Here is a 71852-nt window from a genome sequence, read left to right as displayed (position 1 = left end):
TAAGAGAAGAGGAGGCATCCTATATCTGTATTATATATGATACTCCGTGTGGCATTGTGTGAAAGGGAGGCTTTGCAAAAACTTATGCAGGTAAGGAACTCAAGTCTTGAATGCTGACCTAGACAGCAAGGACTGAAAATCAATCTGGAGAAGGTCACCACAAATTACTGTATGCTACAAAGGGCAAGAGCTATCGCGTAAGTTGTTAAATAGGCAGTACCGCTCCCCAGCGTTATTCACAAAGTTTAGTAGTGCGAGTCCATTTTGTTGGAGAGAGTGCGGGCAGATAGGATTGTATTTCCAAGAGTGGTGGGAATGTCGGGAAACTCAAATGTTTTGGCTTAAAGTGTCAGACTGTATATCTTTTATACGTGGGCAACAACTAGAGCAGGGCTTCCCAAACCTTTAGCAAATGTGACCCCATTTTAGCACTTGAAAATATACATGACCCCAGGTGATGATCAAAATAAATTAGTGGGGGGGGGGGGAGGCATTCAAATCCAATAATCTCATCCTCTCCACACCTCCAGCTGATCTCCTTCTTCAACTTCCACTCCTAAACGCTTCCCCTCCAACTCATCCCTCTTACATCTGCCAAACAAAAATACAAATCCAGCTCCTGTCACCTCCCTAGCCTATACTTTCACCCTCTCCAGACCTTTTTGCATCCCTCAGCTGATCCTCTCTCACGCCAAATACCTTCTTCTAACTGCCTAATTCTCTGTCATCCTCTCCCTCTAACCCATCCCCCATTCTCCTCACTCTCATCCCCTAATCCCCTCTCACCGCCAAGCCTTACCTCCTTCCCCTGCAACACCTCTCCCACATCCCCCAGCTCTTCTCTTTCATCCCCAAATTAATCTTCTGTCATTCCCTCTGTTTCACTCTCCACAGGCAATCCCCCCCGTCCCTTCCCCTCCCCCTGCCCCATATACATAATCTCCATCTGATTCTTCCTCTGAAACCTTCTGCCACCTAATCCAACCCTCAATCCCTTCCTTCAAAACATCCTCCTGGCCAGGGTCAGCAACAACATCTTCCTTTAGGCCCTGGGCCAATGATCAATAATAACTGGTGGAAAGAGGAACAAGGCAGATGACATGAACAACATTTTTTCTTGACTTCGTTCACTGGTGGGTGAGGCTAGAGAAGAAGTGGAAGTCTCCACCAGCTTGTGAACACTCAGCCTTCCCTTCCCCTCATAACTGGTCCTCAGACATCAGTGATCTGCAAGTGGTAGTGGCCTTAGTAACGAAAGTCAGTGCAGGGCCTGTGTGCCAGTGCAAGCTCATAAGGCCCTGCAGTGGGTCCGATCCCACCTCGTGCAAGGTTTCCTGTTACCACGGAAACTCACGCGAGCCCAGTGCCTGTGAGTGCGTTCTGTCTTACAGGCCCAAGCTGATTTCCATCTCTAATGCCCATGGTGCCTGGAAAGCACTGCAGTTTGATGCACTTGGACCCCATTTGGGGTCCTGACCCCCAGTTTGGGAAGCCCTGAACTAGAGGTAAACATTATTCTCTTTCTGTTGGGGAAGTAGCCTAACAGATGGGCCATGAGAAGTTACAGAAAACCAGTGGGACATATGTTGCATGCGGCAAGACTGTCAATGACTGATCAGTAGAAGAGGTCCCCAAATCTTTTATGCTGGGACAATAAGTTTGTTGGATATCACTTTAGTGGAAATATTGACCCGTGTATTAAAAAACCAGGCAGACAGATATCATGCAGTGTGGGAGCCATATTGGGCATGGTGTGAAAACGGTAGCACGTGAAATCTTTTGCTGTGACATTGTATTGTATTTAATATGCCTACGTGAACATCAATGAGATATTACAGTTTTGATCTATGTACAAAAAGTTACAAATAAAGAGTTAAAAAAATGGAATAATATGAGGTCAAAATCTTAAAAAAATAAGTCTGCAGAGTGTATTTGTTCGATAATAGTATAGTCTTCATTTTGTACAGCCCCCACTCTGTTTCCAGCAGCAGAAAACTGGAAGGCTTTATCTCCAAACTTCTCTCAGCGGAGGATTCTCAAGGACACTGTAAACCATCTAGGTTTCAACTCCCACAGCCCGATTTCCACATGCCTTCTTCTTTCCAGCAGCAGAGGATCAGAAGGCATGCAGCAAAACACACACTAGATCTATCTATTTGATGCAATAACAGGGAATTCGTTCAAAACAAAGGTCAATAAAGGGTGAAACTGGGTAGTTATAAATAAATTAATTGTAGTCTGTGGAGCATCACTGATAGACAAATATAAAATAAACCAATAGATTAAAAGTACTTTAGATTAGTTTGAACATCCTGTTATGATTAGAGCTCAGGTGGAGAATTACATATAAGATTAATAATGACAGGAAGTCAGGATAAGCTCCTGAAGAACACCATATTTGTCACGTAGAAGCCTCTCATATGGACATTTTTACTTTTGTCCTACCATATAAGCCTCTTACAATGTAAGGGATAATGGACATTTAAAACTCAAACAGGTTAAGTTTCTGCAATGGACATTTAAAAAATGATGAACATTTTAACACATACGATAAGGAAAGAAACTGGGCCTAGCGATTTTTCCAGCATTTGGACTTTTTAGAATATTTCGCATCATTTAAAATTCAGAGCCGTAACAGTCCGTTGCAGAGCAGGTGGACCCTGTGCTAGCAAGGCAAACAGAAGCTTTTTGGAACTTATCAAGTATTGATGAGAATGAGGCCATGATTGGACGTGAGAAAGGCTCAGCTTTGCCAGATATCGATCGACTGATGAGAGCTGCAGAATAAGAAGTATCATATAAGCATCACATGTATTTTAAGAGAAGAAAAAAACCAATGAGGGGCGGCCTCACATTCAGAAGCTTCTTCCATCCCCCGATAAGATGGGAGAAGAGATAGACAGAATGTGATGTTGTGTTGAATCGTTGTGGTCTCTTTTGACCCAAATAACCCAGATGCCCTGACATTTTAGGGGTGTGGATTTATGATCAGATCCAACCAACGAAACTGAAAGACGCACACTCAGATCCAACCAATGAGATGAAAGACATGCAATCTTGGTCCTTGATTGCATAAGACAGTACTATAAGAGTGAGGATGGGGCCTAAAAATTTGGCAAACACTCAGACCCAATGTATCCAGGTAAACGCTCAGCCCAACGTATCCAGACAATGCAAGGCATCAGCCCCAATGCAGACAACTTGGGCAGATGACCAGGCCTTGGGCATACGACCAGACAGCCAAATCCAGCCGAAAGCAGATGTAAGCAACTCAGCCGCAGATGTGAGCAGAAAGACAGACCAAATCATGCTGAAATGGGCTGAAGACCAGAAGGAGACCTGCAGAGGCGATATGGACTCCTGGCTGTGTTATAAGACACTTCACTTCAGGGAGTGGTAAGAAAGGGAGGATACTGGGTAGTTAGAAGCACTATTTGCATATCTTATGGCATGGAGCAGCGCTTGTCAACCGGTGTGTCGCGACACATCAGTGTGATGCCAAGCATAGGCAGGTGTGTCGCATGCTCCCGGTCTCTCCCACTGCTCTTCCTTCCCTGCTGCCGTTGTCACCAGGCTATCAGTACATTCAAGCCTAGTGGGAACGGTAGCGGTGGTAGAAGAAGCAGTGGCACCTGTGGCTGGCCTTTTCTTCTTCCCGCGCCCCCCCTCCCCGTGACCCGGAACAGGAAGTGATACGTGGTGCGCAGGAAGGAGAAAGAGCCGTGCCGTGTGGAAAAATAGCAGCGGTGGTAGCATCGGCCCCCGAGCATTCGAAGCAGCAGGTAATCGGGAAAGGAGACTGCAGCATGAGCCTCCCGCGGCCGATGGGATTCTTCTTTCTTGGCCTGCAGGGGCTGGAGGAGGAGGCCGCTGCAGCTACCATTTGTGCTCTGGGGGGGGGGGGGGGGGAGAAAGAGGAAGTGAGTGAGAGAAAGAGAGAGAAGCAGCCAGCCAGCCTGTGTGTAAGTGAGAGCATATGTGTGATTGAGAGAAACTGGTCAGAGAGATGATGTATGTGTATATTTATTTATTTATTTTATTTATTTAAGGTTTTTATATACCGGCAATCATGACAACATATCTTGCTGGTTTACATAAAACAGGGGTGCAGTATATACATCAAACTGGAACTGTGTGTCAGAAGGTGCAGTTACATATAACAGGGGTAGCAGAACTGGGAGAAGGAGGAAGAGAAAGGATAGAATAGTAGCGGTTAAACCCCCCTCCGTCAGACCTACCCCTACCCCTCTTCACTCCTAGTCACCTTCCAATCCTTTGTCTCCCAACCGCCCCCCTTCTACCCCCTACCCCCCCGTACACCTTTCAATCTCCCTCAAATAACCTTTCTCCGAATGAACACCTTAGCCCAAGTAATACTGGTGGCTTTCAAGTCCTCATGAGTCCCTCCTTAAGTAAATGAAACCTGTACTTAAGTTACTGATACCTATACTCAAGTTAATGAGACCTGTGCACTCCGTCATCTGTACATAGTTTCCCTCTATTCCTATAGTTTTCATTCCTTTACTTCTCTTCTCTCTATCTGCCTTTGTTCTCCTCTCTTCCCCATCCCCACATTGTTAATTGTTATTGCCAGTTATTTATTTACTATCATTATTATAAATATTGTTTTATCGTTACACTGTATTTTCCACCTGAGTTCATTGTAAACCGGCATGATGTGCTGCACGAATGTCGGTAAATAAAAGTTAATAAATAAATAAATAAATAAATAAATATACAAATTAAGTGCTATATACAATGCATGGTTGAAGGCTGATAGTTTTGAGGAGGTGATAGTGGGGTCGTTAGATTGTGTCCGGGAACGCTTGCTTGAAAAGCCAAGTCTTAAGTTTGTTTCTAAAAGTTATATGTGAGAGACAATGAAAGTGACTGCTCAGGGAGATGACTGATGTGTATGTGAGAGTGTGAGACATTAGTCAGGGAGGTGACTGATGTGTGTGTGTGAGAGAAAAAGCATGGAAGTGAGAAGTCTGGGTATGTGAGAAAGCATGGGAGTAAGAAGCCTGGTGTTGTGTGTGTGTGTGTGGGGGGGGGGGGAAGCATGGGAGTGAGAAGCCTGATTATGTGAGAGGGAGCATGGGAGTGAGAAGCCTGTGTGTGTGTGTGCATGCATGAGAGAGAGAGAGACTGGTTGGTAAGGTGACAGTGTATGTGAGAGAAAGAATGTGATTTAGGGAATGAGAAGCCTGTGCACGTGGAGAGTGAGCATAGAAATGAGAGAGACTGGTGTGTGTGTAACAGAGAGAAAGTGATTATGGGAATGAGAAGCCTGTGCATGTGAAGAGAGTGAGATGGGAGTGAGAAACCTGGTGTGTGCGAGACACAGCATGGGAGGGAGAAGCCTGTATATCTGAAAGAGAACATGGGCGTGGGAAGCCTATGTGTCTGTATATGCATGAGAGAGGTCAGGTGACTGGTGTGTGTGTGTGTGTGTGTGTGTGTGAGAGAGAAAGAAAGTGATTATGGGAATGAGAAGCCTGTGCTTGTGGAGAGAACAAGCATGGGAGTGAGAGACTGGTTTGTGTGTGTGTGTGTGTGTGTGTGTGTGAGACAGAGAAAGTGATTATGAGAGTGAGAAGCCCATATATGTAAGTAGAACATGGGAGTGGGAAGCCTGTGTGTGTGTATGGCATGAGAGAAACTGTTCAGGAAGGTGACTGGTGTGAGTGTGTCAGACTGTTTGGAGATGATTGGTGTGTGAGACACAGAAACTGGTCATGGGGGCATGACTGGTATGGTGTGTGTGTGAGAGACATGGGCACTAAGGATGAAGACCATGAGTATAGAGCTTAGCTTCTACTGCTGCTTCTGGTCTGTGCCACGGCCTGCATGGAAGGGGAGTAGGAGAGCTGCTGGAGGGGGTAAGTAAAGGTGGCTTTTTAAGTTTATTTTTCTTGATTGACTGCCATTTTAATTATTTAATATTATGTGATGTCTGCTTTTTTAAAATATTTTATTGGTGTTTGGAGAATGTTTAATAGTTTTTATGAGTTTTTAATTGCTGGATGTTATTCTGTTCATAGCTGTTTTAAAACATTTATTCTGCTTATTAGTATAGTTTTATAATTATTTCTGTGTGGAGATCTATAGCTGCTTGCTAGTTCTGTTTTCCTAATAAGAGGTGTATTGGTTTTTAGGGCCTGATTTAATATTTGTAGTGTTCCCTTTTCATAGATAGGATTGCTCATGTTTGAGTGTATTCCATAATACAGGTGTAAGCGTGTGCGGATTAGTTTATGTGCATTACTACAGATCCTGGGAGTATGTTAGGTCGGTTCTGTGTCTGTTACCGAGATGAGATATTTTACTAGCATGTAAGCGTTTGTATCAGTCTTATTTGTTGTGTTTTCTCAAGAGGACATGCATTGGTGGTAAACTGCTGTCTTTTCATAAGTAGGGCTATTGAGCCTGGAAGTAGAAGGAGTTTGAGTTGCTGTTACTGAGATGTCACCAGAACCAGAATATCATTTTTGTAGGGTGAGTTGTATGGGGAATGTCGTAATTCTGCTTTACATCCATTATTGTAGGTCAGGGGGGTTCCCGTGGATGCAAACTGTACTTTTACATCTAGCCCCGTGACGATCATGGGTCAGTGTGTCACGGCAGAAAAAAGGTTGAGAACCACTGGCATGGAGAATTGAAAATTGAACAACTGACAGGCTCGGTACGACCAGATATGCATACCATGCGTTTCTATGGGGGCAACACACCGGGGGGGGCTGGCAGCAGGCCATTCTACGCTGTCCCGGGGAAACGCGAGCCAGCAACCGGCCGGTGTGCACAGATTACTTCTGCTCCAGAAGAGCAGTAAGTATTAAAACAAAAAAAAATTAGTAGATAGGAAGAGTTTAGGGGGTGGGGAGGAGAAGGGAAGAGGGAAGAAGTTTAGGTAGGGGGGTAGGGAAGTTTCCTCCCAGTCCGCTCCTTAATTGGAGCGGACTGGGAGGGAACTGAGGGAGCCCTGGTTGCGTCGTTGCGCATATTAATGGAAACTCCCCCCCCCCCCACGCTGCTTGCACATGTACGAGCAGATTTTAAAATCCGCGCGCGCATGTGTGCACGGCCATCAGATTTTATAAAAGGCGCGTGTCGGCGTGCGCATGTTATAAAATCGGCTCATCTATGTTTGTGTGTGCTGGGAACTGCTCGCACATGGACGGCCGCGTGCTCCTATTAATGTATCTGTGAGGGAGAGAGACTCAGTGGGCCGGATTTTAAAAGCCCTGCGCACGTAAATCCGACCGGATTTACGCGCGCCTATTTTGCATAGGCTGCCGGCACACACACAGCCCCGGGACGAGCGTAAGTCCCGGGGCTTCGTAAAAGGGGCGGGGAGGGGGCGTGTCCGGGGCCAGGGGGTGGTTTGGGGCGGGACCGGGGGCGTGGCGCCAGCCCGGGGGCATGGTCGAGGCCTCCGGACCAGCCCCCGGGTCGGGTGATGGCGCGCCAGCAGCCCACTAGCACACGCAGATTTACGCCTGCTTTCAGCAGGCGTAAATCTGCCAACAAAGGTACGGGGGGTTTAGATAGGGCTGCGGGGGTGGGTTAGGTAGGGGAAGGAAGGGGAAGATGCGGGGGGTGGAAAGAAAGTTCCCTCCGAGGCCGCTCCGATTTCGGAGCGGCCTTGGAGGGAACAGGCAGCGCGCGCCGGGCTTGGCGCGCGCAAGTTGCACAAATGTGCACCCCCCTTGCGCACGACGACCCCGGATTTTATAAGATACGCGCGTATCTTATAAAATCCAGCGTAGTTTTGTTCGCGCCTCGTGCGCGAACAAAACTACGCACTCGCGCAGATTTATAAAATCTACCCCAGTGTGTGTGAGAGAATGAATGCGTTATTGTGCGTGTGTGTGTGAGAAAGAAGATATAATTTGTGCGGCCCTACCTCCCCCAATGCACGACGATCTCAGGGTGAATGGAAATCGAAAGATCCCAGGTATGGAGAGCAGATTTTTTAATCCTTTTAGGTATAATTTGTTTCTGCTTTTTTTTAAATATTTTATTTTTGGGGAGGAAATAGCAATTTTTGTAATTATTGGATTTTTTTTTTTTTACTCATCAGATGTTTTGAAATATTTTATTGGTGTTTGGGAAATTTTGGATATTCTATTCATTAACTGGTTTGAAATATTTATTCTTTTTATGAATATGATTTTACTATTATGGTTGATGTTTTCTTGATATTATTCTTTAATGTTTTATAAAGAATGGTAATGTTTCTGTTTTTCCATTGTTGCTCTGCATTAGAGGCTGGCTTGTTGTGGATTCCAGTTCAATTCTTCTCAACGCATTTCTGTTTATACTTTCTGATCTCTTTATTCTATCTCGGTGAGCGTCTGTCTGGGTTCTGCATAATGTGAACAAGGTAAGGTATTTTGCTGGAAAATCATTGCTGTGTAGGGATCTATAGCAGCCTGGTTTCCTAATAAGAGTTTTATTGGTGTTCTAGGCCTGGTATAATTTGGGCAGTGTTGTTAGAGTTGTTTTGGTATGGGAGGTGTACTATATTGTAATGGTAATTCTCTTTATTCATGCCTTTCTGAGGGCTAAGCCCAAACTCAACACACATTACAAACAGTCTAATTACATAAGAGTTCCCAGTGGTATTTTGTTTGTTGTTGTTTTTGGGGGTTTTTTTTTTGCAGTTTTCTGGTTGGCACCAAAACAGTGCATGTAAATATAATATACATGCTGTATTTTTGCCCCAGAAGAAGACTTTTGAATGTTCTTTTTCTTGTAAAATTTGTTATAAATGCATCATTTAATTGTTGTCTGTAAAGGGTGTGTGTGTGTTTATTTTGGGGGGGTGGCCTAACCCTGCCTCATTATAGAACTGCCCCTGTCTTTACCACCTCCTCTGGAAGGGTATTCCAAGTATCCATCACCCTCTCCATGAAGAAATATTTCCTGCTGTTGGTTCTGAGTCGTCCCCACTGGAGTTTCATTTCATGATAAGGTAGTCATACAGGATTGTACTTTTCTGTTCTCCCATCCTTGTGGCAAACACTTTGGGGGGGCCGGGAAGTGGCAAAGGGATGATTTGTCTCAACTCATGCCCTGGAAGGAAGGAGGACTTTGTCTAGTCGTTCCATAGCAGCAGAATTTCTTGGGTTTCCCCCGGGTCATTGTGCAAAACATACAAAGAAAAACAATATTTAGTACATGCTGTACCAAACTTTTTAATTTGATCTAAGTCAATCATTCCTGCTCTCATCCTCCCAGCAAACAACGGGCACATGAACAATGTTTGCTAATCCCAGTTTTGAGCTCTACAGCTCAGGCCCAGATTTAGGAGAAGGCAACACAGGCAATTGCCTACGGTGCCATATTTCAAAGGCAGCAAATATCCAGGCCAAAGAGGAATCTGCTTCCGCTTTCTTTAGGCAAACCAAAAACAAATCAATGCCACTGCTGCAGCGATTAAACCTATAATTAATCAATCAATCAAGAGCAACTGCTCAATCGCTGAAAATGTAAAATTATTCAAACTTCCAAGGGCTTGTTGAATAAATATTATAAATAATTTTATGACACCTTGTCTTTATATAGTATATACTTGTATTAAGAAATTATGTGTCAATAACTTAAAAATTTATAAAGGAGTAGAGGGAAAGTTTCATATAAACTGATTGGTGTCTCGGCACCACAATTCTGTGGTAGTATAATCATTAACTGACCCCCTTCCTCCTGTGAAAACTTTTTAGTGAAATAAAATGTTTTTCCTTCACCTATGTGTCCTCTTCCGTGCGAGCATTAAACTTTTTTGTATGCCATGATAGTGCTAGATTTTAGACAGCTAAAAGCACGCTATTATAAAACTGTCAAAGAGCAAAGTTCAGACTTCCCTGGGTTGAGTTGGCGTGCGCTATCCAATTTTCAACGCAAATCCCGACACTATCGATCAGTGTTTCAGACAACTCTTCCGGCGACGGAGTGCGAGTAACTCCGTCGAGAGTCACACACTCAAGTTCACCAGAGGTTTTTTCCATGAAGTTTATCCAGATTCCCAGCAAAATTGGCAGCTCTACAACGACGTACACCCCTGAGGAAAGACTTCTTGTCTGAAACACTGATCGATAGTGTCGGGATTTGCGTTGAAAATTGGATAGCGCACGCCAACTCAACCCAGGGAAGTCTGAACTTTGCTCTTTGACAGTTTTATAATAGAGTGCTTTTAGCTGTCTAAAATCTAGCACTATCATGGCATACAAAAAAGTTTAATGCTCGCACGGAAGAGGACACATAGGTGAAGGAAAAACATTTTATTTCACTAAAAAGTTTTCACATGAGGAAGGGGGTCAGTTAATGATTATACTACCACAGAATTGTGGTGCCGAGACACCAATCAGTTTATATGAAACTTTCCCTCTACTCCTTTATAAATTTTTAAGTTATTGACACATAATTTCTTAATACAAGTATATACTATATAAAGACAAGGTGTCATAAAATTATTTATAATATTTATTCAACAAGCCCTTGGAAGTTTGAATAATTTTACATTTTCCGCTTTCTTTAGGGCAGTGTGGCCAGCACTGCTTCAAAAGGGTCACCCCTAAGGCACTCTGACTATGGCCACCAAAATCTTAAAACCGGCCCTGCTACAGCTGCTTTTTTCTTCTGGTAGTGAGACAGAAGATCTTCCATGGCACGTCCAAGAAGATGACCAGGAAGAAAAGCTGACAGAAATATGTCCTGCCGGCTGTGTTGCTGGCCAATGTCGCTCAGAATCAAACAAACTAGTTTTTCTTGTACCTCACTTTTAAACATTAATAGTTTACCACTCATTGTTCATAGACGCTGTATGATTTTTTTTATATCAGATCATATATTATTCAACAGTTTTTATTGTTGATTATGATTAATTTACAATCTAGCAAAATGCTCCCGCGTTAATTTTACATCCGCTTCCCATAGTGAACTGCTCGCTAATCATTCATTGTGCAGTGAGCGAGATTTTCATTTTAAACTGATTCGATTTTAAATATTTTTACAATTAATTAATTCATTTATTTATTTAAAATCTTTTCTATACCGTCGCTAAGTTATATACCATTGCAACGGTTTACATGTAGGCACATATTTAATGTAAGTAAAAGTGTACTATAGTACATTCTAACAGGTGCCGTCAAAGGTTCGGTTACAATATATCATTAGACAAAATAATTTTTAGAGAAGTGGGTCATGACCGAGTGTACTGAAAGTACTTTTACGGGTAAATTTATCATACATAGTGTTATCAATATGCTAGCTGTGATGTGGGGTTCATAGACTACTCTACTGTATTGTCATAAGTACCGTGTGTCGGTGTTTATCTGCTTATTCCTGAATAATTTCTATTCTCCCGTCTCCTTGTAAAATGCCTGTTTAAAAAGCCATGTTTTTAAACTTTTCTTAAATGCCTTGAGATCACTTTGTAATGTGATCTCTGGAGGCATTGTGTTCCAAATTGTGGGTCCTGCTAATGATAAGGCCCTTTCCCTCACTTGGGTTAGTCTTGCTGTTTTAACTGAAGGGATGGTTAGGAGTGCTTTATTTGCTGATCGAAGATTTCTGTGTGGGACGTGTACCCGTAATGCTGTGTTTAGCCAGTCTGATTTCTCATCATGAATTAGTTTATGGATGGTACATAGGGTTTTGTATTTAATTCTGTGTTCAATCGGTAACCAATGTAGTTCCGCTAGGGTTTCGGTTATGTGGTCCCTCCTCCTTTTTCCGGTTAGTATTCTAGCTGCTGTGTTCTGAAGTATTTGAAGTGGTCTTAACGTAGTATTTGGTAGTCCTAGCAGCAGGGCATTACAGTAATCCGTGCTGGAGAAAATTAGTGCCTGTAGAATTGTTCGGAAATCATTTTGAGTTAGTAGTGGTTTTAGTTTTCTGAGTACCATGAGTTTTGCGTATCCTTCCTTTACTTTTAGTGATATGTGCTGTTTTAGATTGATTTCAGGGTCCATTATTATTCCAAGGTTACGTACTTTCCAGCTAGTTCAATTTTCTGGTTGTCTTTGAGGATTATTGAGGTTTGGCTGATTTCAGTATTTTTCCGTTTTAGGTGTAGAAATTCTGTTTTATCAATATTAATAACAAGTTCCATTTGTGTCAGTAGTTGTTTTATAATGCTTAGGTAAATATTTTTACAATTAAGCAGAGTGCTCCCGCGCCGGTTTCACATCCGGTTCCTATAGAGAAGCGCTCACTAAATAAACATATTTTCTGTGCAGCAAGTGATGTATCAATTTAAAACTAAATCGCATTCAAAATATTTTTATAATCAAGTAAAATGATCCCACGCCGGTTTCACATCCATTTCCCGCTACAGTGTATTGCTCGCCAAACAGTTTTTTGTGCAGTTAGTGAGGTGCAAATTTTAAACTGAATCACATTCAAAAATATTTCTTCCTCCATGATTGCATGGAGGATACTTGTTTTTTTATACAATTCTGATGAGAATCTCCCGTTGTATCGCTTTTTGCAGTCCGCGCACCTGACTCTGGGCCTCATTTTCCAAGCACTTTACCGCGTGCGATAAATTCGCAAATCGCGTTAACAGCTGTTAACGCGATTTGCGAATTAGTCATTTGGTATTCAGGGGCGGAGTTGGGGCGGAGCATATGTAAAGCGGGAACCTGTGTATCGTGTGCGGCGAAACAGCCGCAGTGTTAGCGTGGCTGCTAGCGCGGCTAATAACTACAACTCCAACCTCGCGTTATGGACTGCGCTACGGGCCAGAAAAGGAGTATCGCCATCCACGATGCCTGGAGAGAGAGAGAGAGAGAGAGAGAGAGAGAGAGAGAGAGAGAGAGAGAGAGAGAGAGAGAGAGAGAGAGAGAGAGAGAGACTTACTATAGTGCCTATGCCCTACATAGGTATTTCAATCCCTATGGGAGGGCTACCTACTAACTCGGGGTGGGGATTAGGTATGAGCGTCGGGGGTTGGGGGCCACTTTCGCATTCCACATGAGACCTACAGACAGAACAGTGGTCTCTAGTGCAGATTTGCTGGCCGTCGGAGTGAGGACGCTCACTCCAAGCGGAGATTTGGCCAACATTCTCTCCACCTAGCATGTTGTTGCCCAGGTAGAGTGTCCATCAAGCTAGGTAGAGAGAACGTTGCCCAAACCACTTCTTGGAGTGAGCGTCCTCACTCCGACGGCCAGCAAATCTGCACTAGAGACCACTGTTCTGTCCGTAGGTCTCATGTGGAATGCGAAAGTGGCCCCCAACCCCCGACGCTCATACCTAATCCCCACCCCGAGTTAGTAGGTAGCCCTCCCATAGGGATTGAAATACCTATGTAGGGCATAGGCACTATAGTAAGTCTGTCTCTCTCTCTCTCTCTCTCTCTCTCTCTCCCTCTCCCTCTCCCCCCCCCCCACCGGAGCCTGAAACAGGCTGTCTGGGCCTCTGTTCATTACATTTTGTTTAACAGGTTTTGTGAGAGATTCTATGAACACTGGACTCTTTCAAATTGTTTGCATGCACACAAATATTAAGGTAACTTTGTATGTGGAGCAGCAAGTGACTTGGGTATTAACATTGTATCACTGAGCACAACTTTTCTTGTGTCACAATGCTTTCATAAGCTTTCATTATTCATTAAGATTTTATATTATCCCAATTTTAGACATGTATGCATCATTTTTTCAATCATCATTTTAAAGTTTTGTATCTATCTTTTATCCAAGATTTTTATCACAAAAAATAGCTAGTATAATCATTCTAATATATAAGCTTTACTTTATCACAATAGAGTATGTACATTCAAGGATTACATCAAGTTGTTCTGTTCCCCCTCCCATACAGGATTTTGATCAACAATTTGTGGTATCAATATAACAAACTGTGTTATATGAGAAATTCACATTGGAACAGGTACCCACACTAATGGTCTTTTCATTCAATTGTATTCACGTCCACTGATTTATTAGGCACATATATTTTCTATCTATTTACTTGCAAGCATTGATGTTTTACCACGTGCATGATATTAAAGAGATATTATTTTTTAATTTATTTCTATGTATATTATTAATTATAGGTAATTGATTGTTTTCACACTTATTTTAATTATTTTTTTATGATTTTGTATGTCCTTTGACATTTTATATGTATTTACACATATTCAAGTTTGTCCAAAATTTTTACATATGGGTGTTTAAGTTATTGTCATTTTATTATTGTATTATTTTTCACAGTAGCCCCTGAGGCAGCTCAGTTATGAGCGAAACTCGGCCAGAGTCGGGCATTTTCCAATAAAGAATCCCTTACCACACCGATCCTTCCTTTTGTCCTGCTTTTCCGCTTGCTTTAGGACAGTGTGGCCAGCACAGCTTCAAAAGGGTCCGCCCCTAAGGCACTCTGACTATGGCCACCAAAATCTTAAATCCAGCCCTGCTACAGCTGCTTTTTTCTTCTGGTAGTGGGACAGAAGATCTTCCATGGCACGTCCCAGATGATGACCAAGAAGAAAAGCTGACAGAAATGTGTCCTGCCGGCTGTGCTGCTGGCCAATGTTGCCATGCTCATAGTCAGACAATGACCATTAAAACATGGCACCAATGTTTTTGCTTTTTTTTTTTTCTTAAATATTATAGAATGAGTCCATATAGGTAGTCCTGCTACCTATATGGACTCAAGCTTTTCAAGTGGCTTTTCAAGTCTACTATAGCAAAGGTCATAAAGCAGGAACACATCCTGCCATTATTTCCCCACTACAGAATTTTTATTTTTTAATAAATGGGACAGAAAAAGTTAGGGGCAGATATAATGTTTCTGTCTCCAGATGTGTTCATTCAATACTCAGTGCCTGCAGCAATCTAGTAACATCTGTAGAAACAGAAGTTGAAAAAGGCTTACAGTCACGCACATTACTTTCTCGATGTATCTAATGGATGTGTTCTAGAAGATGGTCGAAGACTGATTGGAGTGGGGTGTTGGAAGACGGCATTCCCTCTATTATGGAATGACTACTGGGGATGCTGAGTAAGCGAAGCTGTGATAGGGCCCTGGTCTATAGCAGAGAGGCTTCATTGCCCCTAGACTTGCTCATGTGTTGACATGAGGCCATGACAGCAGTGCACGATGTGTGTGTAATGGAAAGTTGTGCTCGGCCAGGGATCTATGGCTGCGGTCCCTTTATGGACAGTACACCTGTGAAGAAAGGATGGGTCAATAGTAACAGGCATTTGTGACATTAGACACTTCTTAATCTTGCCTACCACCAGTTCCTCAGCACTATAGCTTGCAAAGACTATTGGTTTTTCTTATTGTATTAAGCAGTTGAGAGAGTGTGTGAGAGTGTGTGTGTGTGTGTGTTTGTGTGTGTTTTGGGGTTTGTTTTTTTCCCCATTGATTACTATGGAGCCAGAGTAAATGTTTCAGAGAAAGTAGGCAAACAAACAAGGTGGTGTGGACACTGAAGTGCAGACAAGTGTTTTAGCTTCTCGCCCTTAGTTCATATTGATGTCACAGTGTGCACATGCTCAGTGTGCTTTCCCCCACCTTTTTCTACAGGAGCCAGACGTCACTTGAGCGATTTTGCAAGTCAGAAAAGAGATAATGGCACTCAAGGATAATGGAGATGAGGCCAACAATGTATTCTGTGGCTGAGAGATGGGGCACGCCCCGACTGCTGCTCAATTTCGTTGCTTTTTGGCCTTCTGCAGAGCCACGGCTCGAGCTCAGGGCAGCCCTAAAGCTTTCAGGGATTCTACATTCTTTGTCCTCAGGGGGAACACAATGAAAATGTAAAAATCATGCAACAAAGATTGATAAAGAAAACTCAATGTTATTTTTTAAACAGTATTAATTTTAAAGCACAATTTTCAAAGAAATATTTAACAAAATAAATTAAATAATAGGATTGCAAAGGGATTAGTATTTTCTGAATATTATTGCATTTTTAAGGTAATTTTTTTACTGTATTTCTCTTTATTAAATCATTAGATTATAAAAAAGAGAAATTGCTGAAAATATGGAAAATGTCTTCCTGAAGCAGTTCTGAGACAGATAGACTTATCTGGGAAATAAATTGAAATTAAAATCCATAGTCAAGAAAGCAGCACAATCCTATCAGGAATGTGTTCATTTATTGAAAGAATAACTATTTTTTTTTTTTTACTGTCTAAAACTGGCAATTTCACAAGGTTTAATAAGCAATGCATCACCATAACCACAATGCAATGTCCAGGGTTTAATTATTTTAAGGAAAACAAAAAACCAGTTTGACGGCCTTTCCCCTCTCCACTGGCAGCAGAAGGCTGTAGACATTTGTTGTCTTAATGCTGTGCCCTGTCGTCCACTTTGAAGCGGGTGACCAGTCAGGAAAGGTGGAATAGAACTATTAAGCGAAATGAAATTAAATCTATAACCACGTAAGTGTAGGCATAATTCTCAAACCATTTTTGTTAGATTCTTGTCTTCTAAGTAAACCAAAGTGGACACTGCAAGAGAGCAAAAAGGGACGTCTTGCTATTGCTTCCATGGCAAAGTCAACTGTCTGACTTGGTCAGCCCTGCCTCCTTCTTAATCCTTTTGCAAACAAAAGAAGGTTGTAAAAGCTGACCAGTGACCATTATCCCTTATCTCTCTGCATTCTTGGTAGTATTCAGAGAACTCTGGACCAATAAGCTTCCTCTGATCACAGTACCTGAATAGGCATAAATCAGAAGCAAAAGGACACAGGAGGACTCTTTCTCCATGGCTACCCTGCCCTCTTGTGGACATCCCAGATGCCTTGATCTCCGACACAGACCATCGCGGCACACTACCTGGCTAGAGAGAGACTCGGCTTTGCCCAGCTTACAGGCTGATACAGAACAGTGCGCTTGCCCGAGAGCACTATTTAGCTGCCGTTTGGCCGCACATTTAAGACGTGCGCTTATTACCCCTTATACTGTAAGGGATAATAGCACGTGGAAAATGCGCGGCCACCCCCCCACCCCGAAACTAATAGCGCTCATAGCGCCAGACTGCACATTTTACTCTCAGAAAGTACCTCTTTTCTGGACACCCTCCGACTTAATATCCTAGTGTTAAGTCGGAGGCACCAAAAATACAAAAAAAACAAAACAATCTGCCCGCCAGTCAGTGGGTCAGAAAGATGGATGCTTGATTTTGCCGGGGTTCGTTTTTCTAACATGTGACAGTCGGCAGGTTCGAAAATAGACGCCAGTAAAATTAAGTGTCAGTTGTCAGACCCGCTGACAGCCGCCGCTTCTGCTAATAAGGAGGCGCTAGGGACACGCTATTGTCCCTAGCACCTCCTTATTAGCGCCCGCCTCATTTAAACAGAGAATTGCGCGCCCAGGCACCTCTCCTGGGCGTGCGTCAGGAGAGCAGGCGCTCAAGAGCGCTGGCTCTCCTGTGTTGCAGGAGCGCTAGGGAGCGGTCCTGATTCCTGGAAGATTGGTGTGCCCTTGGACCACGGCATGAATACAGAGAGCGCCGAGGAAGTGCCGAAGCAGGCAAGATGTGTCCAAGCATGGAAGGACAGGCTGACAACCAGGAGCCCTGACCTCTGCCGAACCTGAACGCATGGGAAGAGCCCCAACAACGCAATGCTGGTCTCTGGGGTAGCTCTCCAGCCACTCGATAGCCCTTTCGGACCTGCCGCCTGGAATCGGCAGATGCGACAGGATGGACAGAGGTCGAGGACAGGCGATGGAACTGGAACAAGACAACGACACTTGGAAACATGGTCAAGATGAGGGTACTCGGAGACTTGGACAAGATGTAGGCACTTGGAGACCTAGGCAGGCACTGCCCCTCAGGGCGCCCTACACAGCCCCCTGTGGTCTGGTCTTGGACCACCCGGTCCCAATGCATGCCCTACCAACCTGAGGAGGCTGGTCACAAACTACGCGGAGAGCGGGACATGCGCAGGACTGAGGCTCAGGACAAAGGAGGGATCTGGGCAGCGCTCGAAGAAGGATCCAGTCAGAAGAGGACTCCAGTGACCGGAAATGGACACCGGATCAGATGCGGAATTACTCCCAGGAAGGTCAGCTGGAGGCGAGGTCCGGCGGGCAAAGCAAGGCTTGAACCCGGAGCTAGGAACTAGCTGATCAGGGACCACCGAACACAGGAATAGAAGAGCTGGAACAACTGGAGACAGGTATCGAAGAACTGGACCATCAGAGGACAAGGACATCTGAAGACAGGAGCTGGAGAGAACAAGGACATCTGAAGGCGAAGACATTAGGGACATATGAAGACGAAGATATCTGAAGACAAGAACATCTGGACATCTAAAGACGAGGAGATGGGATCAGATGAGAGACCAGGAACCATGGACGAAGACAGGACAAAGAACCAGATACCAAGGATGACGACAAGGGAATTCCCATGAAGAACGGAGTGCCTTGAAGAAGCTGGAATCGACGAGAAGTCTAGCAAACTGGCTCCTTGCAAAGGCACTGGAGGACTGGTGAAGGACCTTTTTATAGGGCTGAAGAGGAGACACCCAGATGACATCAAATGGGGCCGTGGGGCTACTCCCATCGTGGGCCCTTTAAGAAGGCAGGAGAGTCGCGATCGCGCACCTAGGAGGCAGGATCACAGCAGCGGCGGCCATGCCGCGATGAGGACTGGAGGCGGCGCTAGGCCGCAAAGCAGATCCCAGCGACAGCGGCTCCAAGCTGTGAGGGTACAAGGTCGGAGGTGGCCTCCGGGCGGCGTGGGAGGACAACAGTGGCTCCCTGCCCGCCACAGGAGAGAAGATGACGGTGGCCTCCAGGCTGCGTAGGTGCCAGCATTGACGTTGGCCTCCAGGCAGTGTGGAAGCACGGCAGCGGCGGCCCTGCCCACCGCACAGAGTAAGGGCAGCGGCGGCGGCCCACCGCGCAGGTGAATGGCAATGACAGCCTCCAGGCCGCAAGAGAGGAACGACGGCTGCAGCGGCTGACCCGCTGTGGAGCAGGAAGTCTGCTGCGGCCTCAGCAGAGGTAAGAGGCTGCTCATGGTTAGGCCCACAAGCAGCATCGCAACATCCCGCACCTTTTATTGAATTGGCCTGTTAGTACAAGTTGCTTCATCAGTTCAAGATCTCTCGAGTTTGTGAATGATCCTAACTACCTTGGGGATAATCAGTCTGTAAAATATGTGAACTGTGCCAGTTTTTCATTTCACTTTGCTCTGTTGGTGCACAGTGGAAGCTTGCGAATTGAGTGAATACATAATTTGGATGAGTCTATATAACATTTGCCAAATGTGTATTTTTCTTGAATCTTTGATCAACTGCATTTAATTGATAAAACAATTACATCTCTAACTCTAGCCAACCAGAATAAATCCCATTGCTTTAATAACATGAATTTAAATTAGTCAGATATAATTTCTCAGAAACACTGTAATTAATCTATCACTGAATCCTTACAAAACACAAATTTCTGATTATGTCAAATGGCATCACACAGCAGCGTAGTAACCTAGACACAAACTATGACCAGTTGGTTTGGTTGATAACATGGATTAGTTAGATCTCTGGCCATCTCCAAACCTCTCACCCATTACAAAATGAAACAGACAATTTTCAGCTTGGGGTTAAATATGGCCGCAGTTTATTGATAATTTCACATGTAAACCTGAGCCCCATTACAACTTATCACAACATTAACGCATCTTCAGCTACAATAAATCCCGGACCAGGCCGAGGTTTGGCGTGATCCACCACCAACCAGCCAAAGCACCAACAGCCTAACCCGGCTTCCGAAGCGGCCTACCCTTCTTGAATCCAACCTCTCCACCGGCGATCTTCCGCCTTCTCAGTCCTTCCCAGCCACGACCCAGCAGGGAAATGTCTCAGACATGGCCGGCGAGCCCGCCAAATCCGGGGTTTAAAAAAAAAAAAATCCCGCCTTGCCCAGAATACTTATTCGCATAACAATTTTCATAAAATCGTACAAAATCAATCCAGGCAATTATCCCAACATGACCAACACAGAAACAATAACTGGGTGGAAGGGAGCGAGCACTGGCTAAAGTTTGAAAGTGTGGTGGGGGTAGGGGGTGAAGAGACGTTCTTCACAGATATTCCCCGAGATCCTAACAGGATGGGCTCCACGTGGCAACCCAGCCAATCAAAACCAGCGATGCCCTGGCTTGTTGAAAAGAGCACGTGGACTTACAAACTTCCTCGGGAAATCACCCCATAATACTATGCTCCCATGATCCCACGGAAAGGTAAAATGGGGCTTTACTTTCAAAATTCCCACCCCCCCCCCCGATCATAATAAAATACCAAAATGGCTCCAGCTGTGGGAGTGGGGCCAGGGCCACAATCATGTTAGCCACGGCGGGCGAGAGTTCTTAGCCTGCATCCTAATTCTGTAAATAAAGACAATTCAAGTGATATAAAGTCATGGGTTTTTGGTTTGGTTTTTTTTTTAATTTTTCCAAAGCTGGAGAAGGCGAGAGGCTGGGAGTGAGGATGCTGGGCGTCGTCTTTAGGAATCAGATACCACGTGGTCAATGCAAATTTCAACGCGAGAGCCATCGCTGCAGCTTCTCTTCAGCTCGGGGCGAGTTCACTGAAGGGCGAAGGATAGCAAGGCAAAGCCCTTAAAGAAGAAGGAGGAAGAAAGAATCGATCAGACTTTTTTTTTTTTTTTGCAAGTAACGCCTTCTTACAGTTTTCTCCCTGGCTCGCCTCCACAGGATGATTTCCTTCCAGGCGATAAGCAACGAACATTTTAGCAGCAAAAAGGGTAAATTCTACGGCAGGAGTCATGCAATTTTGCGGCAAAGTTTCTGAGAAGTTCTGCAGCAAGCATGTGCCACATTTGCAGGAGTGTACATATATATATATATATATATATATATATAGAGAGAGAGAGAGAGAGAGAGAGAGAGAGAGAGAGAGAGAGAGAATAATGTTTCATTTTATAAAGCAGAGTATAAATTAAGTCAATTTCTCACCTTTCTTGTGTGTCTGGAAAATCCAGTCTGATCTTTATTTGGTGGAAAGGGATTTTAGTTTTCTGTGATGGGAAAGGAGGAGGGGAGGGATAAAGAATAGGGAAGGGGGGAGAGGGGAGAGGACAGGAAAAGGAAAGGGGGAAGGGAGGGGAGGGGGAGGCTCAGGAGGCCTGAGCTGAAGAGCACATAGGGAGGAGGGACAGAAGGGTAGGAGATGAATGCGGCGGGGGAGGGGGGAGTAGAGGGAAGAGGAGGAAAGAAGGGCAGCGGATCCCTTATCTCACCCCCCCCCCCCCCACCCTCCCAGGGTACATTTGTACCTGTTTCTTTTTGTGCAGGCTGCACATAGTTCTGAAAATGTAAGCATATTGTTTTTCTCCCCTGACCTCAACGCAGCCCTGGGGGAATCGCTAGGGTTTTCCAACTTTTCTATGGTGCAGGTAGGGTGGTGTCTGTGTCTGTCTCTGTGCACCACCACCGCCGCCTCTTCCCACTTTCAAATCCAGCATTGATTTTTTTTTTTTTTTCCCCTAGGCAGATTCTGCCTGCCTGTCTTTGGGGCTCAGTTTGACGCTCCTCTTCCTCAGTGACTCCCAGGAGCACAGCGCGAAGACGCAACAAGCGCAGCACAGCTGCGGGAGAGGCAGAGGAGGAGGAGAGTCAGACAGAGCCCCGAGAACGGGCAGGTGATTGGGGGGGGCTGGCAGGCTGCCGCCACTGATTGGCCCCCCTGGCCTTACCTGACCGGGTTTCACAGTGTCCGGTTACCCTTGTTATCCTTGTAACCGGACACTGTACAACAGGCTGCAAAACCTGGCTGTCCGGTCGAAAACCGGGCATTTGGTCACCCTAGGAACGTCTCCTCACAATCCAGCTAAGAGTTCGTTTTTCACTGTAGCCGGGCTGAACAGGACAATTTACTCAGGCTTAGGAAATTGTCCCCAGCGAGCGGCGCGAAATGCTCCCTGTGGAGACGGGAACTAGTGGGACTGTAGCTCTCGATTATCACAGGTAAAGCCATTCCTTGCCCTCCTCTGCTCGTCTAAGCTGCTTCTCAGAAGAGTCCATCCTAAAGGGCTCGAAGACGGCTCGGCCTTGGAATTTCAGACTCTTACCGGGTTGATAGCAACGATGGGCTGGTCTAAGTCCAAGCTGAGCAGAGTTGGCAGAGTCAGTCCGACACTCAGGGCCGCTGAAATCGGAAATAAAAAATACTGAGAATTAGCCCTCCATGCTCAGGCCTTTGTAGAGTCAAGAGTCTCCACAGGCCGTGTGGTGAGGCAAAGAAAGAGACATCCGGAGTTAACTTACCGTTTACACGCTGCAGGTATACATTGATCAGGGCATCGCCTATTAGACTCTGCAGCTGGGAGACCTGACAGAGGAACACAACCGGTGTGACATCAGCAGGGCTGGGACTGGGGCAGCCTTATAGCAATTTCAGTATTGGAAGAAGAAGGGGTTACTTGGCACCTTGTTATCAGAGACTTGACGTGATCCAAAAACGTTAATTTGCAAAACTCCTCTGACTAGTGATCCACAATCCCAATCTGGGATTCACTAGTCCTGGCTCCAGAGTTATTGAACCTCTACTGCCAGCTCTTTCATGCTCATCTGAAGCAGTAGTGATGTGGAGGGGAGGAGGGGAGAAGGGGTGAAGGGGAGATGGAATGCAGGGTGTGGAAAGAAGTCCCTTTCTTGAGCAATGCAATATTTCAAAAAGTCAGTAAATGGGAACCCATAATGCATGAAACCTGGATCCTTTGCAGATAGGAATACCCTATATCGGACCAGCATACAAATTCTCCAAAGAGACTATGGAGGGCCTTTCTTCAGGTGTGCATTGGCTCCCTGATGAACAACGGATTAAGTTTAAAATATTACATCTGATGTATCGAGCCATGTATGGGGTGGTCTAATATATCTATATCTATCTATCTGTATCTCTATCACAATCTTACAACGCACTCATAAAATCCCTCTCAATGAATCCTGTTGACAAATATTAATGTCAACAGGATTCATTGAGAGGGATTTTATGAGTGCGTTGTAAGATTGTGATAGAGATACAGATAGATAGAGATATATTAGACCACCCCATACATGGCTCGATACAGGCCCAGTGGAGCTGCTAGATCTGTGGCCCACGGAACACAATCCACAAGCCTCCCACAACATAGTTTTCCCGTGATCCCTTCCGGGTTTTTCCGTCCCACTTCTTGCTTTGCACATTGCCGATCACGATTCCCAAAGTTGTGGTCCAAAGACTTTATTTTTGAATAATTTGGAATTACTGAGCTCACAAGAACTGACAGAAATATTCCTCTAACCATAACAGGATGCACCTCCCTCACGGACCACCCACCCACGCCCCTTCAAAACTCACATTTACTGAATCAATGGAGGATGTGAGCAGACTTAGGGAGACATCCCTGGAGAGGGGGGGGGGGGGGAAACAAAAGGGAGAAAAAAAATGAACAGTTAAATGTGAATTAGTTTGTCACCTCATTGCTTTTTTGCGCATTCTGCTTGTGAGGACAGGGTACCGGAAGTCAACACTAATCCTTCATCCCAAGACTGAGTTCATCAGTGTGCAAGGTACGGGGGTGGGGAAAGGATTTTTCTTCGCCTCTCTCTGCATAACACCACACAGGGCTTCCGCCTTGATAGGCTTTTTCCCCTGTTAACAGGCCTGAACCCGGCTGTGACCAGGCACATGTGAGCAATTTGTTAAAAAAAAAATTTCTTATGAGTGGGTCCTGTTGCAAAAACCAGAAACTCCATGAACAATTTTTTTTTCTGCATACTGAGACCGAATGAGTAGTCTGGTTTTGGCCTCCACAGGAGCCTTTTGTCTTTAGGCTGGCCACCGATGCTACATTAGTAACACAGACATGGACAGTGCACGTTCTCATGTTCATTTACACATGCCCACATACGTTACAACGCCGGTCTGTCTCTTCCACACGCACGGACGTTTTACTCGCGGGCCGATTCTGTAACGTGTGCTCGGCGGAGCGCGCTGTTTAACATGGGTTTGGCCGCGTATTTTCGAGGGGCGTCTATTACCCCTTATACTGTAAGGGCAGGCAGGCAGGCGTTAATTTATGAGCAGCCCAGAAACGTGTACAGAAAAGCAGAAAATACTGCTTTTCTGTACACCCTCCGACTTAACATCCTAGCGATATTAAGTCGGAGGAACCAAAAATGTAAAAAAATTTTAAAAAATGTGCCGGCCGGCCCGGTTAGGAGAACGGACACTCAATTTCCGAGCATCCATTTTTCTAACCGATCGCTGGTAAAATTGAGCGTCTGTTTCCTGAACCCGCTGGCAGAGCCACCTCTCCTGGGCCAAGGAAGCGCTAAGGGTGCGTAATCGTCCCTAGCGCCTCCTTTTAGCGCGACCCCTCATTTAAAATATAGGACCGCGCGCCCAGGAGAGGGAGCTGGGCGCGCGTTGGGAGAGCGCCCGTTCTCCCGCCATCCTTTCTGTATCGGGCTGTCAGTGCAGCTCTGTCTTGTTTTTCTCAGTTCTTAGCAATAACGTGAGTGTGTCAGCTCGACACGGTTTTTATTTCTCATACCAGGAGGTGAGCTTGCTATGTACCCCTCCACAAGCTACTAGCACTAAGGTGCCAGGGCCTCACCTAAGCCTTTTAGATGTAAATTCCTGCCTCCTGGTTTTCAAATTGGCTCCACTGTCATCTCGTGGCTTTTTAAGATAAAAGGGCCAGAAACAGGACAGAAGGAGAGGTGCGAAAAGACAGGAGGCTCGCTGGCCATTAACCTGCTGGAGAGATCATCATTTGGTGTACCAAAAGCCAGTTATGTACAAAAGTTAGAAGAAGGGTGGCACAGGGGCATAGCTGTGAGGGGGCCTGGGCTCCCTCACATTTTTCTCAGGCCCCCTCCCCTAGCAGCAGGATCTGGTCACATCCGAGTCAGCCCTCAAAGACGCAGCAGTCAGAGGAACAGGAGGCCCCCCCCCCCCCGGAATCACTGCCAGTCCCATGATCCCCTGAACCTTTAAAAATGCTAATTTCAGCAGAGAAACAACTCTACCCCCCTGGGCTAGTCCTGAAAAGATTTGAGGCCATGGAAGTCTTGGTTTGTTTATGACAGGTAGTTATCCCTCTTTCTCTCAGCACCTTAAAAACCCTATTTACATAATTGCTCTATAGCATCCTGAGAGATTAATATTTGCATAAAGTTAGGTGGTGGGTCCCGAGTCCATCTGGCTACCCTGGCTAGGAAATATTTGCATATAAAGTCAGGTGCCACAGGCACAGAGGGATCGTGAGGAGACAGCCAGGGCAAGGAGAATGAAAAGACAGATGATACAGCGTGTTGCGAGAAATTAATGGGTTTTGTGGCCACTGCCCTGAAGACCCACACGGGGCGAGGACGGGGCCTGCCACTAGCACAATGCACCCCCCCACCACCACTAAATATTAACCTTGAGTCTCCCAAACATTGAAGTTCTGGCTCTGCGCGCCCTGGCATGGCAGCAGAAGGACCTGAGGGCAGGTAGGAATTTCAGCTTGTGAAGAGGGAGTCTTGGGGGATGGTCTGGCTATAACTGCTAAAACCACCGGTACTGTCACCGACACCTGGCATCAGAGGAAACAGAGAGAGAGAGCGAACGATGTCATTACCCGATCAGAACCGCAGAGGACGACAGCTTCCCGTGAACGATCTGAAGGGCGACGCTCAGGAAGACGTGCTGTAAAGAGAAGGCAAGTGTTAGCCGGGGGGGGGGGGGGGGGGGGGGCAGGAGCTGTCCCAAACCAGTTGGTTTTTTTTGGATGGCCCTGACAGGTCTAGAAAAGGCCAATGGCATGACCCCTTTAAAAGAACTAACAAGAAAGGCATTGTTGCAGCCGACAACGACTCCGGCACACTGCCGAACAAATGATACAATAGCTTCCTAAACTTAACCACACGCGTGTTACCTGCTTTCGGTCGTTAAAATGTACCGCACAGGCTTCTCTGACATACTTACAGCTTCAGCCAGTAGAAAGTTATGACACTCGTTTCAAGCCCCCACCGCGCATTTCTTTTGGAAAGCTTTGCCCCTCTTCCCCACCCCTCCCCACCACATATCACTCACCAATTTTGAAAAACGGAAAAATCTGATGTCCCACCAAGGACCTGCCTCCACCCAAAATTTGGTGCAGCCCTCCAAACGTTATAAGGGGGTTGAGGGCTGGGGGAACACGCGCCGAAAACAACCAAACTGCACCACGGACCACAGGCAGACATAAGAACATAAAAGAGATTTCATGCCGGGTCAGACCGAGCTCCGTTGAGCCCAGCATCCTGTCTCCAATAGCGACCAGGCCGGGTCAGAAGTACCCGGCAGACACCCCCCCCCCCCCCCCCCCAAATAGCTCTATTCTTTGTTACCCCTCTCTCTTCCTTCAGGAACTTGTCCAAATCTCTTTTAAACCCCCACTATGTTAGTCACTTTACCATCTGATAAGAGTCTGCTTGTATTGAACTGAGGCTAAAAATAGGAATGGAGGTCCATATTCAGATGGTCTCTCCGGATTATGCCAGAGTGTGGGTTTTAAATTTCACACGCGCTGAATGCCTCAAACTTGTCTGGCTATAACTATTTAGCTGGATAAGAGTTGGATGACAGGTAGTTATCCCTACAATATTCAGAGTTATCAGGATAACTTTTCTGGCTAAGCGTGGTCATGCCGGAGAGCAGTCCTAAAGCTAGCTGAATACGTTTATCTTGCTAACTAGGACTATCAGGCTATATTTAGCCTGATCAGAGGCGCTTCGCTGAACACCCCGGATACGTTTCCTGGCTATCTTTAACCAGATAATTAGTCCACTTTCTGGCTCACTGAATATGGACTGCGTTGTGTTTATTAAGAGTGGCAATTTTAAATTTTCCTGATCTGCCTTCGGCTCTTTTGCTATCGCAGTTTGGATAGGCATGGGGGCATCACCCTCTTAGATGTTTTTCCTCCCCCCACATCAATCACTGCTGCCAACTTCAAGGGCATCGTTCTTCTGCATATTGTTCTAACTGGTTCAGCAGCAGAAGAGGTCTTGAGTCAAAGAAGCTCAGGAGAGCACAGGAAGCAAATTGTTACTCACAGCATCCAGAGTCAGCAGGGACTGGGTGTCACCGGCGGGCAGCTTCACGCGTACATCAACGGAAGGCATGAGATGCAAGGTCAGGTTATTGGCTTCTAAAGTGACCACTGGGGCCCTGGCAACCACGATTTCCAGGATAACAGGTAAAGGGACCGGATACAGCTCATTAATCTGTTAAAAAAAAAAAAAAAAAAGTTAGCAAAGTTTAGATGTATGCCGTGCTCAAAAACCTCCGTACACACTGGAATTCCAGTCCGGCGCAAACATGGTCAAGAGGTACAGTCATATCAAGAATAAAAAAAAATAAATAAAAAATCAAAGCTGCTGCTGTTAGGATGTTGAGGTGAAAAAGAGTAAAGAAAATCATAGGTGGGGAGCGAGGAGACAGAAGTAGTCACCCTTCCATTGGGGTACCATTCAGAACATAAGACATTGCCATACTGGGTCAGGCCAAAGGTCCATCAAGCCCAGTATCCTGTTTCCAACAGTGGCCAATCCAGGTTACAAGTAGCTGGCAAGTACCCAAACATTAAATACATCTCAAGCTACTATTGCTTATTAATTAATAGCAGTTTACGAATTTTTCCTCTAGGAACTTATCCAAACCTTTTTTAAACCCAGTTACACTGTCTGATGTAACCACATCCTCTGGCAACTCCAAAGCTTAACTATGCGCTGAGTGAAAAAGAATTTTCTCTGATTAGTTTTAGATGTGCTACTTGCTAACTTCATGGAGTGTCCCCTAGTCCTTCTATTATCCAAAAGAGTAAATAACCAAATCACATTTACCTGTTCTAGACCTCTCATGATTTTAAAGACCTCTATCATATCCCCTCCTCAGCCGTTTCTTCTCCAAGCTGAATAGTCCTAACCTCTTTAGTCTTTCCTCATAGGGGAGCTGTTTCATCCCCGTTATCATTTTGGTCACCCTTCTCTGTACCTTCTCCATCGCAACTATATCTTTTTTGAGTTGCGGTGACCAGAATTGTAGACAGTCCTCAAGGTGCGGACTTCACCATGGAGCGATACAGAGGCATTAAGACATTTTCTGTTTTATTCACCATTCCCTTCCTAATAATTCCTAACATTCTGTTTGCTTTTTTGACTGATGCAGCACGCTGAGCTGACAATTTCAATGTATTATCCACTATAATGCCTAGATCTTTTTCCTGGGTGGTAGCTCCTAATATGGAACCTAATATCGTGTAACTACAGCATAGAGTATTTTTCCTTATATGCATCACCTTGCACTTGTCCACATTAAATTTCATCTGCATTTGGATGCCTAATCTTCCAGTCTTGCAAGGTCCTCCTGCAATTTATCACAATCTGCTTGTGATTTAACTACTCTGAATAATTTTGTATCATCTACAAATTTGATTACCTCACTCGTTGTATTCCTTTCCAGATCATTTATAAATATATTGAAAAGTAAGGGTCCCAATACAGATCCCTGAGGCACTCCACTGTTTACCCTTTTCCACTGAGAAAATTGTCCATTTAATCCTACTCTCTGTTTCCTAACTTTTAACCAGTTTGTAATCCACGAAAGGACATCACCTCCTATCCCATGACTTTTTAGTTTTTTTAGAAGCCTCCCATGAGGGACTTTGTCAAACGCCTTCTGAAAATCCAAATACACTACATCTACCGGTTCACCTTTATCCTCATGTTTATTAACCCCTTCAAAAAATAAGCCAATTTGTGAGGCAAGACTTGCCCTGGGTAAATCCATGCTGACTGTGTTCCATTAAACCATGTCTTTCTATATGCTCTGTGATTTTGATCGTTAAAATTGTTTCCACTATTTTCCCCAACACTGAAGTCAGGCTCACTGGTCTACAGTTTCCCAAATCGCCCCTGGAGCCCTTTTTAAATATTGGGGGTACATTGGCCACCCTCCAGTCTTCAGGTATAGTAGTCTTCAGGAACATAGAGGGCTAGAGGAAGTTACTCTGATACTTTAGTACCATTCAGTAAATGGAAGACTGGAAGAAGTTACCTTAGCACTGGGGTAAGATGCAGTATGGGGAGGAGTAGAAGACATTACTTTGGTACTGGGATATCATTCATCACAAGAAAGAGTGGCCAAAGCTACCCTGGTAGAATAGTGCTCTATATCACAGGGAGGAGTGGAGGAGGCTACCCTGGTAGTATAGTGCTCTATATCACAGGGAGGAGTGGAGGAGGCTACCCTGGTAGTATAGTGCTCTATATCACAGGGAGGAGTGGAGGAGGCTACCCTGGTAGTATAGTGCTCTATATCACAGGGAGGAGTGGAGGAGGCTACCCTGGTAGTATAGTGCTCTATATCACAGGGAGGAGTGGAGGAGGCTACCCTGGTAGTATAGTGCTCTATATCACAGGGAGGAGTGGAGGAGGCTACCCTGGTAGTATAGTGCTCGCCATCAGAGGGAGGAGTGGAGGAAGCTACCCTGGTAGTATAGTGCTCTCCCTCACAGGGAGGAGTGGAGGAATCTACCCTGGTAGTATAGTGCTCTTCATCACAGGGAGGAGTGGAGGAAGCTACCCTGGTAGTATAGTGCTCTCCCTCACAGGGAGGAGTGGAGGAATCTACCCTGGTAGTATAGTGCTCTTCATCACAGGGAGGAGTGGAGGAAGCTACCCTGGTAGTATATTGCTCTTCATCACAGGGAGAAGTGGAGGAAGCTACCCTGGTAGTATAGTGCTCTCCCTCACAGGGAGGAGTGGAGGAAGCTACCCTGGTAGTATAGTGCTCTCCCTCACAGGGAGGAGTGGAGGAAGCTACCCTGGTAGTATAGTGCTCTCCCTCACAGGGAGGAGTGGAGGAAGCTACCCTGGTAGTATAGTGCTCTCCCTCACAGGGAGGAGTGGAGGAATCTACCCTGGTAGTATAGTGCTCTTCATCACAGGGAGGAGTGGAGGAAGCTACCCTGGTAGTATAGTGCTCTTCATCACAGGGAGGAGTGGAGGAAGCTACCCTGGTAGTATAGTGCTCTCCCTCACAGGGAGAAGTGGAGGAATCTACCCTGGTAGTATAGTGCTCTCCCTCACAGGGAGAAGTGGAGGAATCTACCCTGGTAGTATAGTGCTCTCCCTCACAGGGAGGAGTGGAGGAAGCTACCCTGGTAGTATAGTGCTCTCCCTCACAGGGAGGAGTGGAGGAAGCTACCCTGGTAGTATAGTGCTCTCCCTCACAGGGAGGAGTGGAGGAAGCTACCCTGGTAGTATAGTGCTCTCCCTCACAGGGAGGAGTGGAGGAAGTTACCATTCGACACAGGGAGATGCTTGCCCTGGCACCGAGATATCATTCCAGAGAGGACTGTCAGAAGTCACGCTGGCACTGCAGTACCGTTCAGCATGGGGAGACTGGAGAACGTTATCCTGACACTTGAGCACCATGCAGCACAAAGAGAACAGCAAGAAGTTATTTATGTTTTTATAACTTTGTAATCGGTTTAGAACTAGCTTTGTTGTATATTGTGGACTATAGGACTTTCAAATAAAATAAATACATAAACCTTTTTTATGACACTTTACCGACAAAGTCATTCAAGGCAGGGTACAACACAGCAATAAGAATTATAAACATAATCTAACATACACAAAATACATGCAAATTGGGGATACCCCACAATACAGAAAATATAAGCTATTCATTTCAGGTCCATGCTACCCTATGGTACCATGCAAAGAAATAAATTAACATAAAATTAGACAAAAAAAAAAAAAGAACAAATAAACAAAGTTAGACAAAAAAAAAAAAGAAGAAAAATGTTAAAAAGACGTAAAAATAAAAATCAACAGAACTTTCAGCTAGATTAAATATCTTCACAAGTAATCAGATAGTCACCCTAAGAGAGACTATTACAGGTAATCAAATAACCTCGGCACTGTGGTACCACTCAACGCATAGGGGCCAAGAAGAAGTTCTGGGAAGGTAAGGAACAAGTGCTTACTGAGTACTTGAGTGAGGATGGGTAAAAACACTTAAGACAAACCTTTGGGATGGCAGTGCTCAGAGTTGCTGTGGTCAGTTTACTTTCATCCCCAAGCTGCAAAAACAGAACAGTGCAGGTGAGCTTATTTCCTGCAGATACTTTTCTCTTCTCCTGCCTTTCACTCCCAGCTATTCTGGATTTTTTTTTTTTTTACTATATGGTTTAGCTGATGCTCCAGGTGCCCTTCCAGCCTTTAATTATCACTTTATGAAACTTATTGCGTGGCTACGTTTATATTCTCTGCCCTTCCAGTGCTCTGCTCATCCTCAGTCAGGATACATTTACGGAGCTGAATTACTCTTTTTCCCGTGCTGGCTCCAGATACGTCAATAGTTCAGAGGTCCTGAGAAAAAGGTTTGGACAATGTTCAAAGAGATTTAAGTGACTTAAAAAAAAAAGGCTTTACCCACATTAATTGGCTATCTAAAAATTTCCTTTCTTCAAAGCAGCTAAAAATCCGTACATTGTGGAGCAATGTGCAACTTTTAGTAAAAATTGAGAGGAGGCCTAGGGGTTTGCTCACGTAGGAGGTGGAGAAATACGTCAATAGATAGCATTTTCAACTCTACAGGACTCGTGTTCCGCTGCTGTGCGACTCTGCTTGTTAGCCGGACAAAACTATCTAGCTAACTTGGTCCTAACTTTAGGACAGGTCTTCAAGATTTCCAGATTTAGCCGGATAAGTTATTTGGCTATCTCAGCTCCTCCGAGTTATGAGCACAGAATGCCCCTACCTCCTGAGGATGCTATGTCCATATTTACAGATTGTACTTTTGTTTTATTATTTTATGTTAAATTGTATTTTAGCATTCATGTTATTATTTGATTTATATTGTTGTTATATTTTAATTGTCTAGTCATTTAGCCAGACAACGTCCGAGTTATCCAGCTAAATACTTCTGAATATGGACCTCTATGTGCATACTTTTCCTGCAAATATCTAATCACATAAAAAACAGGTCTAAGTGACCACGTATACTTTGTACCCACAGAAGATTTCAAAGTAAAATACACACATACTTTCTATTTCAGAACTGATGCAAAGCCTACAGGTAAAATGTAAGCACAGTTTTTTGTTCCAATGCAGATAGTCTGAAATTTGCCCTCTTAATCTCCCAAAGGAGAACATAAAAAAAAGGAAAGTTTAGAAGTAACACAGTAAAAAAAAAAAAAAAGTTTGTGATTCCAGTTCGACGGGTAAAAAACTATTCTTTTCAAAAGAGGTTACAGAATTTGCTAGGCTTCTCCATCAGTAGTGAGTCAGTAGTGAGAGTATTTAGCAAGGTGAAAAACTGGCTGGAGCAGACCGCAAGTGGTTTCCCGCCACTGCCTCCAGGAAGGATCCACCGTACCTGAGCCCTTCCAGACCGATGTACATCTAATCTGTTGTCCTCAAACCCAGGGGCCGAGCGCAATGTATAACCGGCAGTCGGACGCGGGTAGAATAGGCGCTAATGAATCCCCTAATGCAATAAGGGGATTAGCACCTGTTCAACGCGTGTCCCACGCCGAGTGAGGTCTAATAGCGCTCAGCACATGCAAATGCTTCAGATTGAGGCTATTAGCATTCACTCCAGATACAAAAAAAAAAAAAAAGTGCATCTAGGACGCACATTTAGCAGGTGCCAATTAACCTGGAACAGGCGTTAATTGCTGAGCGCTCCTGAAACCAGTACAGAAAAGCAGGAAAAAACCCCTGCTTTTCTGTACTGCTTCCTAACCGGCGGACCGCCGACACCGATCGGGTTAGCAAGGAGGCGCTAGGGGCGCGCAAGAAACCCTAGCGCCTCCTTACTAACGCGACCCCCTAATTTAAATATTGCACGGCGCCGCACCCCTCCCCTTGGGGGGGCGCCTGGGGCATGTTAAGAGAGTGGGCGCTGACTGTTCAGCGCCCGCTTTCTACGCAAATGTATTGCATCGCCCCCCCCCCCCCCAGTGAGGGAAAATCTGCCACCTCCCCAGGTAAACCTATTTGAGTGCTTACCTGCCCTTAGGATCATTAAGGACCATTTCACATGAGCTGGTGTGTGAAATGCTTCCCCCATCCCCCAAACACACCTTACAACTGTATGTTTCTCACAGCAATTACCAAGAACGTCCCTGTGAGAGCAGATGCCGTAGGCTGCGGGTAAACATAGGCTTGGATAGTCACACAAATCAGTGCTTATTACTGCCCGCAAGCTTCTCATTAAAAGTAGCAGTTAAGAATCAGGACCGAGCAGCTGGACCACACTCACCATTTGACCTGTAATCTCTATGTCCAGTTGCCCCCACTCCTGTATGGTGGTGTACAATAAAATAAAGACATTCTCCGTCAGCGCCAGGCTGAGCAGAGGGCCAGAGGAGTTGGTGGGTGCTGGAAGGGAGAAAGAAACGGGGGCTAAGCCTAGATCCAGAATCCCACTCGACAAGTAGAACTGAACCTAGAGAACCAAAAACAGAGACATTGACCGTGAGAAGTTAGACAAACACACACACACATACATACATAAATCTAAATACCGGTATATAAAATATGCATAGCAGTCGGTGGTATCTATTTGTGGGGACACGTTGTGATGGCTCTAACCACAAGGAGGTGCTGTTTGCAGTGAAATGCACGTGCTCTGCAGAGAGCGCACACTAGCAAGTATTTTTGCAAAGCCATGGGACCAGAGGGATGTGTCCAGAATTCAGAGCATGCCAGAGTCTGATGGGCAGGAGGTGGAATGGGTCAGGTTGGGCTGGGCTGCAGGAAGGCTGAGACTGCTTGCATCGAGTCAGGGACGCGAGTCTTCGGGTCGGGCCTCGGGGTGGAGGGGTGAAAGTGCTGAGATCCAGTTTGGTGGAGGAGGGAAGGCCATTTTCTAGTGAATGCTCACTGGGTGACTGCTGGTTATTTGTATGAGGTAGGCTGGCACCTGCTAATGTGCTCTGCAGGATCCCGGGTTCTGCCAGGCACATGATCCCCTTCCCCCCCCCAGATTTATTGTTTTATGTTTTGGATTGCCCTTGTTATTAATTTTTTTATGCTCTCATTTTGTAATATTTGGTTTTATACCGTTATTCGCTGAGAGCTGAGCCACCTGGATTAGCGGAACATAAATTACGCACTAAATATATAACAAAGTGCCATGCTGCACCAGAGAAAAGGTCCATCGAGCCCGGCATCCTGCCTCGGACAGGGGCCAGCCAATCCAGGTCACTAGGAAGCAGCTGGTAGATCCCTAAACGTAGATCTATATAGAGAGATATTTCTATATGTTTACACATATGTGCTGATGTATGTCCACATGTGAAACCCCAAGCAACAGACATGCTTGCGCCATTTCACGGGTGAGGAAGTATTTAGCCCAGTGGCGGGTCTGCTTTCTGATGTGCGGCACGGGCCATCGAATCAGCATCTGCAGCTTTTCAGACAAGAAGGGTGAAATTTCTCAACGTCATCTCCTCATCCCCCCCTTAGGAGGCCCAGGTGTGCAAGGGGGGGGGATGCTCCCGGGTGTGCGTTATGCTGAAAGCGTGCAGGGGGGCAACGGGGCAGGTGTCAGACGTGTTACGCCGAGGATGCACGGGTGGGACGGGAGAGGAGGTTGGTATCGGACACGTGTAGCACTGACAGCGTGCAGGTGGGATGGGGAATTGTTATTAGAGATGTGTCACGCTGAATGTGTGCAGGCATTGGGGGGGGGTGGGAGGGGGCTGGTACTGGACACAGGTTGAGGGTGGACAGATGGACGGAAGACTGGCATCAGACGTGTTTATGTTGAAGGAGGAGAGTTGTGCGAGACATTGCGATGGGATGTGTGAACCGTGCCAGTCCGGAGGGGAGAAGAAGGATTACGAAGGACCATCAGAGTAGTTGAAGTTAGGTTTCGACCACAATGCAAAAATGCTGGGGGGGGAATGAGGGTCTGCAGAGGGCCAGGGACTGGACAGAGAACTCCGAACACACCACTAATAAGTAAGCTGCGAGCATGTTGTCTTGGGGCAAAGGAGGACATAGAGAGCAGAGGCTGGGATGTCAAGAAGGTACTTGTCTGTGTTTCTTCTGGGATCGGATGGGGAGGCGTTATGTTGCAGCAGAGCCATGCTCTTGTATTCTTGGCTGTGGTTCCTGACATGTGTTATTTGTGGACGCTGTTCCTTTGCTACTAATAAAAATTATTTTGACAGAAAAAAAAAAAAAAAGTGGCAGCATTTTGGCTAGCACTCAGGTTGAGCCAATTGAACTGAAACAGTGGAGACAAGTACTTTTCGGTGCACACCCTGACAGACACAGCGGGGAGCTGAGAGGAGCAGCCTCTGACCACGTTTGTTTGGGACTCACTGAACTGATACAGCAGGGGAGGGCAGGGCAACCCTTTTTTTTTTTTTTTTTTAATAAATAATTTGATCTTTATTGAAACTTTTAGCAGAACAAGCAACAAAGACACAGCTCAACAACCATCCATACAGGCAACCCTTTCTGTGTCTGAGACGGACCTACAGGGGGCTCTCCCAGGCCAGGCAGCTGTCGCCGACGCTTCGGGAAGGAGCAGAGAGGCTGTCAAGGCCAGGCTGTGGGAGAAGAGGTGGAGGACCAACTCATCACAGACCATGTTATGTTGGAGGTGCGCAGGTGGATGGGTGGGGGAGAGAAATGGAGGTTGGTGTCAGATAAGGGTTATGCTGAGTGTATCATGGACAATCACTTACATTCAGACTAAAATCTATGATCTCGCTAGTTACAGCTGGAACACCGGTTAGTGTGTACTGGATCTGGGACACTGCGCCAAAGATGGACAGAGCTTTAAAAAAAACAAAATACAAAACACAATACAACTTTAGTATAAGAAGTTAACTTGATACTGTAGATAAATGATAAATGTGTGTGGAAAACCGAGACGAGGAGGGAAGATAACCGGTACCAGCTGCTGGACCTTTTTCTCACTTATTTTATGATAGCAAATTCTGCGCAAGTAATTCATGAATCAGTCTAGTTTCTTAGCTGAAGTTTTTCTCTGTACTCAAGAAAGGGACACAGTGTTTGATATTTCTTTTGAGCAATCACCCTTCTGAAATTCTCCAAAAGTGGTGGAAACCTTACTTCAAGCAGTGCTTTTTCTGTGGATAACACTGTTAGCCCATAACCTTGGGATCATCATCAACTTCTCTCTCTACACACATCCAAAATGCTGCTGAAATGTGTCATTTCTTTCTCTATTGCATCACCAAAATCTGTCCCTTCCTTTCCAAACACACTACCAGAACTCTTATCAAATCTTTTATCGCCTCCTACTTAGACTACTGCAGCCTGCTCCTCACAGGTCTCCCAGTAAGCCATCTCTCTCCACCTCAATCTATCCACCTTTTGCCCTATCCTCTGCCAGTGTTGCTGCATCCATATAAACCCTTTTATCCAGTCATTACATTGCTTTCCTATCCCTATCCACATACAGTTCAAATTTCTCTTACTCATCTGCAAGGGCCTTCACTGCAGCTTCTCGCTACCTCTCTCCTCTTATTTCTCCCTACACTCCTCCTCGTGCATTCCTCTCATCAGGCAAGTCACTCCTATCAATGGCCTTCTCCACACTCTGCACTGCTGTGCCATACACCTGGAATAGACTTCTTGAGTCAGTGCATCATGCTTCCTCTCTCTGGCCTTATTCCCCCACTGTTTAGAGCAGTGAAAAATCTTCAGAGGGGTAGCCATGTTAGTCTGGTGTAGCAATGGGAAGCCATCCATAGCCTCCAAAATAATCCAGACATCATTATCAAAGAAGCTGACAAAGGAGGAGCCATGGTTGTCATAAATAGATTGGACTACACACAAGAAGCAGAGACAACTTTCCAACACCATATTTCACAGACCCTTGCCCTCCAATCCCACTGTAGAATACCAGAAGGAACTACACAATTTCCTGAAGGGGTTCCCACTGGAATACGCTAACAGATTTATCTGGATACACCCCAGGAACCACAGCCAGGTACATTCTTCCTATTATCCAAAATACACAAACCAGGGAACCCTGGACGCCCCATTGTCTCCAGCATTAACACCCTCACAGTAGGAATATCTGGCTACATGGAGTCTATCCTCAGACCCTGCCCGCTACCTTTGCAACACCACCTCCCAGCCACCACCATTCTGGCAAATATAAAATGTTGAATACCTTTACACCAACATCCCCCCCTATAAAGACGGATTACAAGCAATCGTGAATATCATCCCAGATGCCTCCACAGCTGATCTGGCCAGCAAACTTTGCCATGTTGTACCCACACACAACTACTTCAGATATGAAGAGGACTTGTAGCTGCAAGTCAACAGCACTGCCATGGATACCTGCATGGCTCCACATTCGCTGACATTTTCATGGCATACTTAGAGCAATGTTTCCTCAACTCCTACATCCAAAAGCCACTCCTCTACCTAAGAAACATTCTTGACATCTTCATCATCTGGACACATGGACTAGAAGCCCTTAAAGAATTCCACCATCACCACTTCACCATCAACCTGAGACTAGATCAATCCATTCAGCAAGTTCACTTTCTGGACACCACTGTCCAAATACATGAAGGACACATAAGAACCGCATTATACTGAAAACCCATTGACTACCATAGATACCTACATGCCTCTAGCTTCCACCCACCCCCTACAACCAGGTCTTATTGTCTACATCCAAGCCCTACATTACAATCACATCTGTTCTGACCACTCAGAGAGGGATTCCCATTTGGAGAAAGTACAACGGACATTCTTGGAATTACAGTACCCACCCAATGAGGTAAGGAAACAAACAGATCCAGATAAATGCCAGGCACACACTGATACAGGAGCAACCGAAAAAAGAAAAATAACATCACCTCTGGTTGTTACCTACAGCTCCCAGTTGAAACCAATCAAGGATCTGCAACCCATCCTGGACAATGATACCACCCTCTCACAGGCTGTGGGTGGCAAGCCTATCCTGGCTTACCGGCAACCCCCCACCTCAAATGGATACTCACCAACAACCACAAATTGTACAACAATGATACCAACTCTGGAATCAGAACCTGCCAGAAACCCAGATGTCAACTCTGTTCACATATTAACCCAGACAACACCATCACAGGACCCAACATCATCAACTATAACATCCGGGGCTCATTCACCTGCTCTTCTTCCAATGTAATATATGCCATCACTTGCCAGCAATATCCCTCTGCTGTCTACATAGGACAAACAGGTCAATCTATAAGGAAATTAAATGGACAAAAATCTGACATTAGAAATGGCAACATTCACAAACCAGTAGGAGAACATCAACCTTCCAGGACATTCTCTAGCTGACCTTAATATTGCCATATTTCTACAGAGAAACCTTAAAGGAGCACTCCAGCATGAAATTGCTGAATTGGAACTCATCAAATATTTAACACCATCATCCTAGGTCTGAACGGAGACAATGGCTTCATGATTCACTACAACTATCTATGAACTTAACTGCTAGCAGATCATTCTGTCTGTTCACACTTACAAGAGTTGTCAGTAGGCTCCACACCATGTCCTGCCTAATCCAATGCCTTTCTCTCTGTTCTGTATATATTTTACCCATCTCTTGTACATCACTTCATGCATCTGATGAAGTGGACTCTATCCTCCAATGCTTGTGCTTTAATACATTAGTTAGTCTATAAGGTGCCACTCGATTCCTGACTTTTTTGTTTAGAGCAGTGTTCCCCAACCCTCTCCTGGAGATACACCTAACCGGTCTGGTTTTCAGAATATCTGTAAAGAATATGCATCAGATAGATTTGCATAGCCTGGGTCTCCAATGTATGCAAATCTATGCCATGCATATTCATTGTGGTAATCCTGAAAGCCAGACCAGTTGGATGTGCCTCCAGGAGTTGGGAAACACCATTATAGAGGCTGCTTTTACATCTTAGCCCTTGATTCTCCTGATCATAACTCTTGTTGGTTTCAACAGTTTTCTGTAATGAATGAGACTCCTTACGTCTCTTATCTCTCCCGTTTGTCTGTCTTGAATAGATTGTAAGCTCTACAGATAAAGCATTTTCTGTTCGGCACTGCATACCTCTATTAGCGCTATAGAAAAGATAACTGGTACTAGTAATAGTAGCTGTTGTTATGTGTTGGCTGACATAGTGGGCCAGATAAGTTGATTTCTCCCATTCTGCATCTATGGAGAAAATAGGTAGCAAAATAGTTTCCCAAATCTGGCCCTCAAACGTCATGGTCCAGCTGGAGCCAGGGCCAGGGCTGAGGATGCTGTGGCGCAAGCACACACAGGCCCCATTGAGGGACGAGTCTATGCCCAGTGACCAGAATCTGTGTCCCAAGTTCTGGAGGGAGCCAGAGTCTTTGGCCCCTGACAAAGGCCCATCACTGCCATGGCTGGACTAAGATGAGAGGAAGGAAAGGGTTAAACAGAGGGAGAAAACTCTGGGCAGCAGAAAACGAGAGGGGATGGTTCCAAATCGATCTATAAATGCAAAGGAGCAGGAAGAAAACTGCTGCCCCCTCTCGCCCCCAACCACTCAAAAAAAAAAAAAATTGGTCCTCAAGAACATCCAATGCACCGGGTTGTTGGGGAGAACAAAATATGCAAATGAACGGAGTTATTAGCAAATGAGTTTCCTGAATATTTGTTACTGATATCCTGACAACCAGACCCGATGGTAGGAAGCTGCCCAGCACCAGATCTAAGATCCACTGACTTTGTACATCTCCCCCTTTCTTGGGAGCTCCATGCATCCTGCTCCTCCACCCATTTTTCTCACTGCCTTCTCTTCCATCCCTGATTTAACTACTTAGCCTAGGCCTTTCAGCCATTAGCTCACCTCTTCTGACCTCTGCATCGCTTGAAATTAAAAAAAGTCCCAGGCCTCTGAAATGGAAGGTATTGTTTCTTTGTGTGGGGCATTTTTTTTTCTGCAGTTAGATCTTAAGTACATGATCCCTAGTTCTGAAACAGCAACAATGAAAATCTTTGAAATGACTTTTATTTTGTGAACTTTTTAATATTTAAGTTGCAAAGCTCCCAAGTGGAATGTGTTAAGGACCTCTTGCTCATTGCTCCCAAGCCCTCCTTCACGCTGCCTTTCATCGTTCACATGCCCCTAACGTCCTGCAGGTTTTCACCACGGCAAGGTGACTCAGCCTGCGGCTCCCCCTTTCTGTGCTTTGCAAAGTTTCAGGGTTATGGGGTGTAGTGAAGAGTAGCCCCCTATAAGACAAATGCAGCGTGAGGTGAATCCACCAGATCAGGAGTGGGCAAAATGTTTTGTCCTGGGGCCACATGACAAGTTATCAACCGTGCCAAAGGCAGGCGGAGGGGAGTGTCCCCTTGGAGCTCCCTCAACACAGCAATAAAACCCTCAACACTTGCTGCAGGCATTTCAGCATCCAGCGGGCTTAAGCACCAGCATTTATTTTGCACCTGAGGAGCCCCTTCAATCATAGACCCCAACCTCTACCAAAATCAACAAAACCTTCAACCCAAGAGGTACAAAGCATTTTCCTGACTAGCAGACTACCTCACCTCGGTCACAAATGCAGAACACCACACAGATCCTCACTAAATAAGAATAAAAGGGCCATGAAGTATAAAACTGAAAGGTGCAGACAATAAACTAAAGTGGAAACAACTGCAAGCCAGACTCATAGGCAATGCAATAATGCAAAAACAGAAATATCACCATTCCCCATAAAACAAAATCAAGAAATATAAATCAGTCATAACAATGAGTAAAACACAACACAAAACAATCGCACCGCTTAAGACTGTATATCTATATAGATCCAAAAAGACAAAAAAAAGAGTCTCCAACAATAGCTCACTAATAAAATCTTAACTGCATTTATTTATTTATTTAATAATTCATCTATTTACCACTAATCCAAAATGGAAAAACGGAATCAACTTATATTATTATTAAAATGCTGGTATAAACTACTTCATTGAATGAACCAAATTGCAACCTCCCGAATGACCTCCATAAACCCACAACACTCACTCAATGCATCACATATCACACATACATAGAAAATAACATGTAAATCAACCCAAAAAACATGTATATCACTCACAATCAAAACAAAAAGACACAAGAGACAAAGAAAAGCCAAAAAACACTAAAAAATGTGCGACATCCCACAAGTTAAGCTGCCTTTCTGTTGTCCGTGCTATTATAATGTTATCCTAAGATGTATTATATATCCACACTGGTTTTGAATGCTAATCGTATCCAAACCGTGGCACCAGCAGCAAACGCCGGTTAAGGCCCAACAAGTGTCATCTTGAATCGTGTTATATATCCACTCTGTGGTTTTTCACGCTGATCACATCCCAAACGCAGCGCCAGCAGCAAACGCCCGTTGGCCCCAATAGTCTCAGGATATCATCTTTGCTCTTTATATTGTATCAATCCACGTTCAGTCCACAGCAGCACTCATCGGAGCCCAACCACTCTTAAGAAGTGCACTCACACTAAACTCTTTCAAGGGAACGGTCTCTTCCCGAGCGTGTGCATACATGGCAGTGTTGAAAAACCATACCCCGACTCCGCAGCATGTCGGCAGCACTTGGCTGCCTGCAACAGTGGACCGGCTCGCTTAATCCACACCATGCATTTCAACCACACCGCCATGGCAATTTGGTTCATTCAATGAAGTAGTTTACACCGGCATTTTAATATAACATAAGTTGATTCTGTTTTTCCATTTTGAGTTAGTGATAAATAGATGAATTATTAAATAAATAAATGCAGTTAAGATCTGATTAATGAGCTATTGTTAGAGACTGTCTTTTTGGATCTATAACAATGAGGAAACCATACTAATAAAAGGAATATTTCAAACAGATGACAAATAGGCAACATTAAGAAGAATAAGGATTAATAAAACTTTAAACGTTTCCCAAAAATCAACGAAATATTTCAAAACAGCAGACATATCAAACACCCCATAATTAAACCTAATAAGGATAAAAAATAATTCCCCCTCTCCATACCTGGAAACTTCATTTCCAGTTACCCTGAAATTGTAGAGGATTAGTAGGGGGAAGGAGTGGAGGGAACACACAAACTTCCTCCTTTCTCTCTCATATTCACACATACACTCTCATGCACCCTTCTACCCTCTCACTCCCCTCTTCCACTTTTTCCCTCCCCTTTCCCTTCCCAACTCCCCTTGCCTCTCAACCCCCTCCCTTCCCCGTCATGCACCCTTCCACATATTCCTCTTTCCTCCCCTCTGTCATTCATCTCCCTCACTCCCTCACTCCCAACTCACCTCTTCCCTTTCAGTCAGTCACCCCCTCATCCCCTTCTCTTTTCTTAATCACTCATCCCCTTACTCTCACTCACCCCTTCTCTTGTCACTCATCCCTTCTTCCCATTAACTCCCTTCCCACCTTAGTCAATCCCTCCCTCCATCATTCTCCCACTCAATCCCCTTTCCTGTCAGTCACTCCCTCCTTCCTATTCACTCCCTTCCCTTCCCTCACCTCTGACACTCACCCACCCAACTCCATCCTCTTCCCTTCTGTCACTCACACTCTCACTCCATCTCCCTCTCTTCCTTCATCCTCACCCCCTCATTCTTAATCCTAAGTACTCACTCTCTTCCATCACGCACCCTCCCACCCAATGCCTTTCCCTTCCCCATTTCTCACCCTCTTCCATTTCCTCATTCTCACCTCTCACTTCCCTTCCCTCTCAATCACTCACCCTCACTCTCCCTTCCTTCTCAGACACCACGCTCCTTTCATTCCCCTCCCCTTTCAGTTATTACTGCTGTGACTCACTCCTCCTCCCCAGCATGTCATCATCCTTGCCTTCTACCTGCCAGCTGGGTGCTGGAAGCCCACACCTGCAGGTCACCCCTGCTGCTTGGGGCCTTTTCTCGCTGGCTGGAGATGGGAACACCGCCAGCTTACAACAACATGAGAACACCACTTGGGGCCCCTATCTTGCTGGCGAGGATGAAACATACACACACACCACCACATGGGACAGCCGCTGGCAGGGGTTAACCTGCAGAGGGCTTGTTTGCTCCAGATATAGCCCTTCAGCACTCCCCGCAGCTAGCGTGCAGACCTGGGGGAATGAGTGATGCTAAGGATGGGGGATCCAGCTATTCCACTAGGCTGCAGCTCATCCATCCTGACCTTGTGTATTTATTTCTGTGTGCCTTAGCATGAAGGGGGGATAAACCTGCAGCAGCTTCACCTCCTCCCTAGAGTTTGGACAGGGTGAGCGGGTGGATGTATTCCTGGCTCTGGAAGGGGTGGGGGGGGGGGGGAGGAAAGAACAGTGAACCTTCTGATCAGTAGAATTAATGTTGCTTTTGCATTATCATTATTAGAATAAAAGTAAAATGATTAAGAAGCTTGCCATTAGAAGAGGCCTGGGCCATGCTGCTAAAAAAGCTCATAGTCAGGCTGCAACATTACAAATTAGGGCAGGAAGAGCTGCTATCCTTGCACTTCAAGCTTGGCTAAAATATAATGAAAAAAGAAGTAGAAATAAATGTTAAGGAGTACAACTTGTATATAGAAACTGTTAAAAATTGTAACCTGAATTATTAGAATTCGTTTAAGAATGTTTGCCTCGGTCTCTGCAGAAATGAAGAACTTGCAAAGCAGAGGGTGAAAACTACAGGAAGCTAGCCAGCCAACTGGAGGGCAATGTAAAAAGAACAAATCTTCAGACACTGTCTGAAAGGTCCCTTCTTATAAAAAAACCCACAAAAAGTCCCCGTGATAAGAAAGGCCTGAAATAAAACAGGCTAAGCAACGAGCCAATCGTTTCAGCAAGTCATTCCTCTTTGCCGAGACTGCCAATTGCTCTGATAAGAAGAACATGAAGAAAGATGATGTTATAGAGATCCTCCCGACATGTACCTAGCTTAACAGGAACTGCAAGGCATAAAAGAAGAAGTAAATCTTGGGGCAGATGAAATTTAATGTGGACAAGTGCAAGGTGTTGCATATAGGGAAAAATAACCCTTGCTGTAGTTACACAATGTTAGGTTCCATCATAGTGGATAATACTTTCAAAATCGTCGGTGCAGTGTGCTGCAGCAGTCAAAAAAGCAAATAGAATGTTAAGAATTATTAAGAAGGGAATGGTTAATAAAACGGAAAATGTCATAATGCCTCTATATCACTCCATGGTGAGACCGCACCTTGAATACTGTGTACAATTCTGGTCACCGCATCTCAAAAAAGATATAGTTGCAATGGAGAAGGTACAGAGAAGGGCGACCAAAATGATAAAGGAGATGGAACAGCTCCCCTATGAGGAAAGGCTGAAGAGGTTAGGGCTGTTCAGCTTGGAGAAGAGACGGCTGAGGGGGGATATGATAGAGATCTTTAAGATCATGAGAGGTCTGGAACTGGTAGATGTGACTCGGTTATTTATTTACACTTTCGAATAATAGAAGGACAAGGGGGCATTCCATGAAGTTAGCAAGTAGCACATTTAAGACTAATCGGAGAAAATTCTTATTGCCATGCTGGGTCAGACCAAGGGTCCATCAAGCCCAGCATCCTGTTTCCAACAGTGGCCAAAACCAGGCCACAAGAACCTGGCAATTACCCAAACACTAAGAAGATCCCATGCTACTGATGCAATTAATAGCAGTGGCTATTCCCTAAGTATAATTGATTAATAGCCATTAATGGACTTCTCCTCCAAGAACTTATCCAAACCTTTTTTGAACCCAGCTACACTAACTGCACTAACCACCTCCTCTGGCAACAAATTCCAGAGCTTTATTGTGCATTGAGTGAAAAAAGAATTTTCTCCGATTAGTCTTAAATACTGACATCTGCTGGTGTTAGTTATGTTTGTATTAATATACAATGAAAGGCAATGCAGAAAGCTCTCCTCTTTACCCCATCCCTACTTTGTACCAGAAAATTAGGGAAGTACTAAGAAAACAACAAGTCCCCCCACACACACACCCCCCCTTTTGCTTAAGACTCAAGAAGAAAAACAAGCTTAACAGTAAAGTAGAAGCTTGACCGCAAGGCTGAAAAAGAAGAACCACCAGAGGGGTATATAAGAGAGTCCTCAAGCAATAGCTAGCTCGTGCCTGCTGGTCAACACGCGCTGTGTTGTCTCCGTACGTACCCATTGGCTAATGTAATAATAATAATAATAATAATAATAATAATAAAAGACTTTGTTTCGCTGACAGGCTTTGTCTGTTCACAGTTTTGTCTTCCTGAGAAGGAAAGGAGTGATTCATACCCATAATCAACCTCTACAGCTGCCCATTTCCCTGCTAACTTGGGATATTTTTGGCCACTGCGGCCAAGACCAGGGGCTGCGGGCTTTCTGCTTGTTGCTCAGACAGTGGAGCAGTGGGATCCACCAATCAACATGCGCCAGAGGCAGGGATTTCCCTGGGAGCCCTGCCTGCTTATCTGGTAGCACAGGGAGAATCTCCCGGAAGGTGCGCCGACACTCGGACCTGCCTGCCTGATCTCATTAAAAGCCGATATTGCACTTTTTATCGCATCATTAAAGGTAACAATTTGGCATTCAGGCAGGCAGGTCTGAGCATCGGTGGGCCGCATATAATGCAGAGTTTATAGCTTGGAGGGCTGGGAAAAAAAGGCATCGATGGGCCGGATCTGGCCCACGGGCCGTAGTTTGCCCATCCCTGCACTAGATGGTGTGAGAGTGCTTCCCACTGTGTCTATACATAGGAACCATAAGAGAGGAGGAACCAAAGGTTCCATCATAGTGTTGTATAGGGGGGGGGGGGGGAACAATTAAACATGAGAGTAAGGCCAGCCACCTTCCCGAGCACAAGTTGTAACCCATGCACATTTTATTCAAAATATTAATGTACATAGTTTGTTACCCACAAAACCTCATTTGATTGCAGACATAGGGGAGAGGGGACGCCACGCATTTCCAACCCAAAGTAGGTGGGGAGAGGGTTATGAGAAACTCACTCAGGAAGATTGAAAACTGAAAGCATGCACAGAGCACTCACCGCTGAAGTCCTCCAGATGCGTATTCATCAGGTCAAAGGCAGCAGACATCTTCAGGCACAGCTATGTCAGGAGATAAAACACAGAGTTCATCAGAAATTTTCCCAGCAGTTGCTGAGCACTGTCAGGACCAGTTCTTCATAGCAATATCTTGAGACTGTGTATTTCAAGGGAATTAAATTTGAGCAAGCTGGGCAAGTGGGACAGATGTTATTAAGAGGGCAAAGGGAAAGCCCGGAGATGGATACGTTTTGGAAATGTATTTCTGCCTTGGCAGACTCCTCCTGCTCCTCTGGACTTCCAAGCTCAGTGATGACCAACTCCTGCTGGGTGTAGGCAGGGTTGTCCTTAAGCTGGAGTGGAGCCTGGTGCGTCCATGAAATTTTGGGGCTTCTTACAGACAAACGACATTGAATTCTGAATGAACTGCCGAGTATCCGGGCCAACACCCGAAAACTCCAGGTATCCAGAATAAAGAGCGGCTGGAGCAACACAGGCCCGAAAGAGGAGGAGAGGTGGATGGGCTGCACAGGGAACGAGAGGAGTGTTGGCCCTCGTGCAGCAGGAGCAGTGTCATTGTTGATGTCGCCCTTGTCGCTGCTGCCCCCCCCCCCCCCCTAGAGACGTAGGAAGAGCAGCAGCAACCCTCGGGCCCATTCAGGGGAAATGAAACGGGGCAGCACGGGCCCGTGATGCCTGAAGGAGAAAGAAGAGGAGCGTTGGTCCCATGGGCCCAGGGAAAGAGGAGGTTGCTGTGTCTAATCAGGATGGAAGTGAGGAGAGAGAATGAATATGCATGTGTATGGGTGTGGAACAGGGAGAGGGGAAAGGAGTAGATTAAGGGAATATCCACTGCTATTACTGTCATTATTTATTTATTTACTTATAACTTTTATATACCGGCATTCGTAAAAAACATCATGTCGGTTTACATGTAACTGAGAAAGGAAATTACAATGATAGGTGGAGGAAAGATAGATAGTTAAAAGGTAAGTTAACTTTACTGTGGTGCCAACGTGCGTCACAGTTAAAAACGAGATTACATATAATAAACCATATTAGACAAAATTAGACAATATTAGACAAAATTAATTATGTACAGGAGGATACAGTGCGAGGGATAGGGCGGGGGGTGCTGGGTGAAGCGCATAGGGGAGGCGGGGGAGGAGGGGATGAGAGAAGCGATAGGCGGCAGGGGAATGCATGGGATCTATTTAATGATTGGGTACTTGCCAGGTACTTGTAACCTAGATTGGCCACTGTTGGAAACAGGATGCTGAGCTTGATGGACCCTCTGTTTGACCCAGTATGGCAATTTCTTATGTTCTTATGAGTGAGTGTACAAGTATGTGTATGTGAAAATGCATGTATGAGTGAATGAGGAGTGAGAAAGCGCGAGTGAGTATGTATGTGATTGTGAGAGTGTGTGAGTGAATTTAAAATACTAGTTCTGGTATATAAGGCTTTGAAATTAGATGAACCCAGCTATTTGGAAAATTTATTCAAGTAATATTTTCCCAATTGTATGTTGATATCTATTAATTGCCACAAAATAGAAGTGGATCGATGCACAGATAACACACAAATGAGGAATATTAAAAAAACCCACATGCAATAGTGTGCTGCGATAACAGTCAAGGTGGTTGCACACAAACAAAAAATGTGTGAAAGACTAAATAAGGTGAAAATGACTCAACAAATTCCCGTATCCTTTTAATCAGAGAAGGTCCGTAAACACGTGTGACTATCTTCAAATAATAATAGTTTAAAGAGATGTGATAGAAATCAGTCCCCCGACACGGGACCGTGTTTCGCGCCGCTGCATCGGGAGGGACAGGAACAAACCCAATGGGAGTCGGAAATGCTCAAACACAAGATAAGTTATTTGAACTGTCTGACAACAGATCCAAACTTAAGGCACCAGCTCCCTGATAAAAGGAAAGTGTGAAGAGATGCCGTGGCCTAAAGTGATTTGTTTCTGCACCTCGTCCGGCCTTGGGAGATCCTGAGCCCTCTTCTGGTATTACAGCCCAGTTTGGCCAGGCTTGCAACGCCGCCCTAAGATTCTTATAAAGTATTCATTTAATCCTAAATTCCCTCATTCAGTGAGCTTGAGCCTTACTCCTCGGATTGCAAGCCCGCTCTGGCGGGGGTTTGTAATCCACTGGAACACCCATACACTTTTCTGTTTCGTTCTCAGCCTAATCAGTATGTGAACTCTGGTTTGGACCTATTTCTAACCATTCCAGCATCTCTTCACACTTTCCTTTTATCAGGGAGCTGTTGCCTTAAGTTTGGCCTGAGTATCTGGGTCGGGCATGGGATGGGGAAAGGGGCAGGGTGGCCGCAGTGCCCACTCACGTTAACCTTGGCTCCCACCCACCCCCAATAAAAAAAAAATTAAAATCCAGTTCCCACTGCACCCTGAAGAGATGGGAATTCTGCAATATTCTTTCCGGGTGTGGGTTCCTGTCTACTTCTGTGTTGTCTTGGAAATGTCCCATTCACCTGCTCTTGGCATTAATCCCTGCTGAGCTGGACAGGAAAGATAAAAATGTGTTGCCGGGTACTCACCTGGTCGGAGAAGACGCCGTGGAGGTGTTCCTGTAGCAGATCCAGGGGGGCGGAGCTAATGAGCCGGAGCAGAAAAGAACATCACAGGAGAAAGTTCAGTGGGGGAGCGCTGTACCTGGAACGGAGGCGGCTCACCGCAATCTGGGCACTGCCTTAACCTACTGAGGGTGTGTTGGCCCAACAATTTCCTCCTGCACCTTTGAGATTACCAGGTGTGTGTGTGTGGGGGGGGGGAGGGGGGAGGCAGAGAAGTTTTCCCCAAATTTTTATATCTTCTCTCCCAAATCAGTGCAGCCATTTTAGCCTCCTTGGCCAGGAGTCGCGAATTCTAGTTCCCTGCGGCACCCAGCTAATGTGGACCCTAAACCTGGCCACCGGGTGCCGCTGTTGAGTGACGGTCTCTCCAGCCGGCAGGACACAGCACCTGAGCCACTGGACAAAATGTCCCTGAAGCAGCCCGGCCAGCCTTTACTTTTTTTTTTTTTTTGCTTTCTTGTTGTCGGGTGCTCTGGAAAGGGCGGGATGTAGCATCTGTAAATCCATTTTCAAATAAAGGCCGTGATCAGGTCCCTTAGATTGCTGGTAAATATTCAGAGAGCTGGAGGCATAGAAATGGCGGGTTAATATATTTACCCACAATCGCAAAGAATACCAGTAGTGTCCAAGTTAATATTTCACTCACCGAGAACCTATAAAAGTGAGTGTACATACTAGGCTTCGTTGACCTTGACGCGGGACCGTGTTTCGGATGTCGAAACAATCCTTTTTCAAGGGCTCATCTATTTCAACCGCTCAGTTTGTCAGCTTGAGACGCGGTGGCATGGCGGCGGTTCGTTTCCGGTGTCTCAAGCTGACAAACTGAGCGGTTGAAATAGATGAGCCCTTGAAAAAGGATTGTTTCGACATCCGAAACACAGTCCCGCGTCAAGGTCAACGAAGCCTAGTATGTACACTCACTTTTATAGGTTCTCGGTGAGTGAAATATTAACTTGGACACCACTGGTATTCTTTGCGATTGTGGGTCAGTATTTACCAACGGTCCCTCTCAGAATTATTAGTAATTCAAGGTCTGTGGTTATAGTAGGGCTAATATATTTACCAGTTGGCACCACATTGAGTGCCAACCCGGCTACATTCGTACGGACCAGTCGGTCTGCAGAAGTTACCCAGGTAACTTTACCCGGATCACGTCACCTGGACGTGCAGCAAAACATTGATCCAGTTAAGTTCCACTGAAGAGCCAGATAAAGTTACCCAGAGAGATCTGGATAAAGTTACCCAGAGAACGTGCTTATTTGATGAATCTCTGTACATGGACCTCTCAGTAGATAAAGACCAATTGGCCGTCCAGGCTGCCCTCTTTGGGCCAGCACTGAAGAGCCCCAGGAAGGGGGGGGTGTCTTCTTATGTTCTGATATCACCAAGCTGCTCTGATAAAAGCAGATCACCTCCACTTGTTAACGTAAAAATCCCATAAATAAGAGATGTGGAATTGGCTCCTTCTGTCTTCCCCGCTGAGGTATGGAATGAGCAGCCACGCGATCAGGAGCGAGTGTCATGGCGAGGCGAGGCTACTCACAGGATGCCCAGCGAGACGACCTGCATCTCTCCCAGGACAGAACTGCAGGCGATGATGGTGGCCACGGGGCAGCCTTCTGAGCCTCTGGAGACGTCTACCTCTGCCACAATCTGTGCCTGCAGTTTCAGCTCCAGCACCGTCAGCAAGCTGCAGAAAAGAGAGAGGAGGTCGAGCTCATGCAGCATCTGACTACGACCATCCTTGGGGGGGGGGGGGGGGTGCTCATATAGCTGAGCCGGCCCTGGTTTTAACACGCTGCATGCTGGGAGATGTAGTTCCGAGATCCTGAAAAGCGGGACTACATCTCCCCGAAAGCCAGGGCTGGCTCTGCTTGTCCTCCCCCTCCCCCTCCCAGACATGGCACTATGTGGTCTCCCCTACCTTTAGGATAATTCCCTGGTCTTCTCATTTTGAGACGACCAACAGAAACCCCCCTTCCCTTCCAACCCAAACCTCTCCCAGTGTCTTTCTCCCTGTATTAATAAAAGCTGTAGTTATCTGGTCAGGAACTGCCTGGCCGGCTCTCCTTCAGAAAAGGGAGGAACGGTACAGCAGCCGATAAGAAGTGTCCTGACCCATCACTGTCAAACTTCATCACCAGTTGGAATTAGGAGGTCATTTTAGATTTCAAATACCGATTGGCTGCCTTTTTTATTTTTTTAATTAATAAGAATATTCTGCCTTTCCCTGAGGTGGAATGCACAGCATAAAACAAATATTACAGCAGTAAAAAAAAAACCAAAACGGATTCCAAAGTAATTATTAGCATGCGGTGCGAAAACATACAGCCAACCTCTTGACTAAATAAGTAACTTTTAGCCGTTCACAGAGGTGAGCCGGTGAGGACCGTGGAATAGGTCATAACATGAAATATTCCTTGATTAATGAAGACGTACCAACCCCTACTACTTCATCTGCCATGGAAACCTTAAAACACTTTCTAAAATAATCACTTTTTTTTTTTTTTTGACCAACGATCTGCCGCTTTAACCAACAGCAATGAGAGCCCCTCCTCATACTCACTTTTTGGCCTCCAAGTACAGGTCCGCCTCAAAAGTCAGCCGCCCCTTCGTCTCGGGCACCAGCTCTACAGAGAGCTGCACGACATCGACCGTTTTGATTTGTATGCTAAAGGCAGGGAATGGGTGGAATTAGCATCAGATGCACACATGGCGGGTTTAGCGCTCCCTCCTGATCAGGCAGGCCAGCAGGTGAAATCCCAAGGCTTCCTCACTCACAGCTGTTCCAGCTGTTCCGCTAATTCAGAACACCCGGGAGTCGGGGGCGACTACCCCCTGTGTGGCCGGTTTCACTCAATGCTGTGCCCTCCTGATGGTGCGTGAGGTGCCAGGGGGGCGGCGTTCACTTGCTGCACGGGCAGTAAGGTTTACCGCTCACAAAACGTGAGTTTAAAAAAAAAAATAAATGTGAGAACCGCTTAGCGCCCTCGCATGGAAATCCCATGTAGAAGAGGGCGTTAAGCCGCGCTTCCCGTTGCAGAGAGGTGCGCTGGTCCTAATCCAGGTTAAAAGAAAATTATTATTTACCTGCTAATTTTCGTTCCTGTAGTACCATGGATCAGTCCAGACAGTGGGTTATGTCCCCAATCCAGCAGATGGAGTCAGCACAAGCTTTGAGGGGGCGTATCCATATATACTACTACCCCCTCTGCAGGAGTTCAGTATCGAGTATATCAAAGCCCGAGTAGAAACCCCCGAAGGATCAAGTTTGTGGAAACAGATAATGAAAACAATTGTAACCGCAACAAGTAACTGCAAACATCCTACCAACTTGTAGGGAGCTGTGAAAAACAGCGAAAAGAAACAACTGTGAAGACACAGAACACTGCGAGCAAGAAGCAGCGCAGAGCTGAGCAGGATCAAGAACCCAAACGCGGTGGGCGTCTGGACTGATCCATGGTACTACAGGAACGAAAATTAGCAGGTAAGTAATAATTTTCTTTTCCCTGTACGTACCTGGATCAGTCCAGACAGTGGGATGTACCCAAGCTTCCCTAAATTGGGTGGGGTCCTGCGAGGCCTGCTCGGAGAACCTGCTCGCCAAAGTGTCCAGAGACTGAAGAGGCGAGGTGCAGACGATAGTGCCTCGAGAACGTGTGTAACGATTTCCAGGTGGCTGCCCTACAAATTTCCTGCGAGGATACCGAGCGAACCTCCGCCCAGGAAGCCGCCTGAGAACGTGTAGAATGCGCTACGATTCCGGGTGGGGGAGTCCGACCCGCCCCAATGTAAGAAGCAGCAATGCCGGCCTTCAGCCATCTGGCAATGGTAGTCTTCGAGGCCTGAGACCCCTTCTTAGGACCGGCCCAGAGTACAAAGAGATGGTCAGAGGTTCGGAACTCATTTGTAGCCTCCAGATAGAGGCGCAGAGTGCGCTTGACATTCAAGAGACGGAGAGACTTCGGCTCTGAGGAAGAGAAGGACAGCAACTCCACTGTCTGGTTCACATGGAATGCAGAAACCACCTTCGGAAGGAAGGAGGGAACGGTGCGAAGCGAAACTCCAGAGTCGGAGAAACGGAGATAGGGCTCTCTACACAACAGAGCCTGCATCTCCGAGATGCGTCGAGCGGAACAGATGGTCACAAGAAATACAGTCTTGAGAGTGAGATCCTTTATCGTTGCGCTGCGCAGCGGCTCGAACGGTGGTCCCGACAGGGAGCAAAGCACAAGGTTAAGACTCCAGGAGGGACAAGGGTCCCGCAACGGAGGACGCATATGCTTGACACCCTTGAGAAAACGAGCAATGTCAGGATGCTGTAGAAGAGAGCCCCCATCGCTCAACAGCGAACCAAGGGCGGCCACCTGAACCCGTAGTGAATTATAGGTGAGCCCTTTTTCCACCCCCGCCTGTAGAAACTGAAGGATCTGAGGTACAGAAGCCTTAGCGGGTCTCGTGGCCTGGCTGGTACACCACAGCTCGAACACCTTCCAGACTCGAACATAGGCCGATGTCTTTCGTGCCCGCAATAGCGTGGATACTACCGCCTCCAGGTAGCCCCGACGCCGGAGGCGGCGCCTCTCAAAAGCCAGGCTGCAAGACAGAAGAATTCTGCCTGCTCGAAAAATACCGGGCCCTGATGTAGGAGCTGGGGGAGGTGCCCCAGCCTGATTGGCCTGTCGATCACCAGCTGTAGCAGGTCCACAAACCAGGGTCGCCTGGGCCATTCTGGGGTGACGAAAACCACGGTCCCCTGATGGCTTTCTATTCTGCGGAGCATCCTGCCCACCAGGGGCCATGGTGGAAAAGAAAGATATGGTGGCCACGGGAGGACCAGGGCATCCACTCCCTCCGCGCTCTCTCCGGCGACTGAAGAAGCATGGAGCCTTGGCGTTGAGAGCGGACGCCATCAGATCCAAGTGGGGGGCCCCCCACCGATGGACGAGAAGTTGCATTGCTTTGTCGGAGAGAGACCACTCTCCGGGTCCAGCAGTTGACGACTGAGGAAGTCCGCCTGGACGTTGTCCACACCGGCGACGTGCGAGGCCGCTAGCCGGACGAGATGACGCTCCGCCCATTGCATCAGCAGCGCCGCCTCGAGCGCGACCTGCAGGCTGCGCGTGCCTCCTTGTCGGTTGATGTAGACCACGGTGGTAGCGTTGTCCGATAGGATTCTGACTTCTCGGTTCCGAAGAAGCGGGAGGAAATGTCGCAGAGCTAGCCGGACCGCTCTGGTTTCCAGACGGTTGATTGACCACTTCGCCTCCACCGTGGACCACGTCCCCTGCGTGGCGCTTCGATCGCAGACTGCACCCCAGCCTGCTAGACTGGCATAGGTGGTCACCACCACCCAATTTGGCAGATCGAGGGACATGCCACGGGCCAGGTTCGGCGGATCCAACCACCAGCCCAGACTGTCCCTGGCATTCTGTGGGAGCGGGAGAATCATCTGATAGTCCTGCAATACTGGTTTCCAACGGGAGAAAAGCGCCCACTGTAAGGTCCTGAGGTGCGCGAAAGCCCAAGGTGCAAGGTCGATGGTGGACCCCATCACTCCCAGGAGTTGCAGGTAGTCCCAGGAGGTGGGCTCTGGTAACGCAGAGAACCGTCGTGTGTGATCCCGCAAGGATTGAGCTTTGTCCTGGCGCAGAAAAACTTTGCCCAGTAGGGTGTCGAAGGTCGCCCCCAAAAAAAACCCAAGCATTGCGAGGGCATGAGGGAGCTCTTGGAGAAGTTCACTACCCATCCCAGGGAATGTAGAAACCGTACTACTCGAGTCACCGCTGAGCGTCCATGATCGAATGACTTCACCCGGAGGAGCCAATCGTCCAGATAAGGATGAACCAGGATGCCCTCCTTCCGGAGAGCTGCCGCCACAACTACCATGATCTTGGTGAAGGTGTGCAGCGCCGGCGCCAATCCAAACGCAAGAGCCGTGAACTGAAAATGCTGGTCCAGAATTTTGAAACGAAGGAAACTGTGGTGGTCCGGGCGGATGGGAATGTGCAGGTAGGCCTCCGTTAAGTCCAGGGAGGCGAGGAACTCCCCCCGATGCACCGCCGCAATCACTGACCGGAGCGTTTCCATGCGGAACCGAACGACTCGAAGGGATTTGTTGACTTCCTTGAGGACTAGGATAGGCCGGAAGGAACCGTCCTTCTTTGGTACGACGAAATAGATGGAATAGTGGCCCGAGCCCACCTCTCCGAAGGGCACGGGCGCAGTAGCGCCTATCTCCCGGAGTCTGTCCAGAGTCAGCTGCACCGCTCCTCTCTTGAGGTCCGAGCCACAGGGGGAAAAGATGAACCTTCCCTGCGGGGGGCGGACAAATTCCAATGCGTAGCCGTGTTTTATGGTATCCAGGACCCACTGGTCCGAGGTGATCCGTGCCCACTCCGCTTAGAAATACGTTAGTCGGTCCCCAATCCTGGGGACAGGGGAGTGGGCGAGACTGGCATCATTGTGAAGACTTGGTATAGGGGTTCCCGGTTCCGGGAGTAGTGCGTGCGGGCCGATGCCCGCGGAAGGCGCGCAACCAGGGCTGAGACCTGGGGGCGGATGGCCGGGAGCCCGTCTGTCTGTAGCCCCTGTAGCGCCGTTGCGCTCTGGCTCTGGTCCGAGAAGAAGAAAACGCTCTGGATGGTCAAAACCTATCCTCCGGCAGCCGATGAACAGCGTTCTCCCCCAGGGACTTGATGATCTGGTCCAAATCCTCCCCGAAGAGGAACTTGCCCCTGAAGGGAAGAGAGCCCAGACTGGACTTAGAGGACGTATCAGACGCCCAATTGCGTAGCCACAGTAGTCGTCATGCTGCCACTACCGAAACCATGGATCTTGTGAGGACCCGAAAAAGGTTGTACGAGGCGTCCGCCCCATACGCCACTGCGGCTTCTAGCCGATCTGCCTGGGCAGCCTCATCGGACGGCAGGTTCTGAGACGTGAGGAGTTGTTGCACCCAAAGGAGACTAGCCCGCTGGGCAAGCGAACTGCACATCACCGCCCGCATACCCAGAGCGGAGACCTCGAAAACCCGCTTAAGGAAAACTTCCAACTTACGATCCTGTGTGTCCCGCAACGCCGCACCTCCCGTCACTGGGATAGTCGTCCTCTTCGTGACCGCCGACACTGCGGAGTCCACCTTTGGGACCTTGATGAGGTCCAGAAAATCTTCGGGGAGCGGGTACAGCTTTTCCATAGCCCGGCTGCTCTTCAGGGAGGCCTCCGGGGTGTCCCATTCCCTGGTGAGAAGTTGTAAAAACGAGTCATGAATGGGAAAAGCCCGAGCCCTCGGCCGGAGTGCCGCCAGGACAGGATCTCCCTTCCTTGAAGAAGTGATGACAGCGGGAGCTACTGGGGCAGGCGGGTCTGGTGGCGGATCCAAATCTAATTCTTGGATGATCTGCGGGATGAGGTCGTCCAGCTCTTCCCTCTGGAAGAGGCGTAGGGTACGCGGATCATCCCCCTCCTGTGTGCCGTCCCCTTGTCCCCCGTCCGGGAGGTCAAGTCCATGTCCCGCTGGGTCTGGCACCGCCCCCACTGCCGCGGGCGTGGATCGGACCCGGGTAGGAAGGCGGGAGGCCCCCAATCCCGGAGGGTTGGGGGGGGCCGGCGTCGAGGGCGACATCCGAGGGATCTTAGGAGGGGGGGGGGTCCCACAGGTGCTTCCAGCCCCTGCAGATAAGCGGTATGCATGAGCAGGATAAACTCCGGAGAGAACCCCGGCCTGCTCGGGTGCGCTTCGGGGGCGGCGTGGTTCCTGCTCCCTGGCTCTGGGTGCTTGGTTCCTGCACCAAAATCGGGGGGAACACCCCCGCTGGTAGAGTCCTCCAGGGATCCGTTCTCCCTCGTGGCCTCCAGGGATCCGTTCCCCCTCGTGGCCTGCGCCTCAGGGCGCTCAGAATGTAAAATGGCCGCCGTTCCCGCCAAAAATGGCGGAGTGGCCGGCCCGCACCGCCCGGGCAAAAAGAGAAATCAGTCAGGGACTGTGAGGTACCTTCCCCCCCGGGAAGGCATCGTGCACCGATGCCCTCCCGGGAAAGCCGGGACCCCGGGTCTCCGCAGGCCGCACAGCGGGACGGCCGCGGCATCGGGATCGCTGCAGGAGAAAAGAAAAAGCCACGGGGGGGGGCCACGCGCACAAAGGCGCCGCTGCGGGGGGGCCCGGTCGGCCCGCACTGCCCGCTGTCTGAAAATAGAGGAGGGTGCCGCGGGGGGGCCTTCCTGGCCACACGACCCGCCCCAGACATCTTTCCCTAAATGGCTCAGCAGCCCATGAGGAGCTGTAAAATGGCCGCGGGTGAGGGAGTAAAGAGCGAAGAGGCCGGCTCCACCGGCTTTCGCGGGCACCGGGGGCTGAGCTGTAAAGGAAAAAAACTACAAAGGAAAAACAAACTTACCCCTGGCTGCAACGAGAAATAAACAGCAAGGCCGCAGAGAAGAGACAAGGAAGATAAGCCACTTCCCAGAAGTTGAAAGAACTCTGCCTTTTTTTTTTTTTTTTAAACTTAATACAAACTTGATACAAACTTGATCCACAGAAAAAGACAACAACAAGCCATAATCAAGCAAGAAAGTGAAGGAAAAGGAGGGGAAGCCTGATTCCCCTACTCGCATCTGCTGGAGTCAGAAGATACTGAACTCCTGCAGAGGGGGTAGTAGTATATATGGATACGCCCCCTCAAAGCTTGTGCTGACTCCATCTGCTGGATTGGGGACATAACCCACTGTCTGGACTGATCCAGGTACGTACAGGGAACACCGGAATCTTTACTCCTGGTCAGAGGTGGAGTAAAATTTCCAGCGTTGCTGTGCTGGCCCTTAACTGCAAGGGACAGGCGAAAACAAAAGACGTTTTTCCTGCTCTGGCCAGCCAGCTGGATAAATCCTGACTTATCTGGCTGAAATTGGCCATCAAGCTGGATAAGTTCTCTCTCTCTCTGGATAATTAATCTCTCTCTCTGGATAAGTACTCTCTCTCTCTCTCTCTCTCTGGATAAGTACTCTCTCTCTCTCTGGATAATTAATCTCTCTCTCTGGATAAGTACTCTCTCTCTCTCTCTCTGGATAAGTACTCTCTCTCTCTCTCTCCTAGCGATACATGTTTTAAGGGATGTCTCACCCTCCCCTGTTCATGAGTTACAATATGCATTCGGCCTGTGCTGAACTTTGAATGCACATTTTCCAGTCAATGCACCTTTTTTTTTTTTTTTTTTTATTCTTTATTTATAATCTTTTAACAAATATACAAATAAAATTTGTATCAGAAAAAACAGAGATACAGAAGATAACAAATAGTCTGTAGAGTCTTGTTCCTCTGCAGGCTTTTAACATCCAAAAATAACATAATATTTAGAACACTCTTGTTTCATAGGAAATATGGAGAGAAAGGAAATATTTAAAGGAGTTTACAAGGAAATCAAATACAATAAGGTGCCCTTGTCACATCTAATTCTCTATCGTCCCTATATTCTCATCGGGGATTCTCCTGCCAGACAAGAAGGCCTTCAGTTGATCTGGTATAAAAAAGATATATTATTCCTGGCCAGTTTTATGATGCATTTACATGGGTAGCGTAGCTTAAAACTACCCCCCAATGCTAGGGTCTCAGGTCTCATCTGGAGAAATTATTTTCTACGCTGTTGCGTAGACTTTGCCAAGTCTGGGTAAATTCGAATAAGACCCCCACACCTTTTTTTTTTTAAACCTCCATTGCATTAGCATAGGATTAGCTTACTGGATGGAGAGTTAAAAATACATTTTAATCTGGGCGGTGAAATCCAGCACACAGTTTTTTTAACGCACAGATTATCGCATAGACCTGTCATTTTGCGGTTCCAATTGGTTCATGATGATCCTACTCTTCAGACTCCACGTTTACAGCTTCCCTACGGGATGCAAGTTGAAGTGTTTGACCTGAAGCTCTTTGATCGGAAATTGCTTTTCATTTGTAAAAAAAAAAAAAAAGCTCTGGCCGCATCTCTGGACCAGGACTGACTCACCTCAGAATGTTCAGGTTGACACCGAGGACGCCGCCGGAAGAAAAATTCGGGATTGGTATGGTCGCTAGTACATCCCGGAAGAGTCCTCTTTGGGTCTGCCCAACTGTCGGAACAGACAAGTTAAGACCAGCTCCTTCTTCAAAAGACTTCTGTAACAAATCTCGGTGGTTCAGCAAGCAATAAAAATCTCTGGGGTTAACGGCTGCTGTAGGGAACTGATTTCCCCCTTTTTGGTGCAGCAAAACAGGACATTGCTGTGACATAAAAGAGGTACCATATGAGGGAACTGTGGGTGGGGGGGGGGATGAAGAGGTTGATATGTGAGCCAGAGAGAAGAGATTGCTCAGTTAGTCTTAAATTTAGGAAAATAAAACAGGTGAATTTAATATTCATAGGAAATATTCAGCTGACAGCAGTGAAACTTAACATAAATTACAAAGTTTAGACATTACAATTTGCAATTTTGCGCCTGTGGAGAGGCAGGGTAAGATTGTCTGTTTCAGGCAGGCAGAACATCGGCGACCGTCTAAGAATAAGCAGAGTTAGCCAGTCACTTACCGAAGTCCGCTGCTTGCTGGTTCAGTCTCATCAGTATATCAGGCCCAACTTCCATGCCTTGGGAGGGGGCAAACAAGCCCAGGACGATGGCCATGGCGCATATTTGAAACATCTCCCCGGATCTGAACGGTGCCTCCCTGTGGCAAGCTGCTGAGAATACGTCTGGGTCAGTACAGGATTCACTGGGAGAGGGGTGGCCTTGCTGTACCCTACAGCATCATGATACTGCAGGAGGGGAGGAGACTGAGGCCGGATTAGAGTTGCCAACTGGCTCCCGATTATCAGGACAGATTGATCCAGGCCTGGTTTTACCCCACTGCATGCAGGGACTTGTAATTCTGATTTTCCTATTGCAGTTTATTAGGAAAGCAAGGCTACAAAATCCCTGCATGCAGTGAGGTAAAACCAGGACCGAATCACAACCTGTCCTGAAAATCTGGAGCCACTTGGCAACACTAGAGTTGGGATGGAGGGGATATTGTTCCATATACCCAAGCAATTCAAAACTCATAAGCAGGATATGGAGAGTAAAGCTTCCACAGTATCGCCCTCCATAATATGTCCATATTTTCAAATTACGCCTCATGCTTTTATTTAACAAGTCTGCATCCACGAGAAGAGAGAGAGAGAGAGAGAAAAAGAACATATTATCTGCTCATAAAGGCCACTAGGGAAACCTCTCTTGAGGCTGGGCAGGAATCCTCTGCTGCCTGCAGCACATGGGTCACCAAAATAAACAGGCTGATGCGATAAAGTGCGCATAGAAAAAAGGTGATTCCAAACTGGGCGCCCTTTTTTTCTTTTTAACCCGCGCACATTCACCTCTCTTGGGCACTCGATGCAACAGGCAAATGAGCCGCCGCGCTAAAAAGAACGTACTAGAGATAAATTGTGCGTCCCTGGTGCATCCGTGAATGTAAACCGATGTGATATCTCAGATCGAATGTCGGTATATAAAAATAAATAAATGTAAATGTAAATGTGACATTGGGCGCCCAGGAGACGTGGCTGTGCATGGGTCAGGAAAGCGAACGCTCGTAAACGGAGCGTCCATTTCCCTAACCTGACTGCCGTCACAACTTCTTTTTTCCCCCCCTCTCTTGTTGCTGCTTCCTGTGGTTCCTCCTGCTTAGTATCAAAATGATATTAAGTCGGAGGGAACCACAGAGCAGCAGTATTTTCTGCTTTTCTGCTCAGGTTTTGGGGTGCCTCAAGACTTACCGGCAGCTCTGGGGCTGGCGTTGATTTTCGAGGGTTAAGACGTGTGCGTCAGGGGCACGGTTATTTTTCTACATCGTGGGGTACCAGCGAATAGCCTCGTCGACGTGGCATTTGCGCGTGATGAGCGCTATAAGCTACGCGCTGGTTTGGATGCGAGTTTTGGACGCGCTGATCCCCTTATTGCATCAGGAGTTATGGACGCGCGTCCAACCGCGGGTTAACCTGTGCGCTGGTCTGAGCGCAAGGTACTGCGTCGGCCTGAAAGCGTTTGAAGAAGTTTCAGGATCCAGAGGACAAAACCCCCAGTCCTTCAAGTGAATCACCCCGTACGGGGCCCTAAGATCTCTTTGCTGATGATTTCACCCAGAGAAATAAGTAATCATCCGGGTAAAAATCAAGAGAGGGGGAGGGCGGTTCTCCCGCCTGCTTCCCCATGGTGCCACAGAGGGACAGGGCCAGGAGAGGGTGGGCCTGGCTATTCCCGTATGCACCTTGCACCTGCTGGAATGTGGCAGGCTTGCCCCCTACCCAGGGCCGGGGCAAGGGGATTAGATACCCTAGGCACCTTCTGCCTTGCGCCCTCCCCCCCCCCCCCCCAGATGTGCCCCCTAATGGTCGGTGCCCTAGGCCTAGCTCGCCTAGTGGTTCCGCCGGCCCTGCCCCTACCCTGAATTATCAACCAGGAGCGTCCCTATGAAAATTTTCTTGCATGCCTGTGGATGCAAGCCACATGGGGGATTTAAAAAAATTGCCTCCAACATATAACAGTTCAAGCTTCCCTTTCTTTCCTCCCCCTTTCATAATAAAAATAAAAACAATTTGCAGCTAACCCCTAGGTCAGCCCCCCCCCCCCCATTTCTGCTTTTCTGTACACTTTTTGGGCTACTCCAAAATTAACGCCTGCTCTGGGCGGGCATTAATTTTGGAGAGTAGAAATGTGCACATCGGGCATACTTTTTTTTTTTTTTTTGGAGTCACAGAAGAATCGCTAAGAGCCTCATCAACATGCATTTGCACGTGATGAGCACTATTATTTTTGCGGGGGGTTGGACGCACGTTTTGAATGCGTTAATCCCCTTATAGAATAAGGGGTTGTGGACGTGCATCCAAAACCCGCATCCAACCGGGGGTTGAATAGTGCGCTCAGCTGAACGCACTGTATTGCATCAGCCAGTGGGAGTTTAAAAGAACACTTACTAATCCAAAAATGTGCACTAAAAGATATGCTTAGCATGCATAAAATGTGATTTATGCTATAAACCATGCTTTCTGCACAGAAATCATGGTTCATAAAACAATTTACGTACACAAAATATTTTGTGCAGAAAAATATGATTTCTTCATGAATCATGATTTTATAATTTAATTTATATTCTGCTTTTTTTATGCACATAAATCCTGAGTAGAGGACCCTGTAACACAAACTCTAGTTTCAGACTGGACAATAGCCCAAGAAACTTTACCCCAGCTCTGACCAATAGTTAAATTTCCAGCATTAAGAAAACCTTAAGTTTAAGCATCTTTCTGCCTTCACAAGGGATTTGCATGGAGGAGTGCTAATTTGTGCACACAGTTGTACTCAGTTGGGCACATATTGTTAAACTGAGAGTAAATATGCATGCACAGAAATGTGCACACAGCTACATCTGTGCTTAAGTTTGTACCTGAGGAAATGTAGGGTGACCTGCAAAAGGTCATATACAGGCCGATACAGTACAGTGCTCTCCGACAGAGCGCACTGTTAACCTGCCATTGGACGCGCGTTTTCCCTTACCCCTTATTCAGTAAGGGGCGGAAAAAGCGCGTCCAACCCGCCGAACCTAATAGCGCCCTCAACATGCAAATGCATGTTGAGGGCGCTATTAGGTATTCGCTGCACATTTTACTTTCAGAAATTAGCGCCTACCCAAAGGTAGGCGCTAATTTCTTCCGGCACCAGGAAAGTGCAGAGAAAAGCAGTAAAAACTGCTTTTCTGTGCACCCTCCGACTTAATATCATGGCGATATTAAGTCGGAGGTCCCGAAGAGTAAAAGAAAATTAAAAAAAAAAAAAAAATTTGAAGTCCGCCAGTGGGTTGAAAACCTGACGCTCAATTTTGCCGGCATCCGGTTTCCAAGCCCGTGGCTGTCAGCGGGCTCGAGAACAGACGCCGGGAAAATTGAGCGTCGGCTGTCAAACCCGCTGACAGCCGCCGCTCCGGGCTAAAAGGAGGCGCTAGGGACGCGCTAGTGTCCCTAGTGCCTCCTTTTGCTCGTTTCTACCGCCGGGCCTCATTTGAATACTATATCGCTAGCACAGGCGAGTGGCATGTGCGTTCGCCCGCTCTCCCGCAGACTTTACTGAATCGGCCTGATAGTGAGGGTAGCAGGCTATGAACTCTGGCTTCCCTGGTTCTCAGCCCATTGCTTTAACCCCTAGACTAATCAGGGTGGGAGCAGAATAACTCAAATTCCAGCATTCCCTCAATTCTGATATTTTTCATTTATTCCGGATACACTTTCTCAAGGAGTTAAAATATCTCAAAATGCTGCTGAGCCTGCACACTGCCTCAAGGATTCATGCAGGGAAACTTTGCAGAATTAGCCCGACTTCTCAAGGACGGACAGATATGCTGCTCTGTAAATGTGGCACGGAGCATTCCTGTACCCAGAGATCTTAAATTCAGGCTAAGACTGGCAGTACAAACTCAAGAACCCCCTAAGATTTGACAAGATGTAGAGAATTCTGTGTGCACTTCAGATTAATAAAATACTCCTTTTTATAGCTGAATGTTCATTTACTCCAGTGAATATATGATACTGGATACAACTTTTCAAAGCCCCCCCCCCCCCCTCCCAATCTACTTCTCCACTCCTGTCCTTAAAGGTGTTTAAGCAAATACTGATCCTTATCAGAGACGCCCTGCAGACCTCCTACTCATACACGAGGGGGTATGAATAATTATATTGTAACCAGAGTCAATGGTGACCTCATTTCTCTCTCTCTCTCTCTCTTTTTTTTTAAGTGTAAGAATAGAAGAAATAAAACGTATGAGGGCACAGATAGAAAGGAAACCAGGAATGAGATCCAAAAGCAGGAGAGGATCGGTATTTTGAAGAGTCTACCTAGTGTAGAAAGCCCTGATTAATGCCCCTCCCCTGGTTTTCTTTTTCTCATCAGAAGGTTTAATCCTCCTGTTTTAGCCATGGTCATAAGGTAACTGGGTCCCTTAGTCCCCCGTCCCGATATTGCACAGGTTCTTAACCTAAGCCAAGAGGCTGAGACCAGGACCGAGCCTGAAGGGGCAGGAAAGGTTGGATCCCTGCTGGAGAAGCCCCCTCCCCACTATAGCAGGCATACCTGACTCTGCTCCTCTCTGGGGTCGCTCCTTGGGTCCGGAGCAGTCTTGAACGTGCATCCATTTATACCTGTCTGAGATAAGAAGAGAGGAGGGCTCAAAAGATGTGGCAATAGCCGGCCAGCTCCCTGCCCGAGCTGCAGCAGCAGCAGCACAGCCGCCCGAGGTCCCCCCGGCAAGCTCTCCAGCGGGGCCGCGCGCCCACGTGGCTCGCGCTCAGCTCGCGCAGGGCCCGGATCTCGAGCTGCCTTGTCAGCTTATGAAAACCATTTTCTTACTGACCCGCTCTCGTCTGCCGGTTTGGCTGACTCTTTTTTTTTTTCCCTCTCCTCTCTCTCAGACACAGTTTTGACTCTCACCATTCCGTGCACAGCTGGATTTAGCATCCCCCCCCGCACCAAGGTGTCATCTCCAGCAGAGTCAGGCCCCATTGCTCATGTCAATGACGTTTTTACTAACATTAAAGTTATAGTTATGGATTGGGGGGGAGGGGGGTGGTGTTTAATTCTTTGTGTTTTTTAAGGTTATCAGTAAATAAACTGACAGTTGGCAATCCTATTTTATATCATATAGTACCTTATAGCGTGGATCAGGCTGGGCGTATTATTGTGTGGTAGGTATATATTAGTATAGTTGGACTCGAGTAGTAGTAACATAATAACAAAGTAATGATGGCAGGGGAAAAAAAAACCGTCCATTCAGTCTGCCCAGCAAGTTTCTTTTGATAGTAACTGTCGCTCGATGCAGGTTACCACCAATGCTGGCTAAGCAAAGTAATATTAACAATCAAAACCAAGCAGCTGTCAAACCCGTAACAACATTACTGCTAGCAACATTTTTACAGGTGAGCAGCCTTCCTGATAGATCAGTCAGACAATGCAGCTGCTTGAGGTGCTTTGCTTTTTGGACTTGGCCATAGCAGCAGTCCTGCATTTTTTCCCCTAATGCCTGGGTATCAGTACCCTGGACTGTAAAAGTCAGGGCCCAGCACTAGCTGTCATCTGAATCCAATTCCCCTCCCCACCAGAGAGAGATGCTGCAGTTGCATCAAAACCATGTCAGCTAATTGGTTAAGGGTAGAGACGTGCTAAGGGGAGGGCGAGTGGGGCAGTCCTCCCCGGGTGGCAACAGGGAGAGGGGGGGGGGGGGGGCCATTGCCACCAGCAGGAAAGTCCTGCGGCGGTGCAGAACAGTGACAAGGTGGGGGAAACCCCACCAGCAAAAGCAAGGAGCGGCAGAGGCAGCAGCGCTGCCGGCATTTCCTGGAGCCAGTGTGGCGGCGCTCCAGGAGCCGGTGGCAGAACAGGCCCAGCATTACCGCCGGCGGCCGAAGAAGGGAGAGACTGGCCCTGTGAGAATAAGTGCAAGTGTATGAGGGAATGGGCGTGGGGGTGTGTGTGTGTGAGAGGGTGCCTGTGTGCGGGGGGGTGGGGGGGGTTTGAGAAGAGGCATGTGTATGTGTGTGTGTGTGTGGGGGGGGGGGGGTTTGAGAAGAATCGTGTATGAGAGATAAAGAGGAAGCGAGTATGTCTGTCTCTTACACACACACACACACAAGCTCTCATTGTCTCTCACCAAGTGTGCAATGTGTGTGAGAGACAGAGGGAGCATATTGTGTTTGTGTCTCTGTGTGTGTTTGTACCCCCAGTTCACAACAATCTCAGGGTGACAAGTATGGAGAGAGAGGGATTTTTTAAAATCCTTATTAGTTTTAATTACTGGGTGTTATTTGATGTCTGCTGTTTTGAAATATTTTATTAATGTTTAGGAAATTTTAAAAAATTTGTACAGGAGCTTCTAATTATTGATTATTATTCTATTCTTCAGCTGTTTTGAAATGTATATTTTTTAGTATGGTTTTACAATTCTGATTGATTTATATTTCTTGATTGTATTGTTTTGAGGAACAGTGACTCTGCTTTTCCACTGTTGCTCTGCATACAGAATCTGGCTTGTGGTTCCCATTCAGTTTTTGTGTGTGTGTGTGAGAGACACAGAGGAAGTGTGTGTGTGTCTCTCTCATACACACACACATGCTCCCTCTGTCTCTCACCAAGCATGTATGTGTTTATGAGAGAGCGGGAGCAGATTGTGTGTGTGTGTGCGTGTGTAACAATCTTAGGATGACAGATATGGAGAGCGGGAGATTTTTTAAATTCTTATTAGTTTTAATTATTGGGTGTTATTTGATTATGTCTGCTGCTTTTCAATATTTTACCGATGTTTATGAAATTTTAAAATTACATATTGGGAGGGGGGGGTGCCAAAGAAGTATCCTCCCCAGGTGCCAAATACTCCAGGTCCGCCTCTGGTTAAGAGTAGTAATCCCCATGCCTTGTTAGAGGTAGTAGCTGTTACTCCATGCAGGCTACCCCCATGCACCCTTTTCTTAATTTCCAACTCTAACCTTTAGAAACCTACAGTGTTTATCCCATGCCCTTTTTTTTTTTTAATTCATTTACTGATTTCACCTTCACCATCTCTTCCAGAAGGGCATTCAAGAACTCCACCACCCTCTCTCTGAAGAAATATTTCCTGATGGTTCTGAGTCATCCCTCCTGAAGGTTCTTACCCTGTATTTGCTTTTGGTTTTTTTTTCTCTGTAAGGGTTGACCTTGGCTTGTACAGATCTTTGAATAAGTGGCAAGAGCACATGCATAATGTGCAGCCCTGCATTTTAACACATGTGGGGGTGGGGGGAGGGGGGGGAGGGGCGTGACCTGGGTTAACTGCCACATGTTAACATGACATTAAGCACGGGGCTCTGCCCCACCTGTCATGTGAAAAGAAAACTTGTGGAGGTGATCATTTGGGTGATAGATGGTGGCAAGCTTGTCCCAAAGCATGAAGTGACCCATTTCCCATGAACTCCTAGGGCTGCTTCTGTGTGATCCCCCTCTTCCCGAGTATGCATTACCCCAGGGGGCAGGCATCTCAGCAGGGGGGGGGGGAGGTCTGTGTGACCCCCTCTTCCCGAGTGTGCATTACCCCAGGGGGCAGGCATCTCAGCGGGGGGGGGGGGGGGGGGGGGGACTGTGTGACCCCCTCTTCCCGAGTGTGCATTACCCCAGGGGGCAGGCATCTCAGCAGGGGGGGGGGGAGGACTGTGTGACCCCCCTCTTCCCGAGTGTGCATTACCCCAGGGGGCAGGCATCTCAGCGGGGGGGGGGGGGGTAGGACCATGTGGCCCCCTCTTCCCGAGTGTGCATTACCCCAGGGGGCAGGCATCTCAGCGGGGGGGGGGGTAGGACCATGTGGCCCCCTCTTCCCGAGTGTGCATTACCCCAGGGAGCAGGCATCTCAGCAGGGGGGGGAGGTCTGTGTGACCCCCTCTTCCCGAGTGTGCATTACCCCAGGGGGAAGGCATCTCAGCAGGGGGGGGGGAGGACTGTGTGACCCCCTCTTCCCGAGTGTGCATTACCCCAGGGGGCAGGCATCTCAGCAGGGGGGGGGAGGACTGTGTGACCCCCTCTTCCCGAGTGTGCATTACCCCAGGGGGCAGGCATCTCAGCGGGGGGGGGGGAGGTCTGTGTGACCCCCTCTTCCCGAGTGTGCATTACCCCAGGGGGAAGGCATCTCAGCAGGGGGGGGAGGTCTGTGTGACCCCCCTCTTCCCGAGTGTGCATTACCCCAGGGGGCAGGCATCTCAGCAGGGAGGGGGGGAGGTCTGTGTGACCCCCTCTTCCCGAGTGTGCATTACCCCAGGGGGCAGGCATCTCAGCAGGGGGGGGGGGAGGTCTGTGTGACCCCCTCTTCCCGAGTGTGCATTACCCCAGGGGGCAGGCATCTCAGCAGGGGGGGGGAGGTCTGTGTGACCCCCTCTTCCCGAGTGTGCATTACCCCAGGGGGGCAGGCATCTCAGCAGGGGGGGGGGGAGGTCTGTGTGACCCCCTCTTCCCGAGTGTGCATTACCCCAGGGGGCAGGCATCTCAGCAGGGGGGGGGGGAGGTCTGTGTGACCCCCTCTTCCCGAGTGTGCATTACCCCAGGGGGAAGGCATCTCAGCAGGGGGGGGAGGTCTGTGTGACCCCCCTCTTCCCGAGTGTGCATTACCCCAGGGGGCAGGCATCCCAGGGGGGGGGGGGAGGTCTGTGTGACCCCCTCTTCCCGAGTGTGCATTACCCCAGGGGGCAGGCATCTCAGCGGGGGGGGGGGGTAGGACCATGTGGCCCCCTCTTCCCGAGTGTGCATTACCCCAGGGGGCAGGCATCTCAGCAGGGGGGGGGGAGGTCTGTGTGACCCCCTCTTCCCGAGTGTGCATTACCCCAGGGGGAAGGCATCTCAGCAGGGGGGGGAGGTCTGTGTGACCCCCCTCTTCCCGAGTGTGCATTACCCCAGGGGACAGGCATCTCAGCAGGGGGGGGAGGTCTGTGTGACCCCCTCTTCCCGAGTGTGCATTACCCCAGGGGACAGGCATCTCAGCAGGGGGGGGGAGGTCTGTGTGACCCCCTCTTCCCGAGTGTGCATTACCCCAGGGGACAGGCATCTCAGCAGGGGGGGGGAGGTCTGTGTGACCCCCTCTTCCCGAGTGTGCATTACCCCAGGGAGCAGGCATCTCAGCAGGGGGGGGAGGACTGTGTGACCCCCTCTTCCCGAGTGTGCATTACCCCAGGGGGCAGGCATCTCAGCAGGGGGGGAGGTCTGTGTGACCCCCTCTTCCCGAGTGTGCATTACCCCAGGGGGCAGGCATCTCAGCAGGGGGAGGGAGGTCTGTGTGACCCCCTCTTCCCGAGTGTGCATTACCCCAGGGAGCAGGCATCTCAGCAGGGGGGGGAGGTCTGTGTGACCCCCTCTTCCCGAGTGTGCATTACCCCAGGGGGCAGGCATCTCAGCAGGGGGAGGGAGGTCTGTGTGACCCCCTCTTCCCGAGTGTGCATTACCCCAGGGAGCAGGCATCTCAGCAGGGGGGGGAGGTCTGTGTGACCCCCTCTTCCCGAGTGTGCATTACCCCAGGGGGGGGGCATCTCAGCGGGGGGGGGGGGGGGGACTGTGTGACCCCCTCTTCCCGAGTGTGCATTACCCCAGGGGGCAGGCATCTCAGCAGGGGGGGGAGGTCTGTGTGACCCCCTCTTCCCGAGTGTGCATTACCCCAGGGGGGCAGGCATCTCAGCAGGGGGGGGGGGAGGTCTGTGTGACCCCCTCTTCCCGAGTGTGCATTACCCCAGGGGGCAGGCATCTCAGCAAGGGGGGGAGGTCTGTGTGACCCCCTCTTCCCGAGTGTGCATTACCCCAGGGGGGCAGGCATCTCAGCAGGGGGGGGGGAGGTCTGTGTGACCCCCTCTTCCCGAGTGTGCATTACCCCAGGGGGCAGGCATCTCAGCAAGGGGGGGAGGTCTGTGTGACCCCCTCTTCCCGAGTGTGCATTACCCCAGGGGGCAGGCATCTCAGCAGGGGGGGGGGGAGGTCTGTGTGACCCCCTCTTCCCGAGTGTGCATTACCCCGGGGGGCAGGCATCTCAGCGGGGGGGGGGGGGTAGGACCATGTGGCCCCCTCTTCCCGAGTGTGCATTACCCCAGGGGGCAGGCATCTCAGCAGGGGGAGGGAGGTCTGTGTGACCCCCTCTTCCCGAGTGTGCATTACCCCAGGGGGCAGGCATCTCAGCAGGGGGGGGAGGTCTGTGTGACCCCCTCTTCCCGAGTGTGCATTACCCCAGGGGGCAGGCATCTCAGCGGGGGGGGGGGGGACTGTGTGACCCCCTCTTCCGAGTATGCATTACCCCAGGGGGCAGGCATCTCAGCAGGGGGGGGGGGAGGTCTGTGTGACCCCCTCTTCCCGAGTGTGCATTACCCCAGGGGGCAGGCATCTCAGCAAGGGGGGGAGGTCTGTGTGACCCCCTCTTCCCGAGTGTGCATTACCCCAGGGGGCAGGCATCTCAGCAAGGGGGGGGAGGTCTGTGTGACCCCCTCTTCCCGAGTGTGCATTACCCCAGGGGGCAGGCATCTCAGCAGGGGGGGGGGAGGTCTGTGTGACCCCCTCTTCCCGAGTGTGCATTACCCCAGGGGGCAGGCATCTCAGCGGGGGGGGGGGGGGGGGACTGTGTGACCCCCTCTTCCCGAGTGTGCATTACCCCAGGGGGCAGGCATCTCAGCAGGGGGGGGAGGACTGTGTGACCCCCTCTTCCCGAGTATGCATTACCCCAGGGGGCAGGCATCTCAGCAGGGGGGGGAGGTCTGTGTGACCCCCTCTTCCCGAGTGTGCATTACCCCAGGGGGGCAGGCATCTCAGCAGGGGGGGGGAGGACTGTGTGACCCCCTCTTCCCGAGTGTGCATTACCCCAGGGGGGCAGGCATCTCAGCAAGGGGGGGAGGTCTGTGTGACCCCCTCTTCCCGAGTGTGCATTACCCCAGGGGGGCAGGCATCTCAGCAGGGGGGGGGAGGACTGTGTGACCCCCTCTTCCCGAGTGTGCATTACCCCAGGGGGCAGGCATCTCAGCAGGGGGGGGGAGGTCTGTGTGACCCCCTCTTCCCGAGTGTGCATTACCCCAGGGGGCAGGCATCTCAGCAAGGGGGGGAGGTCTGTGTGACCCCCTCTTCCCGAGTGTGCATTACCCCAGGGGGCAGGCATCTCAGCAGGGGGGGGGGAGGTCTGTGTGACCCCCTCTTCCCGAGTGTGCATTACCCCAGGGGGCAGGCATCTCAGCAAGGGGGGGAGGTCTGTGTGACCCCCTCTTCCCGAGTGTGCATTACCCCAGGGGGGCAGGCATCTCAGCAGGGGGGGGGAGGACTGTGTGACCCCCTCTTCCCGAGTGTGCATTACCCCAGGGGGGCAGGCATCTCAGCAGGGGGGGGGAGGTCTGTGTGACCCCCTCTTCCCGAGTGTGCATTACCCCAGGGGGCAGGCATCTCAGCAGGGGGGGGGAGGTCTGTGTGACCCCCTCTTCCCGAGTGTGCATTACCCCAGGGGGCAGGCATCTCAGCGGGGGGGGGGGGTAGGACCATGTGGCCCCCCTCTTCCCGAGTGTGCATTACCCCAGGGGGCAGGCATCTCAGCAAGGGGGGGAGGTCTGTGTGACCCCCTCTTCCCGAGTGTGCATTACCCCAGGGGGCAGGCATCTCAGCAGGGGGGGGGGGGGTCTGTGTGACCCCCTCTTCCCGAGTGTGCATTACCCCAGGGGGCAGGCATCTCAGCAAGGGGGGGAGGTCTGTGTGACCCCCTCTTCCCGAGGGTGCATTACCCCAGGGGGGCAGGCATCTCAGCAGGGGGGGGGAGGACTGTGTGACCCCCTCTTCCCGAGTGTGCATTACCCCAGGGGGCAGGCATCTCAGCAGGGGGGGGGGGGAGGTCTGTGTGACCCCCTCTTCCCGAGTATGCATTACCCCAGGGGGCAGGCATCTCAGCAGGGGGGGGGGGAGGTCTGTGTGACCCCCTCTTCCCGAGTGTGCATTACCCCAGGGGGGCAGGCATCTCAGCAGGGGGGGGAGGTCTGTGTGACCCCCTCTTCCCGAGTGTGCATTACCCCAGGGGGGCAGGCATCTCAGCAGGGGGGGGAGGGTCTGTGTGACCCCCTCTTCCCGAGTGTGCATTACCCCAGGGGGCAGGCATCTCAGCAGGGGGGGGGAGGTCTGTGTGACCCCCTCTTCCCGAGTGTGCATTACCCCAGGGGGCAGGCATCTCAGCAGGGGGGGAGGTCTGTGTGACCCCCTCTTCCCGAGTGTGCATTACCCCAGGGGGCAGGCATCTCAGCAAGGGGGGGAGGTCTGTGTGACCCCCTCTTCCCGAGTGTGCATTACCCCAGGGGGCAGGCATCTCAGCAGGGGGGGGAGGACTGTGTGACCCCCTCTTCCCGAGTGTGCATTACCCCAGGGGGCAGGCATCTCAGCAGGGGGGGGAGGTCTGTGTGACCCCCTCTTCCCGAGTGTGCATTACCCCAGGGGGCAGGCATCTCAGCAGGGGGGGGAGGTCTGTGTGACCCCCTCTTCCCCGAGTGTGCATTACCCCAGGGGGCAGGCATCTCAGCAGGGGGGGGGAGGTCTGTGTGACCCCCTCTTCCCCGAGTGTGCATTACCCCAGGGGGCAGGCATCTCAGCAGGGGGGGGGAGGACTGTGTGACCCCCTCTTCCCGAGTGTGCATTACCCCAGGGGGCAGGCATCTCAGCA

The 71852-nt window shown here is 48.1% G+C and overlaps 1 protein-coding gene across 1 annotated transcript; it reads right to left on the bottom strand.

Annotated features, from left to right (window-relative positions):
* Positions 1-19563: 19563 nt before the first annotated feature.
* Positions 19564-63924, bottom strand: LOC115083971 (BPI fold-containing family B member 2-like). The gene is made up of 16 exons (XM_029588152.1): positions 63758-63924; positions 59197-59343; positions 58639-58741; positions 51204-51308; positions 50181-50327; positions 48602-48656; positions 46030-46090; positions 35715-35806; positions 33275-33460; positions 31035-31088; positions 27052-27222; positions 25593-25660; positions 23324-23369; positions 22249-22312; positions 22053-22129; positions 19564-20579 (listed from the first exon to the last, which is right to left on the bottom strand). Exons 1-16 carry the CDS (start codon positions 63813-63815, stop codon positions 20547-20549), a joined length of 1467 nt encoding a protein of 488 aa, XP_029444012.1. The 5' UTR covers positions 63816-63924; the 3' UTR covers positions 19564-20546.
* Between the last annotated feature and the right edge of the window lie 7928 nt (positions 63925-71852).

This window comes from Rhinatrema bivittatum, chromosome 2 (genome assembly GCF_901001135.1).
Source record: "Rhinatrema bivittatum chromosome 2, aRhiBiv1.1, whole genome shotgun sequence".
Taxonomy (NCBI): Eukaryota; Metazoa; Chordata; class Amphibia; order Gymnophiona; family Rhinatrematidae; genus Rhinatrema; species Rhinatrema bivittatum.
Note: the sequence above shows the minus strand (reverse complement) of the source record. Positions and strands in the feature narration are given on the sequence as shown.

Coding starts and splice junctions, on each gene's coding strand:
- LOC115083971 (XM_029588152.1), bottom strand. CDS start 63,815: ATGCACGTTCAAGACTGCTCCGGACCCAAGGAGCGACCCCAGAGAGGA. Junction 58,742..59,196: donor CCAGCAAGCAGCGGACTTCG/GTAAGTGACTGG, acceptor CTGTTCCGACAG/TTGGGCAGACCCAAAGAGGA. Junction 20,580..22,052: donor CCATCGTTGCTATCAACCCG/GTAAGAGTCTGA, acceptor TTCTTCTTTAAG/GGCTTTGCCTTGCTATCCTT.